The sequence below is a fragment of the Notechis scutatus genome, chromosome 1 (assembly GCF_049901735.1).
Source record: "Notechis scutatus isolate UNSWTSFEM ecotype Mainland chromosome 1, rNotScu1.2, whole genome shotgun sequence".
In the NCBI taxonomy this organism is placed as follows: domain Eukaryota; kingdom Metazoa; phylum Chordata; class Lepidosauria; order Squamata; family Elapidae; genus Notechis; species Notechis scutatus.
In genome coordinates, this window is record NC_142009.1 from 89834485 (window position 1) to 89906573 (window position 72089).

Below are 72089 nucleotides of genomic sequence, written 5' to 3' on the forward strand. Positions count from 1 at the left end.
ACAAAAGAAGACCCAGCCGATCAGCTGGGACTCGGGGGGCAGAGAATAGACAGGGGTGGGGGCAGTCAGAGGTGGTATTTGCCGGTTCTCTGAACTACTCAAAATTTCTGCTACCGGTTCTCCAGAACTGGTCAGAACCTGATGAATGCCCCCTCTGCGATATAGGCTTTTGTCTGAAATAAAGAGCAAAAACAAAACCTCAGTTCATTCCAAACACAGAAGTCAAACAAGTTTCATTCTCTGATGAAAGCATAGAGATCACTCAAATTAAAAAGGTGCGGGCAGCCACACATCCACTGAGGGCAACAATCTCCCTAATGGAAAGCAATTGATGCAACTTGACTGGTTCTCCACTGATAGAGAACTGAAGTTGAATTGACAGCTACACGGTTCGGCAAATATTACTTGTGAAAAGGATCTTAGAAAATTTCTTGGCACCAGAATTTAGGAAGGATTCAGGCCAACTGGAACAGATTCAAAGAAAGAGTTATTCTCCATTTACACCTGAATCTGACAAAAAAAAAAGTCATAGCAACTGCTTTTCTTCTCCCACAATCTCATTAGTCATTTTCATCTCCCTCTATATCTTTAGCAACCTAAATCCATATTCAACTATTTCACTGTTAGAATACTGTTTTGTCCCCAAAGAGGCAATTCCATAGGTGCAATCAGATGTACTATTTGCTTGACCTTTATTTGATGGAAGGAGCTACTATTGGTACCTATTGAATATTCTTGGCTGGTGAGGACAGCCCTTTTTCTATGTACAGTAAGTCCTTAGGGCTTATCTTCTAGGGCCAATTTCTTAGGGCAATAGGAGAATCTTTAGAGTCTTGTGTCCACTAAAACTCTGAATCTAGGCTAAATAACACATTAGTTTAGCGGTGATGAAAGGTTCAGGGTGCTTACGTTGATCAAGATATTGGAAATGAAAGTTTATAAAAGTGATATCTAAAAGGATGTCAGAAAAATCAAGATTACAACTTGAGTGCAGGGCAAAACAATGAGTCCAGGTTATAGAAAGACAAATTAAATATTTTGGAGGGAAAACTAGAAAGAAAGAGTTATTTGATAGCGGAACTAGTTATCCAGAAAGGGCTGGCCTTCCCTTCTAACCTCTGGATATATTAAACCAGAGGCTAGACAAATATTTGACTTGCTTTCGCTGGGAATGCTTTCACTGGGATTTTCACACCAAGTAATGAGTTTGAGTCATGGCTTACATGATCCTTTTTATCTCTGTGATTCTGTTAATTGTAAACTAATAAAATGGACAGGGCGTGTTCAGTGTACTCAGGTATAAAAATCAGTTAAGTTGAAGGGTAAACAAGTTTTGCATCTGGTGTGAATGCAGGCAGTGACACCATCATTGTCCTCTGCTTTCGAATCTTTTTTTGATATGTTCTTGGCGATTTTTGTCTATTGACAGGAAAGTGAATTGAATGGAGAACTGATACAGCCAGGTAAGGTAAGGTAAGGTAAGGTAAAGAAACACAAAAATAGTGTTTTGTTATTGGATTCATTTATTAAGGTGATACGGTGACTATTGTTTTAATAGCAATGCCTAATTCAAGTTGCTTTAAGGTGGGAATTTTAACTACTAGCTTTTCATTATGTTTTGAATATTTGCCATTATTTAGGATGTCATATTTCTAATTTAATTTTGAAATTTAAATCTTTTCTTCTGCAATCATACTATGTGTTCATAATAGTAATAAGATCAAAATAAAGAAACAGAAACAATGTTTTATATAATATAGTTGTATCAATACTAATACCTTAGGAAGTATATTGTCTTCAAAATCCTAGCAGTATGGCAGAGAGCAATTTGATTGAACAATGAGGCAAAATACTGAAAATGTTTGTCCTTACCAACTCTAGTATATTATACAATATTAAGTACTTGTGAACATCTGTGTGATTTGAATTTCAGTATGAATACAGATCAATCTGTTTTTAATGGCCCTATTAGAATGTGTTTACTTATTTCAATAAAGAATGTATTAACTGTAAGTAATGAGATCCTCACCTGAAGTACTGCATCTAATATTTAATTGCTGTATTTAGAGCTGACCTCTCTAATTATGTTTTGAGAACTTCAGACATCATAGAAAATGAAATCTGCACCAGATAGATCCAAAAATGGATTATGTGTTATAGGAGTTCAATTCAATAATAAAATATGAAGGCTGTATAGCATACATATGAGGGAAAGCCTTGGTTCTGTACGAGTGTGCATATTTTCTATATGTGATGTCAATTGGAGAAAACAGCGTTATAATGGGGAATGAAGTTTCCATTCCATCAAAATGTGGTTCATCCTGCTTTAGCCATTATGTTATATTTTGTCTTAATGTTGTTTTCTTCTATTATATTACTTTATGCATTGATTATGTGCCATCAAATAATTTTCTAGTTTCTAGTGATAACATAACTTTTCCATTTCTATCCTTTGTCTGTTATTTCAAGTGTCCCAACTATGCCCTCATCGCCAATGTAACTGAGTCCATCCATTTTGCTGTTGACGGCCCATTTTTCTTTCCTACTCCTGTCCCAGTATCAGAGCTTTTTCCAGAGAATTAGGTCTTCACATAACAGGCTTGAAGTAGGATAATTTAAGACTGGTCATTTGTGCCTCCAATGAGAAGTGGATTTGTTTATGGATTTTCTCAGTCATTCAGGTCATGGTTGTCCCAAAGGTGCTTTTTCAAGAGGCAGCTGGACTTTCTGGTTTTTCTCTGAAGACGTTTTTCTTCGCATTCAAGATGAGAAGCAAAACATGTTCAAAGGAACACCAGAAAGTCCAGTTGCCTCTTGAAAAAGCACCTTTGGGTCTGGGTGGATTTGTCTGATGATCCATTGGTTTGTTTTCTTGGATATTCCTAGTGTTCTCAGGAGTCTTCTCCAACACCGAGTTTCAAAGTCATCAATACTTTTCCTATCCTGTTTCTTTAAAGTCCAACTTGCATAGAGTGTCCCAGGCAATACCATGCATGATCCTGATATTTGTAGATATAGACACTTCATGGTATTTAGTATTACAATAGCATTTAGGCTTATATACCACACCACAGCACTTGTTAGAACTCTCGGAGTGGTTTACAGTGCAGAAGCTTTACTTGCATATTGCCCCCAACAATCTCAATCCTCATTTTACCTACCTTGGAAGGATGGAAGGCTGAGTCAACCTTGAGTCTCATCAGGATCAAACTCCAGACTATGGGCAGAGTTTGCATGCAATACTGCACTTTAACCAATGCTCAATCAAGTCTTTTGAATATCTTTTCCAAGATACCCCTCCTGTTTTGCCATTGGAATGTAGAGTTACTTTATCCAATTGAGTGATTATCATATCATTCTTTGGATTTGCTGGAATAGCTTGGTTAAAACCTTCTGTTCCTTGCTATATTTCAGTGGGCATTCCATCAGTTACTGTACTTTCTGACTTCATGAGAGAGTGCTCATCTAACTTCATGTTCTAGTACTAGAGGTTCTGTAAGTAAGGAATATTGTCTAAGGTATCTTGGATGTTGATATCTTTACTGCATGATGTTGTCAGCTTTGGAAGCCATTTTTCTTTTGAGGCTTCTGGGCTGCCACATTCAGTGCCTAGGAATTTGGGAGGGGGGATTTCAAGGAGCGGTGGAAGAGTAGCCATAATAGCATTCCTTTCTTGGAGAGTCAAGGACAGTTTACTCTGCACCTGGAAGGGGGTTATCTCCAGTTGATGTGAAGATCTGATTGGGCCATGTGGTGAATTGTTGGGTGCAGGGGCTGGATCTTGGTTTTCTTTGGGTTGGGGGAAACCTGGAACTCTCCGATTCAGGTTTTCCCCAGCTGTGCCAATATGACCTCTCCAATAAAATGGATCTTTGAGAATATGATGGTCTCAGAGTCTTTTACTTTGGAGGATGTCACTTGGAACACTGACAGATATTTCAGTATACTCTTTCCATCTTCCTTTGATTTTCTTTTAATCAATTACTATCTGTCCATTGTCATCCTATAGCATACAATCCAAGGTTGGAGCCTCTGTCTGAGTTCAGAGATATTTGGAATAGAAGCCTGTATACTTTTTAAAAGTATACTTTTGCTTCCCGGAAGATGCTTTTCAATAGCTGCTAGCGGCACCGCTCAGCTGAAGGAGCAAAGAAGCTCAGGGCAGTGGGAAAAAGGGGGTGGCCCTGCTGAATCTTGCATGCCCAACCTGGGTTTCAGGCTCAGACAAAGCTGGAGCGTCCTCGCCAAAGATGCTCACCCATTAGCAGGTCAACCCACCCGCTCCATGTGCCTTTGCTGTGCTTTGGCTGAGCCCGGACACACACTTGAGGAGGGTATCCCTGCTTGTGCGTGCCCTCCCGGCCCTGCAGCAGCTGGCCAGCATATTGCATGAAAAGGAAAAGGAGGAGGGTTGTCTTCAGGGAAGCTGCCACCATGGCTTGTACTCACTCCTCAGCTGTGGGCCTGTCCCCCTTTCTGTCGTACCCTCCTCCTGGAACCCATTCCCACCCCACCAGCCCTTGTGTTAGCAAGGTTGGCATTGGCCACAGCTGGGTTGGGCCAGTCTGTATTGGTATTTCCAGAAGCTCTGCTCCATCTGATTTATTTATTCTTTTTCAAATTTTCTCCCATTTACCTAACTGATTGAAAACAGGATTGTTTAATGGATAGTATGCTTCCATCTTGATTCAGTCTCCTAAAACAAATAAATGAATGTATTTGGTAAACTGGAATATGACATGTTTTAAAATAAAATCCATGTATTTTTACACTACATCTGTTGTAGTGAAATGTTTAAGAACAGCACATTGCTTATTATATTTAATTGAGGGTGTGCTTCAAAAAGAGGCAAGAATCTGCATTTTAAAACGTTGCTTGTAGCAGCTGTACTTTGCCAATGAAAGTTTTAATTTAATTGATGAGAATTGGTTTTAATACATTGTCACCAGTGCCGGGCATTTTAGTATAACCTATTACAAGAAATATAGCACATGATATGTAGTAAGCAAATGTGGTGTTAAATTTTTAGGCAGTTGAGAGTTTGCTGAATGGAATCAAACAATTAACAAGATACCTTTAGTGATGGGTGAAAAGCATCCTTAAAGAGAAGTTGTTTGAAAGCAACATAATTTGCCCTTCTCCTTTTGTGGATATTCCTAGATTTATGAGATAATGTGTTTGAGTTCAACCTATTTTTGATACTTATTCTACTAAAGTCAATGTGTTGTATCTTGGCACCTGGGTCACCAAAACACGTAGCAGCAGGACATTGCACATTCTACGTTTGATGCTAGCTTCCTGCAAATGAGAAAAGCTAACTTGATTTCTTTTTTTAAAAAAAAAGTGTTTCTGTTTTCTTTCTACTAAAACTTTGCAAAAGCTGTTACAAAATAGAATGTGAAAGGTTGACTAAATTGGTTAAGATGTTTCTTAATAGCACTGAATTACTTCCGTCCTAAATTTAGATCATTGTAACACGCACCCACTTCATTATGCTATCCTTTGAAAACTAGGATTTTTTCTAACTCCATATAAATCATCATATGTTATAGGGATTTGTAATGAAGAATATGAATATGTCATTCAAAACTATTAAACTGAAAAAAATTAAAGTATCTCTGCTCCAACAAAACCTTCTAGACTTGAGAATGGAGATACGAAGTGCAATATACATATATACAGTGTCTCTACAACAAATATTTATTATAAATGATTGCTAAGCATTTAGAGTTCAGGATCCAGATAGCATCCTGGACAATTTTAGGAAGTACTTGAAAATTCTTGACATTTACCAGTTATCTGGAAATGAGTCGTCAGGCATATTTTGTATAAATGATGGTGAGTTTAGATAAATAGCCATCTTTACCTGTAAATGACAGAAATGAAGGAAGAATTGGGTCATTGGGCAAATACACTCAATACTTTTTGAAATGCATCACTAAAGCTCAGTGTGGACTTATAAAATCACACTACTAAGAACTGTCAACCCTAGCTTAGATTCTAGAATTTGGTGATAGTTACATTTTCAGAATGTTCAAGGTCAATTAAAGGTCTCCTGTGTTTCTTATTCCTATGATCAAGTGGTTCACAAAATCACAGAGCATCTAATATGTAATAGGGTAGTCAACCAGGGCTCTTAGGAATAGAGCATTAAGAGCATGATATATTCTTCCTTTGTTATTAGCAAAATAACTCTATCATTGGTGCTTGGGCTTCCCAGTTTGCTTTGATTTTAGCTGCAATTCTCACACTAGTTGCAGCAGAGATACACTTACAGGTTAGATCCAGTGGTGGGATTCAATTTTTTTTACTACCAGTTCTGTGGCCGTGGTGTGGTGGGCATGGAGTGACATGGTGGGCATGGTGTGGTTTGGTGGGCATGGCAGGGGAAGGATATTGTAAAATCTCCATTCCCACCCTACTCTAGGGGAAGGTTACTGCAAAATCCCATTCCCTCCCCACCTGACTAACCTGCTTTCCAGCTCCATTCTCCTGTGCAGGGCAACAAAAGAAGACCCAGACGATTAGCTGGGACTCGGGAGGCAGAGAATTGGTGAGGGCGGGGCCAGTCAGAGGTGGTATTTGTCTGTTCTCCAAACTACTCAACATTTCCACTATCAGTTCTCCAGAACTGGTCAGAAACTGTTGAATACCATCTCTGGTGAGATCCAGGGAGTGTTATTTCATTGCTGAATTTCACCCTCTTTGAACAGACATTGCAATGTCACACAAACATATGAAAGGCACAGAGTTTGTACCATGGGTTGTGAAGCGGAGTATAAGTCTAAGTGCTATTGCTATCATGATGCTGTTTTTGTCATTTTGATCAAAGCATGAGATCCTGAGGATTCTTGCATTTCCAGGGACACTATATTGTTATGACCAATCCTCTTTAGAACAAAGTATTTATGTTGGCTTGTTTTTAATGAACAGTTAATCTCTAGAAAAGACCTAATCTTGATGGAGATCCAAGACCTAATCTTGATGGAGATCCAATCCAAGAAGAAACCAGCATGGCTATACAAAGATCTCTTTGGCAAATTGAAAGAAAAAAAGGACAAGTACAAAAAATGGAAAGAAGGACATATAACTAAGGCAGAATATCAGCAGATAGCCAGAATCTGCAAAGACGAAGTCAGGATAGCAAAGGCTCAGAACGAACAAAGACTTGCAACAAAAGTCAAAGATAATAAAAAAAGTTTCTTCCAACATATAAATAACAAGAAAAAAATCAAGGAAACAGTCGGTCCACTAAAGAGAGAAGATGGCAAGAAAGTAACAGGCAACAGAGAGAAAGCAGAACTGCTTAACTCATTCTTTGCCTCTGTCTTCATGCAAAAAGAAACTATAGCTCAACCCGCCCAAAACATAACTGTAAAAGACAGACCAGAAATAAAAGTTAAAATAAGCAAAAAAATAGCAAGAGAACACCTGTCTGATCTTGATGAAAACAAATCACCGGGGCCTGATGGATTACATCCCAGAGTTTTAAAGGAGCTGGCAGAGGTCATCTCAGAACCACTGCACCATATCTTTCAAAAATCCTGGAGCACCGGGGAACTACTAGAGGACTGGAAGAGAGCTGATGTGGTTCCCATCTTCAAAAAAGGAAAAAAAACAGACCCAGGAAACTGTAGACCAATCAGCCTAACATCAATACCCAGGAAGATACTGGAAAAGATAAAAGAAGAGATCTGCCAACATCTAGAAACAAGTAAAGTAATAAGTAGCAGTCAGCATGGGTTTGTTAAAAACAGATCATGCCAAACCAATCTTATTTCATTCTTCAACACAGTGACTAAATTAGTAGACCAGCAAAATACTGTGGACATAATATATTTAGATTTCAGCAAGGCATTCGATAAAGTAGACCACAACCTACTTCTTAGTAAGCTAGAAAAAAGTGGAATAGATAGCACCACCACTAGATGGATTCACAACTGGCTGGCAAACTGTACTCAATGAGTAGTCCTTAATGGGTCTAAGTCTACATGGAGGGAAGTAAGCAGTGGGGTGCCACAAGGTTCCGTCTTAAGCCCAGTACTCTTCAATATCTTCATTAACGACTTAGATGAGGGAATAGAAGGGGAACTTACCAAATTTGCAGATGGTACTAAGCTGGCAGGAATAGCTAACACCCAAGAAGATAGGCTCAAGATCCAGATGGATCTTGACAAACTAGAACACTGGGCTATATCTAATAAAATGAAATTCAATATAGAGAAAAGTAAAGTCCTACACTTAGGCAAGAAAAACCAAAAATGCACATATAGACTGGGTGAAACCAGGCTCAATAGCAATAACTGTGAGAGGGATCTTGGAGTCTTACTGGACAACCAGCTAAATATGAGTCAGCAGTGTGCAGCGGCCGCCAAAAAAGCTAATGCAATCCTAAGTTGCATTAACAGAGGGATACAGTCAAGATCAAGGGAAGTACTAATACCACTCTACAAAACCTTAGTAAGACCACACCTAGAGTACTGCATCCAATTTTGGTCACCACATTATAAAAAAGATGTTGAGGCTCTAGAAAAAGTACAGAGAAGAGCAACCAGGATGATTAGGGGACTGGAGGCTAAAACATACAACGAACGGTTGCAGGAACTGGGCTTGGCTAGTCTAGTAAAGAGAAGGACTAGGGGAGACATGATAGCAGTCTTCCAATATTTGAGGGGTTGCCACAGGGAGAAAGGGGTCAAGCTATTTTCTAAAGCTCCTGTAGGCCAGATAAGGAATAATGGATGGAAACTGAACAAGGAGAGATTTAACCTGGAAACAAGGAGAAACTTTCTGACAGTGAGAACAATCAACCAATGGAACAACTTGCCCTCGGAAGTTGTGGGAGCGCCATCAGTTGACACTTTCAAGAAGAGATTGGACTGCCATTTGTCAGAAATGGTGTAGGGTCTCCCGCTTGGGTGGGGGGTTGGACTAGATGACCTACAAGGTCCCTTCCAACTCTAATTATCTGTATTATCTGTATTATCTGTATGTCTAAAATTGGACACGCTATATCCCCTCTTTTAACCTTCTTATGCAAACTTTGTCATCCAAGACAGAAAGAGAAGGGTGTGTGTGTGTGTGTGTGTTTGTGTGTTTGTATTAGTCTAAGAGATAATGACTAGCTCAAAGTTACCCAGGGGTTTCCTTGATCTCATTCCAACACTATAACCTCTCTAACACACTGGCTCACTTATTCACACACACAGGACACACATATCTATATATGATTTGCCTTTTGCTGCTTGACCACAATATTATTCAGGGCACTAAGTGTAGATCATTTTGTACGAGACATATTCATTTTAATATAAAGTCTTGTTAAAATCCCTGCAAAGCAATTCTTGAAAATGATAGTGATCATTATAATTTCTCAGGAAGATCAGATACAAAGAATGAGGCAAGGCTATGATATGATTGTTCATTCTGCATTCTAAAGCTTGAATTTGAATTATAAATCTTCGGGTAGGAAGGTAGCCAACACTCTTGGGGTTCTTTCAGAAATATTTGCATCCAGCTTGTGCATTATATGTTTTCTTCAAGCTTGCCTTAATATTATCAAAGAGCATTATTTTTTTCCCCCTTCAACCAGTGTAGATTCTTTAAAATGCATTGGCATTTGGTGAGACCCTTTGTATGCTCACTTATCTCCTGGAGGAATAGATTTCACTCTTACTTTAAAATTTTCAGTCACTTAGGTCTTAGTGCTTATGAAAGGGCGGAGAGTTGTAAAATGCAGATATCCTCAGCCTTCACATCAGCACACCAAGGAAGGTCACCCATACAGTAGTTGTGCGCTAGACATATTAAAACATCAAGCCTCAAGAATTCAATCTTTGCTTTTTGGCAGCTGATGTCCACTAGGTGGCAGCCATGCTCCTTCAGCTCTTCTGTGCTCTTTTCCCCTGGTGTGGGAAGTAATTAGGTCAATGAAGGTAAAGTAGGACTGAGTGATAAATAAAATAGGCTCTTTCTCCTCAAACATGCATCTGTTTAATTTCCTTTCTTTTTAGGTTTTGTTACAAAAGCAGATTAAACGTGGAGAAGCAGAGGATTTTCCTTCCTCTCCTTGAGCCAAGAACCTTAACCTTGCTAAGGGAAATATATGGAAAGGAAGAGCAGTGAGCAAGAAAAGGGCAGCAACATCTCACTTTAATGTCCTCAATATCCAGTTCAAAAGAACCTTGTGGAGAGGAAAGGCCATGAGCTGATGTTTTCTCTGCTAGGTGTGTGTTTTTACCAGGTACTACAACAACAGGCATATGCCTCACACATACACATACAGTATGCATATATACAGATAACCAGGATCAATTTAGTTATGAACAGAATAATTTTTATCCAAGCAGATTGACAAGGGGACAGAGGTGGTATTCAGCAGGCTCTGACCAGTTCTGGAGAACCGGTAGCAGAAATTTTGAGTAATTCAGAGAACCGGCAAATACAACCTCTGACTGGCCCCCACCCCCATCTATTCTCTGCCTCCTGAGTCCCAGCTGATTGGCTGAGTCTTCTTTTGTTGCCCTGCACAGGAGAACGGAGCTGGAAAGCAGGTTAGTGGGGTGGGGAGGGAATGGGGATTTTGCAGTAACCTTCCCCTGCCACTCCCACCAAGCCACGCCACACCTACTAAGCCACACCCACAGAACCAGTAGTACATTTTTTTTGAATCCCACCACTGAAGGGGACCAATACACCCGAACTCCACAAAGTCAGAATATTTTATGGACAAACCAGGTGAAACAGGAACAGCTATTAGTTTTTAGCTATTTCTCCACACCTTAGGTGGAGAGGAAAAATGAGTTTACTACATTGGTCACCTTTTTAAAAGCCTAATTCTATAAGTGTAGGAAGTTAGCACCCACCCCTCTCCTAGAAAAATGAAATATTTTGGGATATATTAAAAAGGCAGAATATTTCCCTAAAAGAGAAGTAGAAACTCAGAGAGGCAGAAACTCACTCCCCTTTGTTAATGGGCCATTAAGGCCTGGGCCAGAGTATTCTACATAACAAAGATCTACCTCCTTCAAGCAGAGCCATAATAGCAATTGCCCAAAGCCCTTACATTACATCATCACCCAGCAAGAGTCAACCAAGCCTGGGACTCAAAAGACAACCTACCAAGTTACCCCTGTATGGGCCCATCATGGAGTCTGACAACCAATCAGAATACAAAACTCAAATACAAATCCCAACAGAGGGCCTAAAAACCAGGGACTCTCAGCATCTCTTTTTCGCTCAGGAGCTCCAATGCATGTGATTCTGTCCACCATTAAACCATCCCTCCTGTATACTGCATGAGTCAAAAAGAGGGCTGTGAAAATATCTACGGACCTCTCACATCCTGGACATAAACTGTTTTAACTTCTGCCCTCAAGATGACACTGTAGGGCAGTGATGGCTAAACTTTTTGGGTTCCTGTGATGAAAATTGTGCGTGCCAGCACTCAGAAGGCAATGTGTGCAGCCCCCCATGCCCCCTGTGCATTCACATGCAATCTCCCCGCCACCCTTTTACCTGCATTACGCACCTCCCAGCTGATTTTCAGCCACTTTGAGGCCTTTTTCGGCCTCCCTGAGGCTCGAGGGAAGCCTCTGCAGCCTTTGGAGGCCAAAAAAAAATATGTCACTTTTCGTCGCTTCTAGTATTTCTGGAAATACAGGAAGTTATGAAATGGGCCTGTTTTTCGGCTTGCAAAGGCTGCAGAGTCTTCCCTTGAGCCTGTGGGAGGCCAAAAAAGGCCTCAAAGTAGCTGAAAATCAGCTGGTTCACCCTCATGGCTATAGGGCATTGCATTCCAAAACAACTAGACCCAAAGTTAGCTTCCCCCCCCCATGCCATCAATCTGCTAAACCCCTAATTCCCATAGTACTGTCTTATGCTAAAGATCTTTACCCATGTAGTAGGGCTGTATTGCTATTATCCTTCTCCTCTTCCTCATCTCATGTTTCCCATACCTTTTTTTTTTACTGGTATCTTATGATTTATCATTTGTTGTTTGTATCTTTATGATCTATGACTTATCACTTAGTTGTTTGTATGTACACTGAGAGCTTATGCACAAGAGATAAATTCCTTGTGTGTCCAATCAGATATGGCTAATAAAGAATATTCCAATTCTAATGCTCCAATATTCCAAGGTAATTGTGTAAGATATTTATCGCTATTGCCCATAGTGTCAGTCCTGACTCTAATGGTTACAGGGATAAATTCGTATAATATAGAATATAAAAAGAGAGTTTTCCAGCTCTCTTTCAAGGGCTGAGACAAAGGGACTGGCCCCTTTATGCCTAGGGCAAGATTGGAACTCATTGTCTCCTGGCTTCTAGTACATTGTCTTACATCAATCTGGCACTTGTGTCAGTCATTTATCTGAGTGAATTTTAGTGGCATGGGACTTGAACTTTATGGTCCTTTGACTGGCCATAATATCCTTGTCCCAAGATTCTTACCTGTCTCATGGAGAGAGTGACAATGTTGTTGACCAAATTTTAAGGCTGAACATGATATATAATCCAAATAATCTCCACTACATACATACATACATAATACATGAACACACACATTGTATGACCTCGCAGGAAGTCCAGAAACAATCACATGTACCTCTGAACAAAACAAACCTGTATCTTGTCTCAATATGTGTTTTCAAAATTTGTGCTCTTATTAAATTCTTGATTTAACTACCTATAGAAAACACGAACATTTTTAAAGGATTGTTTGAGAGCTGCTAAGCTACAAAATATATTTACTGAGCCTTCAGCTTAGACAGAAAATTTGTAAGTTTATTGGGAAATGTACATTACCTTAAAGATGAAGCTTTATCAAATTACATGCTGGATCAACAACATCAGTAAACAAAAGATAATTAACACTGGATATTGTAACAACTCTTTGACCAAAACCCTCAGGATGATTTTGAGATGAAATTAGTGAGGCATACAAAAACAAAACAATTGTTGGTTTTAAGTGAGGTGTTATGGCCAATTAAACAGGTCTGTGAGTGGCTACACAAGCTTAGACACCACTGCAGTGGAACTGCCAGCCAGGAGATAATTTGTCTGGAGGAAGGAGAAATTGGGAGATCACCCAGCAGTGGTCCAGAAAAAGTGGTCCTTGCAAGGAGACAACAGGAATTTAGTTTCTTGTGGATCAAGCAGCTTGCAGGCCTATGGATGTGTCCTTAGCTGCTATCATGGACATTTGATTGGCAAAAGCTTCACCTTCTTGAACACTTTATAATTTAATTACTTTACAACTTGAGAGAGATTTGAAATCAGTGAAGATCAAGCAGTGAAGATCAAGGACTCTTGGTGTGTGTCTTTTTGAAATTAAGAAGAGAAAAAGAGAGGCTATTTTAAAGGGTTTCAACTTAAAAGCAAAAAAAAAAAAACCTTAACAAAATTGTGATCTAAGAAAGTTTCAAGCAGACATTTTTTTTCTGATGAAAGTATCTTTGAAAATAGTAAAATTAATTATACATTATATATATATATGTGTGTGTGTGTGTGAATCTCAAAGACAAAACAATAGTCAAAACTGGTGGTATTAACTACTCTCATATCAGATAAATACGTGTTTAGATTATGACAATAAAATTAGATTTCTGAATAGTTCATATGACTACGCACTGAGGCAGATCATGAAATTAATGGGAATTAATATCACACTGGATTTTACTCTTAGGGGTGCTTTAATCTGAGATGCATGAGCTCTTGGGAATTAATTTAATTTACATGTAAGTGTAAGAAATGCAACACAGTCCCCCATCACTTAAGAACTGGAAATGTTAGAGACATTTGTGTTTTTAGTCATTCATTCAATTTCTATATATTTGTAGAATTTAATATATTTTTACGAAGAAAAGAGTTAACAAGTGTAAAATATTTATTTGGTTTTTTTTCACAGGTTTTTGGAAATGCCCCTTAACACAGGTGTCCAACAAACTTCACAGTCCTGAGTAAATGTTGTTAGTCTTAAAAGTCGGTTCCAATTAAAGAAAGGAAACTGGTACTTCTTGCAATGAAGTGATAAAAAAAGGAAGTCCTACAAGAATCTATACTGCAATGGATACTTTTAAATTGCTAATAATGATCTTGAGTAAAGCAGTGAAGGGATTAATTTTCTGCCAACACTAAATTATTTAATGATATCAAATGAAGAACACTCAGTGAACAGCTCTCAAAGGATCTCCAGTTTGGTGAAGAAGAAAAAATGCTTCAAAAAATGCTACTTCAGTCTCATTCAAACTGATGAAAGATGTAGACCTACTGCAATTTATTTTAAAGGTGAAGAGAATATTGGAAACATTTTCAAGGACAGAGATTTCAGTGCTCACACTTTATAGACCTGTTCACTTAAGACGATCTCTTTCAGTGAGACCACTTTATCATTTATGCATTGACGGATCATGATTGTAAGATTCAGGTTTTGTGTTGGGACAGCTATTCTTTAATTAGCTATAAAAGAAGCCTGGAGGCCTTCTTCCTGTCCATTTCTTCCTGTCCATTTCTTTCTTTCTTTCTTTCTTTCTTTCTTTCTTTCTTTCTTTCTTTCTTTCTTTCTTTCTTTCTTTCTTTCTTTCTTTCTTTCTTTCTTCTTTCTTTCCTTCCTTCCTTCCTTCCTTCCTTCCTTCCTTCCTTCCTTCCTTCCTTCCTTCCTTCCTTCCTTCCTTCCTTCTTTCTTTCTTCTCTCTCTCTCTCTGTCTCTCTGTCTCTCTCTCTCTCTCTCTCTCTCTCTCTCTTTCTTTCACTGAAGTGAAGAAATAATGAACATTTTCATAGCGTTCTTCACAAAACTGGGATCCTTGCTAAAGCCACCAGTTCTGGCTAGCAGAAATACAGAGGATAAATAGCTGGCAATAACAAGATCTAGGCTAGTGTTTCTCAACCTTGACATCTTTAAGATGTGTAAATTTCAACTCATAGCAAGTTGGCTGAAGAATTCTGAAAGTTGAAGTCCACCCTTTCTTAAAGCTGCCAAGGTGGAAAAACACTGTTTTAGAGCACCCTTGGCCTCCTACGTATCAATCCAAGGGAACTACTCACAAGACAAATGTTTGCATTGGTTTTTTCTGATTGGAAAGGGTCAACAAAAACAGAAACTTCAGAATTATGGAAAGAAATATAAAAGAAAAGAAAAGGCTTCTGTCACCTCTGGGAAATTTGGAGAAGCTGTAAGTCAGGTATCAGTGTCAGACCAACCATTAGAACAAATGTGCTGTAAAATGTAGTTCAATGCAAACAAGGCAAAAGTGCACAATGAGGCAAAACAATCTAAGTTGGTTGATGAAGTATCCAATACTGGACTGACACTTCAACAAAAGTACCCATTGATATTTCATCAAAAAACTTAGATTGTTTTGCCTCAATGGGCACTTTGGTTGAACTGTCGGTCCAGTAGTTCTCTTTTTTTGACACAGTCATGAGGAGAGTCAAGGAGGAGCAATTTTTCCCCCACACAACCTCAGGGTTATTTTGAGTTAAAAGCAGTAGTGAGATGCTGCAGGTTGAGACCAGTTCTAGTGAACCAGTAGTTCCAATGATCAGCTGGTCCCGCCCACCCACTCCCACCCTATCCTGTCCTATATTTCCATGTTTTTCAGCTCAGCGGCACAGTGGATTGTTAAAGGGAGTCTGTGCTCACAGAACCGGTTGTTAAACTGGTTGCAGCCCACCACTGGTTAAAAGTGCTTCTGGTGGTTAGTTGTGTCATGTGAAGTACCACATCTTGTCATTACCTACTCAGTCAACCCAGGAAAGTAGTTGAGATTATAGAATAGCTGGAAAATGTTTAATGGAAACTTTCATGATACTTGCTGTGTACCTCTATGTGTGTGTTTTTAACCACCCGGAGTAATTTGTGTGTGACCGCATAAATCATATAAACAAACAAATGGCTTCTAGCATTAGTTAATTTAAACAGTAGGTATTGACTTAGTGCAGGGGTGGGCAAACTTTTTGGCTCGAGGGCCGCATTGACTTTTAAAATTTGACAGACGGGCCAGGTCAGCACAAGATTTTTTGGGAATCGCCCCCACCCTTCCCTCCCCTCGGAGGCCCCCTGAGTCAGGAGTTGCTACCGCCGGCGTGGCTCCGCACGGCTCCAGTCCCACGTTGCCTCGGGAAGGGAAAGGCAAAAAGGAAGAGCCGCGGCGGTGCTTTGCAACACCAGCAGCGGCACCGGAGGCTCAGGCTCAGCGGCTCCTGGTTTTGCCTTTTCCTTCCCAAGGCAACGCGGGACTGGAGCCACGCGAGCTGCGCCGGCGGTAGCAACTCCTGACAACCCCAGCCGGACACCTGAGCGGAGCCCAGGCAGAACTGCCTGTTGCTGCTGCCGGAGCACTGCCGGGTCGCCTCCTCCAAGCAGCCCGCCCGCCCGCAGGGGCTTCCCTCCGCCACGCGGCTCGGGGCCAGGCACGAGCGCCCGCGAGTTAAAAGGAAGCCGAAAGTTGCTAGGAAGTTGCTCGGGTTTCCGGGCTTCAGGCTTAAACTTTGCACAGGCAAAGTTTGCAGGCGGGAGCATCTTCCCACCAAGGAGTGGAAGGTTCCGCCCAGTGGGCGGGCGGGCTGCTTGGAGGAGGCGACTCCGGCGGTGCTCCAGGTTTCCCTCCGCCACGCGGCTCGGGGCCAGGCGCGAGCCCGTGAGGAAAAAGGAAGCCGCAAGTTGCTGGGAAGTTGCTCGGGTGCTGGGAGCAGGCTTTTAAAGTGCCGTCCGAGCAGGACCGCCGAGCCGGGAAACGGGGCACCAAGGCAGGGCAAGGCTCCACCAGCAGCGGCCTAGCTTTAGGTGGCTCCAAGCAGCCCGCTCCAAGCAGCCCGCCCGCCCGCCGGGCGGAACCCTTCCGCTCCTTGGCCGGAAGACGCTCCCGCCTGCAAACTTTGCCTTTGCAAAGTTTAAGCCTGGAAGCCCCGAAAAAGGGGGATCGGTGGGGACTCACCTTCGGAGAGGTCGCACTCAAAGGTGATTTTGAACTCCCAGCCGAGGCCTTTGCAAAGTTCTTCTTTTCTTTCCTACCCGAGAGCGCTCCGCACTGTTTTGCAGCTTTGGGGGCCACGCGGCGCAGGGCAATACGCCACGCCCAGCTATTTTTTTTTCAGGGGCGGGCCGCATTGGACAGACCAACGGGCCGGATGTGGCCCGCGGGCCGTAGTTTGCCCACCCCTGACTTAGTGTGATCATTTACTGTTGTAACTGTTGATGAAAAGATTTGACAAGTTAAGTGACTGGGAAAGCACATTGTAGAAAGAATGCTGGTGGGGTATTGGGGAACAATATATAGGAATAGATTATTCATCGAATGGTTGGTACAGCTCTCCTATACAGGCAGTCCTTTACTTATGACCACAATTCAGGCTGGAATTTCCATTGTAAGTTGTTGTATTTGTAAATTGAGTCAGACTTGATTTTTTGACACTTTTTACAATGGTCATTAAGCAAATCACCAGGGTTGTTAAATTGATCCATCTTCCCCATTTGGTGGTTTTTGTTTTTGTTTTTGGCTAGAAATTGGCAAAAAAGGTTGTACATTTCAATCATATAATTAGCAGGATTCTGCAACTGGTTGTAATTGTGAGTCAGTTTCCATGTGCCCAATTTGAGATCACGTCACCACATTGGTGATGTGACAGTCATAAGGACAAATGCAATGTTCTGACCAAGGCTTCCAAGACTGTGATTAAGCACACACTTAGTTATAACAATTCTTGTTTTATTTCAACGCTGGGAATTATGTTCATTCCCAGCCTGTAATGAGTCCCAAACAGTCCCTCGAGATAAGTACTCACTTTCTCTCCATTGAATTGCTGCCAACAACAAAAGTGCCAAGTGAACTATAAAAAACCAACAAGTACAAGGTCCATACAGAGCTTCAAGGATTAATCAGAACAGAACGAACGATTTTGCTTTCTACAAAGGTTTCTTCACCTGTGCCTGTCCTTTATAATACCTTATGGGAGGATTATCACCTCAAACTCTCACTCCTGAGTTGCCCCTTTTGTCTCAGCTCAAACTCTCACTCCTGAGTTGCCCCTTTTGTCTCAGCTGCTCTTGCCTTCTAGCAGCTCTGCACACATGTGCACTGGGAACAGGCTCCCCTTGATCCTCTGCCTTGCTGCTGGCAGACTCCAGAGGCTCCAGAGTCAGAACACCATTCCCAGATGGTCCTGGCCCCATCTCTGCATTGGATGCAGGACCCTCGTCCAAGTCCTCTGCAGACTCCCAGACTGGTCCCTGTTCTTCCCGACTGTCTGATTCCACTGCCATCTGCACAGGCTGCCGGCGAATCACAACATGCAGGTTGTAAGTCATTTTTTCCAAGACTGTTGTAACTTTGGGCCATTGTTAAATGAACGGTCATATATTAAGGACTCTTGTATTTACAATAGCTTAGCTTAGGAAAAAAAAGTGAAACGTGGGACTTGATAAGCATGCCATCCTGGAGCCAAGATGTTAACGGAGCCCTGAAACTCTGGCATGATAGTTTGTGATATGTGGATACTGAGACTTTTATAGCAGCCTCAACTTGGTTCCCTCCTCTTTCTTTTTAACTGATGTTGAGAACAATATTACATTTCATCTTTGTTTGCCACTTAAAATTTCTGTTATTGTGTGGGCAGCCATTTAAATCTGTAGAATAAATAAATAGAATAACAGAGTTGGAAGGGACCTTGGAGGTCTTCTAATCCAACCCCCTGCTTAGGCAGGAAAAACTCTACCATGACCTTACCAAGGCATTATAAAGTGGTATTAACACTTCATCTTGATTCATCTACATAAACAGAGGGATCTTGATTTTATCCCTCTGTTTATGCAGTCTAGAACTGTGTTGGCTTTTTTGGCAGCTGCAGCACACTGCTGGCTCGTATTTAAGTGATTATCCACTAGAACTCCAAGACTGTTCTCACAATTACTACTATTGAGCAAGGTACCTCATATACTGTATTGTGTACTGTACTGTATACATATTTTGTTTTTCTTGCCTAAATGTAGACCTTACATTTTTCACCATTGAATTTCATTTTGTTAGATATCACCCAGTGTTCAAGTCTGTCAAGATCCTTCGGTATCTTAAGCCTATCTTGGCTATTCCTGATAGCTTGGTGCCATCTGCAAATAAGTATGTATGATATTATCCATGTTGTGAAAAAAACCAAACCAGTAAACAGAATGAAAAAAAAAAGGAGAATGGGAGAAATGCTGAGAGTTGAGACATTCAGGACAGAAAAAAAGAAGTATTTACAAAGGGCATACTCAGGCTTCGAAATCAGGCATTACAATGTGTGATGACTGTTAATTTGTGTTGCTTTCAAAGTGGATTAAACATATTTATAGAAAATAAAACAGCAATGACTATACCCTTGATAGCCATTATTTTCTTGCAGCATCAGAAGGGAGAATGCTTCGGAATCTCATTGCTGGGATACACAAATGAGACAAAGCTATTTGAGCCAATGTCCTACTGTGGACATTGGCTTCTGATTTAGCATAATCCAGCATTAGACACACCTTAAAAGTTGAGTTCTTCTTATGTTCCTATGAATACTCTATTACTGTAGATGTCAAAACTGGCACATATGTTCTAATAATGTTTAGTCTATGATGAATAATGTGAGAGTTTTAAAAATGATTCATACAAATCAGCTATAGCAGGAGGCATTTCAGAATGGCTTATTGTTTTCACAGATGATTTTGTTGTGCTCCATAATGATTTGATGGAAGCATTTCAAGCCAGTATGGGTTTTTCACCTGCATGCCTCAGCATTCTTCCAACCATAGGAATAGCTGATATGACTTCAATCTGATGTTCTTTTATTTATTTTGAAATTAAGAACAATTAATTTAAATCTGTATGGGAACATAGGTCAAGAATAATATAAGAAATCCCTACCACCACCACCACCATTTATTCTATCTCCTGACCCAAAGATATTTAGATATAGGCAAGAAAAAGCTAAAAGAGAAATGTGCACTTTATTTGATAGAGTCTTTGATTTCATGAGTTTGAATGTTCACTACGGGATGTACTCAGTACTCTTTTCTGACAAAGACATCATGACCAATTCTAAAAACCCATCAGATGTGTGTGTTTGTGTCTATAGTAACATTATTCTGAGTTACAGAATAAGTTCATTATTTTCCCTACCTCACCCCCACCAAATCCTTTTGAAAATATTATTTCAGCAATTCTATACAGAACAAGGTGTTTTTATATAATTTCCTGTATTCTTATTTTTCTATATGAAGACATTAGTTTTAAGCTAGCCATAGCGTTACTTCACACTATATAGTGTAAAGGTAAAAAATTTAGCAACCATGCATTAAAATCGTATTCCTGAATATGAGAATCTCCAGTGGTAGACCATAACTTTGATAATACTATTCATATTTTAGAGGGAACATAATGGAGCTCTTTGGGAATCATCCCCTGAATATGTCAAAGAAATGACCTTGCTGTCATAGTCAAAACTGCTTGCTTGCCAGGGTGGTTCTTGAAAACTTTCCTCTTTCCCTTCCCTTTCCCTTCCATTTAAAGATCTTGAAACAAATACATTTGAGAGTGAAATGTTAAAATAGAGAAAGTAATTTATGAAATATTGAATATCATATTCAAGGTCAAATGGGAATTGAGTTCAAAGAGGTCAGCTCTGTTCAAAGTGTGAATCTTTTTCATCTTTGCTTTTTTTCTTTTTCAAGGGCTTTAAAGATTGGTAAGGAACTTTATTTTGGAACGTGCTTATGTCAAGAGTGCTAATTTTCAGGAGTGCATATATAAATTTTCCCTTTATCCAGCATGACTGAGTAGAGCCACCAACTTTAGTGGCTTTTCCATCACAATGTCTGTTCATAGCTCATCTTTCTTTGGTTTTTAAAAATTCTTTTAGCCTTCTAAAATGCTGCTTAAATGCTATTTTTGAAAACATGTCCTTCTTTTTAGAAATAACGAAGGTGTCCCATAGCTAGAACAAGACCATTAGGGCAACCTTTCTCCTATAGAGCTTCTTGTGATCACAGTTTTACAACATATTTAATCTGATTTCTGAACTATCGCATTTTCTGAGTTTCCATATATATTGAACTATTAACTAACAAAACAGCATTCACGAAAAACTAAAATACACAACGAAAACATAACACATTATATAAGTCCATCAGGTAAATTTTGACCTGATCTGATTAAACATCTAGTGTGAACGGAGCCAGTAAGCCAGTAGGCAGCCCAATATATTTAGCTACATAATCAATATACTGTTTCTTGAGAGGAAAATACATTTTAAAAGATTTATTATTAAAAGGTGATAATAATAATTACATAGCTTGAGTAAATTTAGATTGTTAATATCATGAAAAGGTATTTTTTGGGGTGTGGGGAAACATTTAGAGGAACTCCTTTACATTTATTGTACAAAGATGTGAACTTAGAGAAAATGTTGGAAGTAGATATATCTAATTAGTAACCATAAATGCCTTACTAAATGAAATAACCATATTCTTCACCACAGACTCCCTTTAAGTACCTTTTATAGCCTTGGCCATGAACCCCCATGACTTAAGATTATAAAGCAAAATATTAAATCATAACAAACCTTTGTGACACTGTAGCCCCCCCCAAGGGATCTGTGGACTTAGGTTGAGAACCATTTGAAATAACCTAACCCATTGGTGACTGAATTGAATTTTCTAGAAGTCACAGGGACTACTGGTAAAAAATAATGTATAGGATTCCAAAGTAGAACTGGAAGGCAATGCATACTCATGCAAATCAAAATGCCTGAACTGAAACTCTGTTAGAGTCTTCCTGGTTTGAAACAACCCTAATGTATGTACATAAAAATGTATGTACCAGTTTGGGTAGAATTTATTATTTGGGATTTAGCTCAGAGTTCCATAGAAGTTGTGCGAGAAGCCTCTCTATGTTAGCAATAGCTCCTGGCTCTCTCTGCCCAACATGATATTATTGGTGATAAAGGAGGAAAAACAGATATCTGGCAGGAAGCTCAGGAGCTAAAAGAAAGATATTTTTTTAAAAGAAGTCCAGAGGATTATTGGATCTGCATATTCAAACCCCACTTCTTTTGGAAGTATGAAACATTTAAATAATGGACAGAGCTTCAGTCACACAATTTCAGCTGCCATCCTGCTTCCCCTCCCCCAACCTTGTCAAAAAACGGGGCCATTCATGTACATTCTTAATATTATCATCTTGTCATGCAGCCTTGAAAACTCTTGTTTCGTGTTATGTTTACACACCTGTCTGTAAACCAGGATGGACAGTAACATATCCTGAATCTCCTGTTTTCAATGCTGATGCTACTATTGACAGTCTTAATCCTACAGCCCCTCACCTGATTTAAAATTCAGGCTAATCAAATAATGATATTAACTGATTAGCTTGTTATTAAATTGGGTGTAGAAGGGCTGGTCAACTGACAAGCTACCAGAAGAATTTAAGGCATTCAGAACTTGCCCCTGTGAGATATCTGTCTATAAAGGTTATCTCTTATGGAGAAATCATTTTGTTATTCCAGAAGTGATTCACCTAACCATTCTAACCACATCGCATGAAGCATATCCTAAAATAGTTTGCATGAAAACCTTGGTTAAAAGCTGCTTCTGATGGCCAAGAGCTTTCTTGAATATTAACAGTGTTATAAATGTATGAAACATGTGCCAGGTTACTTGATATAACTTTCCAAAGGCACGCCATGAAGTGACCAAGAAACTTTGATTAAGATTTCATATTGACCTTGTGGGGGCCATCTTATGGAACTCCAAATAGATTTATTGTCCTCACAAACATTTAATTCACTAGAACCCCTGCAATTATTTTCAAATCTAATTGCCTGAAACTGTCATCTTAGATAATGGGATTATATTTATATCAAAGTAGTTTAAGGACAGGCAGCTGATCATAAGTATCACAATTGTCCCATCATCCTAGGCTGAACACAGTGCAGAAAACCAACCATTCAGTGAAGTGGATTATTGCTGAAGAACAGTCTGCGTCTCCACATGTTACTCCTTGCTCAAAAAAAGAAGTCAGTCTTCTTGAGTTATTTATAGGACAATGACTAAAAACTTGCTTGACTGCATCCAGATTTAAAGGAGGATTTACAATTCAAACAGAAGCATTTGTGGAAGTTTACTCTATAAACTTCTATCCTTTGCTTATTATGTTAAGTGAATAGGTCTTGATAGAATTCTTTCCATAGCAATAGAACAATCATTGCTCATTGAAAGCCTTTGAAATATAATTAGCAAAAGTTTCCTATTGTACATTTGCTATATCTGTTGGTATTTGATGTCATTCTTCATTGGTATTTCATTTATTGCACATCAGATGCTCCAACAAGATTGGAAATGAAGTGAAATCATATTTAAGTAGTGGAGGCAAAGAAAGCAGATTGACAAACAGGTTTATTTTCCCCTTTAAAATGAATTAAATAGTTTACTCTGGACAGAACATGGTAAAATAGACTAGTTCCAGGTTGGCAATGAAGTGGGATAAGTTTATATATTATTCCCTTATTTATTGAATCTATATGTAGAATATATATTGACAGAAGCTAGGCTGGAAGAAGATGATTAAGGTTTTAAAATGAGAAGTAGAAGCTGATAGCTGAAATTACAAAGGGTTTTTTTTTGTATTTCCAAAAAAAAGGATATGAAATAAAGATCACATAAAAATAACTATAAACCATTAGTTAGCAAAAAAAAAAAAAAAAGTCCCAACTTAAAACAAAAAAATGCATCAAAGTATTTTTACAGGCCCAATTGAACTGGTTCTATGAAATGAGTAAAAGAAATGTAATTTGGTTCATGTTATGATAGACATTATGGACGTCTGACTGTGATGAAACTGATAGTTGCTGCTGTTATGAAATAAAATGGAGAAGAAATAGAATGTATAGATTCACACTGAAATATACGCATCATGGTTAAAGTAAAATAAAATCACATCCCCAATTTACTTGGACACAAATGTGATGTGGATCTGCCAATTTTGTAGACTTTTGTTCCCCCTATCTAACTTTAAGCAAATTCTTGGCCACCAAAGTTTTCCTAAATCTTCTAATCAAATCCTGAAGACTTCTGGTTTTTCAAAGGCAGTTTTGCACCCCTGACATTGCAATGTGGGAAGGATGGAGGAAATGGGATCCAACTCAATGCCAAGAGAAGATGGCTTAAAGAATTTAGCTTATCGCTGCCCCTTTTTTGTTCACTGTAATTGCAACTGAAATTGGTGTGTTGGAGATCAATATGGAATCTGCCATATAAGGTACTCAGACTACATTAACTGGTGCATAAAGGTGCCTTTAGTAAGCCAGCTGAAAAAATGTTCTGAGCACAACAACCAAATGGGGAAGCCTTATTTTGTGATTCTGCTTGCCAGCTATAATTTCTTAATATTATTCACAGCAAGCTGCTAGTTAAAAGGCAAAGATGCTGAAATACAGACATGGCATCCTACCATTTTTAATCCACACAAATTAATTTGTTTATAATTTTCCAACCTTACATTACCAATGTATCTGAAGTTCCTTGGTCTTCACTGCAGAATCTTGCGGTAAGCTAGGCTGGTTGAGTGTAACAAGTCCTAAGGCCAGATATAATTTCTGCAAAAAAGTGAAACAAGCTGGAGTAGAAGTAAATGTCCTTGATTTGTGCCCTGCTTGGCAACATTATGCAAGCTGGCATCTTATCGTGGTAGAATCCTTTCACCTAATTCCTCACATTAAAGCCAATTCATACACTTGTGCAGAGACACCGGCAGATTGCCACACTGTTCATGCATGCATGGAATAAGAGATGTGCAGACCAGTATAAATTTAGTCTGTGTTAGTCTCTTAGAAAGCAACAGCATGAAAGTCTGTTGTGTTTTCTTTTACTTTTCTTTAAATCTGTATTTGTCTATTATCCACATATCTTTTTAACATATGGTGTTTTTGTGGGTAACTTTCTCCTGCAAAATGGAGTTTAATATAAAGGCCAAATGAAGGTTTTAAATGAAATGAAAAAGAAAAAGTTTCCAATAGCCCCCTCTTATATCACCCTGCTTCCCCAAATATATGCCTGAAATGTGTTTTTGGACTACTGTTTCACAATATTTTTATGAGTAGATTTTGAATCAGAGAAAGATGGACTCTAACAAACTTTATTCAAAGCTGCCAGCCACAATGCAACATATTCCATATAATTCCAAGGCAGATTATTTTTAGATGCTCAACCTGAAACTCTGCCTTCAAGCATAACTGTTGTAATGAGAACATCTTAGATATTGAATCTAATGTGCAAGAAGGTAAATTTATATCAATTAGTAATATTGGAACACAGATTAAATAAAAATCTGAAGGGGGAGGGGCCAGCAGAAGGGAAATGGATTCTTATTAATGAAAGTGAGCTGACTACTTGGCAAAATTTTGTTTTTCCATATTGGCACTGTTTACTTGACATACTTAATTTAATCAAAGGCAAGGTTATTATGTCACGTAAACAAAAATCCATTTGGGACTGGGACAGGGGAAAACTGACTATAATATAAAAAGCCCTCAGATTCTTCTGGGTTAAAGTAATTTCCCTCAGTTAGTCCTGTCATTCAAAAATGGAAAAAGGGCTACTTTAGGATTCATTATTGTTCTTCCGTTTACAAGCCATAGAGAGAAGAGCCTAGAGTTGCCCTGCTAAAAAGGTGAATTTTATTACTAGACTCTGACTCCTGATTTACGGCTTGTAAATTGTGAGAAATCCTAAGGGGATGAAACCAGTGGGCTCATTTTTAAAAGAAGCAGCCCAGAGGTGGTATTCAGCAGGTTCTGACCAATTCTGGAGAACCAGTAGTGAAAATTTTCAGTAGTTCGGAGAACCTGCAAATATCATCTCTGACTGGAGATTTTACAGTATCCTTCCCCTGCCACGCTCACCAAGCCGTGCCCACAGAACTGGTAGTAAAAAAAAAAAAAAAAAATCAAATCCCACCACTGAAGCAGCCAGCCATATTGTTGTTGGACAAGAGAGCACAAGTGCTAATTTTTATTTTTATTTTTTGCAATTCCTGAGCTAGAACATAAGAATCAGTTTGAAGAAAACTTTCTGTTTTGACTGAAGCAGGTCTGTTGAAGCCTGATATAGAGCTTCAGCTAACTTGGCTGGTGTTCTTCTGGAATATCATAGCGAGCAGAATTGGTCTGAAGACTCCATGGCTCCATATGGAAATTAATGTGGAAAATATATGTGTTTGTGTGGGTGGGTGGGAGATCATTAAACAATTAAGGGAAAACTGAAGTAATTTGAACCTAGATGAAAATGAAGATGGTTTTGGCTCAACTCAGCCTCTTAAACCCAACACACAGCTACAAAATCTCTTCAGGGCATTGGGGAATTCTTCTATGCATGGATAATTTGCCTGCTGACCTTCAGGGATAATTATTTGAACTAAGATCTACTGTAATATGATTCAGATGTTACATGCCCAAAAGGGAGTTACAAGGAATTTTTATATAATACAATTTCCAGCTTATTGTAATAAAAACATTAACTTTGCAAAAGAATTGAAACAGATTATCTGATTATCATTATAATATTTAGATGCATTTATGTATTTTAGCAAGAAATGAGGAAACTATTTCTGAAGAATTATGGAAGGGAAATCTATGACTCTGGTACTATGAATGGTCATGATGAGGACAACAGAATCTAATCTATCCACCATCCTATCCTTTGTTTACCAGCTGCAAAATGCTATGAGACTTGTGTACTATTTTAAAATGAAATGTTTAGACCTTGGTTTTTTTAAAAAAAAGAATTAAAAAAATTCATGGGAAGCGCCTGTTTACTGAAAAGCAATCAGTGTTAACTAAAATCAGAAGCAGATGTTTGTGCATATTACAATTAAACAGAAGAGGAAGAGAGGGGCCTTTATTTATTGAACATAATTTTGTCTTCTTGCAAACAGGAGAGCCATGTTCAGGTTTGGTGGTAAGACCATCCAAGGTTATTGGTAGGAGAGAAGCCTCTCCACGTCTGGTATTTTGAGGGCAGGAAAATTTGAAACATAATTTTGAAAACTAGAAAAAAAGAAAAAGAAAAGAACTTAAGGATGTTGTAAATGAATAATATTCTATGTGTGCACATGTATGTAAAGAGAGCAGATTGGCATTAAGTTTTCCAAACTAGGATGGTGAAAGTAGGATAAGGGATTCTCACAAACAAACAAACAAACAAACAAAACAAAACAAACAAAAAAAACAGAGATAGAACAGGAATGGATAACAGAATAACAATTGCAATTGTATAGCAATAGTTTAAAAACTTACAAAAGATAATGAAAATTAATAGTGGCTGCTTTTATGATAACAAATCCTCCCTATCTGATACTATCCATCCTCAATACAGTGGAAAGAAGAATGTCTTTCTAAGGGTAAATCTCCACTTTCTGCTTGGCCTATTGCCCGAGTGGGACACTCAACCCTTTCTATTGAAATGTAACCCTTCCATTCTTCTCCAATTTCCATTCAAAACTATTCTTTCCTGGCCCAAGCTGTTTTAGACCCTTCTGAGCAGATAGTCACCCGCATTTTGTTTTGTTCCAGTAGCAACCCTAGCTCAGATTGCCTGCAGTGTTTAGTAATATGATTTTCCCTCCAACAATTAATTGCTGTCCTAGACAGCCATATTGTTGTTCGGTGGTTGGGTAGTTATATTTTCTACTGGCTGACACCTGCTGTTTTTTTTAAAAATAATGACCCATTAAGTGAGTAAAGTTTTCTCAACATTAGGGAACCAGGGCTCCATGCAGCTCTTAAACATTCCTGTGAGCATCCTTTCTGTCCAGGCAGGGTGAAAAATGCTTGTCCTAGTTTCCTACCCCATATTACTAGTACTGCAAAACTTCCCTCTTTCGTTTTTTTAATCTTTAATGTAGGGATGTAGGAATGCTGTTATTTGTTTCTACTTCTACTTATCAGTTCTTCTCTGCTATAAAATTTCTATGAACTATAAAGGGAGGAAAGACCAATCTGTTCTCTATTGCTTTGATTACTGTAGTAACAGACCTACAATAGTACCATGGATGTGTCAGTGTGTGTGTGTGTGTGTGTGTGTGTGTGAGAGAGAGAGAGAGAGAGAGAGAGAGAGAGAGAGAGAGAGAGAGAGAGAGAGAGAGAGAGAGAGACAGAGAGACAGAGAGAGAGAGAGAGAGACAGAGAGAGACAGAGACAGAGTGAATGAGTGGAATGGTCTGCATTAGTGTCCAGGGAGAGAAGAGGGAAGGGGTATCCATGTGTGCAAACATCTGGGAAAGCAAAACAAAGGCATGGAGATGACAGAGATGAAGAAATGCCTAAACGCAGGCACTGGTAGACAGGTCCACAAAAGAACAAATCAGCAAGACTGACTTTCCCTGTGTGGATGGGAAGAGCAGAAACATGAGAATAAGGAGTTAGGATTTGCAATAGAGAACCAACCCAACTCCATTGTCAACCATGACTACAGTTTGTGAAATTGGCTTAAGAAACAGCCTGGAACAGCGTGTAGGCAACACTTCATTGGTGGATTGTACTTACTAGTTTATCTTTCTAATTTTCTAATATTTGTCTACTTTTTAGTAAATTTACTTAAATGCTTAGCATGTAAATATCACATTAACTTCTTTTTCAGACTTCCCCACCCCACATACTACAACTTAAAAAAATAAAAACTAATTGACTTCAGGTCCTCTCTTTCTCTGTTGGAAAGGGACTAAAGGAGGGACTAAAGAGAAAGACACTAGCTATGATGGAATGTAATAAGGAGATGGGGTCCTAGGAGAGAGGTATATTCCAGAGGTGTCTATGGAGATTCTCAGTCATCCAAGTCATGATTGTCCCAAAGGTGCTTTTTCAAAAGCCAACTGTTTCGCTTCTCATCCAAGAACCTTTTTCAGTTTTGACTGGGTGGTAGAGAATTGAAGGATTTTGGTTTTAAAGAGGGGTCGAAGAGGCCATCCATGTTAAGATTGAACAGTCCTCTATCAACAGAGGCGGACGGATATAACACCACCTATCTCCTGTTTACAACACAGTCCTTTCAGCAGTTCCAAGAAAGTTCAACACCCATTTGCACTATTAAGGTGACCTGAGGGCAAGTGACCTCAATGACTCTCAGAAAGAATACTAATGACCAAATGACTGGAAAGAATATAAACCCTTCCATTCAGCACCAGAACTGCAGTCAGAAGTGAAGAAGTTTCTTGGATGAGAAGTGAAACATCTTCAAGGAAAAAACAAAGAAAGTCCAGTTGCCCGTTGAAAAAAGCACCTTTGGGTAATCCAGAGGTGTAGGAGACAACTCAGTCCAGATAGTATGTGTGAGTGAAATAGGGAGAAGGCACCTACTCTCTAATAGTTCACAGTGTACCTTTTAGAAACAGATAACAGAGTACTCAGTCTGGCAAGGTTTTGTCTACAGATGTGAAAGTATAAAAAAACTCAGCTTGGAAGAATCACAATGTGTCATTCTTAGTTTTGGGCTTGACACTAGCATTCTTTCGAGTGCATATATTATTTAAGACTCACTAAATTGAATATGATTTTTGGTGTAGTATACACAATGTGGATTCCAGGTGGGCTCTTTCAGTGCTGTTTTCAATATTATTTTGATGGTGCATATGAATGCAATAATTAATGTTAGCCTGTTTCTATTCTGCTTATCATCAAGTTGGTTACCACATGAAGCAGGATGCTGGAATACAGGCATTTTAAATCTAACTTGATAAAGCCTTTATTACTTTTTCCCCCAACCTCTATAGAGGAATACTGTCTCTGAAGAAGTGCACTAGAATTTGGGAAGGTGGAGAGGGAGCCCAGCAGACTGGAAAGATGAATGACAGAATAATCTTCAGATACGCTATGAGGAGAAATAATGAAGGAGGTAACTGTGGCCTCTGAGCTACTGTCATTCAGCCACAGCCCAGTCAGTGATGAGAGACTGACAGCCTGGAGCCCCAGAGTGTCATCCATATTAGAATAAAGGGCCTAATTGCTTATTCACTGTCAATTCTAAGATAAGCCATCCAGCAGCTGATTTAATGGATTCCATAACTTCTATACATTAGTTTTAAGTCAAAGTATTAACTTATGCAGTTCATTCCAACAGCTTTCTTTCTTGGTAAAAACCTACACTTTGGTGGGGGTATTTGGTTATTTGGAAATAGAGTCTTTGGTTTGAGAAATAAGTAGTTTAATTTCCATATGTCCAGTAGAAATATACAATATTTTGGGGATGGATGGTAATGAGATTTCTTAGGCCTCCAAAGACTGTAGGGGTGTAGCTAATAGCAAGAGCACGTAACTTATATACCGCTTCACAGTGCTTTACAGCCCTCTCTAAGCAGTTTACACAGTCAGCATATTGCCCCTAATAATCTGGGTCATCGGAAGGATGGAAGGATGACTCAACCTTGAGCTGCTCAGAATCAAACTCCTGGAATGAGCAGTAAGTTAGCCTGCAGTACTGCACCACTATGGCTCTGGATGTGACCATATCACTGCATAGTAAAGACATATTTTTGGCTTGTTTTGGGGGCTAGTAAGATTGAGAAGTTTCAAGGGATGAAACGAATGGTTTAAATTTCTTCAAAGTTTAAATCATTCACTTCATCCTTCAAACTTTTCATATCTTTCAAAATATGCCAGCTGTTTAGGTTTTATACATTCTGGGGTGCTGTCAGGGCTGCAAAATGGTTCACAGGGAGGATAGGCTTTGAGGGAAATTGAAGTTGCATATGAAAAAGGCTGGATGAAATTGTCTTTGCCATGTTGAGACCTTGAAGTACTAATATATAAAGGCCTTTAACATTTCAATGAAAGGAAAGGCCAATAAAATTAAAAATGTGGTCCATGTGGACCAGTGAAATAAAAATGATAGGTGAAGAAAGATAGAAGTAATAGAATAGAAACTCTTCTCTTCCATGATACATTGCATAAATATTATTAAATTTGCTTTGATATCATTATGAATTCCTGAGAGAAATTACCTAATTTTGAAACTAACCCCAATGGCGAATGAGAGGGGGAAAGAGAGATGGTATGATATGGAATATAGGAAGAAAAAAAAAGACTACATAGACAAGTGTTCAAAATGAGAAATTTGGGTGATTATAATATTTTTATTGTTAATTTAATAAGGGAAAATTGTTGCCTGTTCTCATCTTCCCTATGATTTTGTGTTGCAGAGTTGGTTCTCCATTAAATGATGGGAATATGAGTGCCTCGAGGTCACCCCTTGAGTATACACCAACTAAGCAGATATTTCAACACTGCTTCCCTCAAACCTTCTTTAACATGTTCAGTGACATACTATTGACTCTTAGACAAGAGGCGATTCAAAATGACTTTTTTCAGTCATGGAACAAAAAGTGTGGAAAGCATGTGGGAAGGGAGGAGCTGTTGCACAAGAAACTTGATTGTTGAGGAAGTGTTGTAGGACTGTGAATCCCCCTAGCTTCTGTTAGATTTGCTGGGAGAGACATTTTCAAGAGCCCAGACTGAGTTCATTAAGACCCTGAGATTCATACAGAAGCCAGCTGTGGGGAATTACATGTATACAAGCCTCGATGAGATTGAGGCATATGCCTTCCTCTTGACGAGTCCATTTCCTTCAAGTCTTTGATCAGATTGCTACAATTATGTTATAGTTTCATACTCACTTCCTTCAAAGGATGACAGCTCATTAGTTTATGTTTATATACTGACTTGGAAATAAACATATATGTACATAAATACTCAAGTACCTCTATTCACTGGATGTCACCCCACATTTAACCAGTTGCCAAACATGTTTTACCTGCACTCTGTTAGAAGTTTATGTCTGTAGGGGTCATTGGAGAAATCATGAAATGTTCACCATACATTCCTAAGGGCATATTTTTTTGTTATCCTGCTTTCTGTTACCTTAGTAGCTAGCTTTCCTCCTGATATAAGTCTCCAGAATGGATTCTGAAGAATTATTTATAGGCTACAGTCTTCGTTTACTGCATTGCATTTTTCTCCTCTAATCGGCCCATCAGATATACATAGTTTTTTTCACTATTTTAACATCAGATAAATACTGGACAAAGGCTGGGTTGATAGGATGATGTTATCTAATACAGTGGCCCCCAACCTTTTTGGTGCCGTGGCCCGGTACCGGCATCACAAAATCATCCGTGGCCCGGTACCAGCATCAGCATACATGGCAAGGCGAGCCGAGTGACCGGCCAGCCAGCCGTCCCCCGCTTCTCCCCGCCACCTTCAACTCCTTTGTACCTGTGTCGATGGGCTTCACGATGGTTTCGGGATGGTCGCTCGGCTCGCCTTGCCATGCATGCTGAAAGAATCCTCGCACCTTAGTTTTGTTCGAAGCCGCGCCCCCCTCGATGAAACTAAGGCGCGAGGATTCTTTCAGCACCCAAACACTGCTTTCTACCTGGAAAAGCTCACCAGAAGCACTTTTTCATCAAGACAAGATGGCGGTGCCCAGCAAACCGGCAGCCTGGTAGAAATTGTTCCATGGACCGGTACCGGTCTGGGGACCGGTGGTTGGGGACCCCTGATCTAATACATCCTTTCACTAAGTAGAGATCTCAGCCCTAAGCAACATACTATGTTCTATATATTCTCTATAACTGGGTTATGAATAGTTTTAGGTCAAATAGGCTACAAGTATTATTTTTTTTAGTAGCGTTCCAGATTCTGTTCTCCCAAAATGAGCAAGACCAATTCAAAATATAGTGAGGTCAAAAATTAAATTAACCAAATGCAGTTAACATATACATACAGCTAATGCACAGTTAATTTTCAGTTAAACACTGCTAACACACAGTTTATATACAAACCAGTGGTAGGATTCAAAAATGTTTACTACCGGTTCTGTGGCCATGGCTTAGTGGCTTGGTGGGCATGGCACGAAAGGATACTGTAAGATCTCCATTCCCACCCCACTCCAAGGGTAGGTTACTGCAAAATCCCATTCCCTCCCCACCCCACTAATTTGCTTTCCAGCTCCATTCTCCTGTGCAGGGCAACAAAAGAAGAAGCCTGGGACTCGGGAGGCAGAGAATAGATGGGGGTGTGGCCAGTCAGAGGTGGTGTTTGCTGGTTCTCCAAACTACTCAAAATTTCCACTATCAGCTCTCCAGAACTGGTCAGAACCTGCTGAGTATCATCTCTGATACAAACACATTTGATAGTCACTACCTGTTTGCTATCCATTTAGAATACTATTTGCTATCCATTTAGAATACTACTCTGCCAATTTAAATATTAAAGCAATCAGAAAATGTTGTTTTTCACCTCCTCACCTTTTAACTTAGATAGGGAAAGGGTCCCTTTTAAATATCAATTAGTTTTCTCCTCTGAATTATTTTAAAATCTAATGATTTCTCCTTGTATCTTAAATGACTTTCTTCCCCTTATTCACCTTTAAAATAGAAAGTGGGATGGTTAGTTAATTAACAGTCTGCTCAATGGAGTCCACCAATTTAGCAAACCAGTCAGTGCTTTCTTATGTATATCCAGAGTGCAAGAGCAGGAAAGGAAGAGGAGAGGGTAAAGGAAGGAAGTCATTGGATCAAGAAAGGAAAGGAATAGTGCCGCAGGAAAAGCCAATTCTTTGGTATTTTTAAATTAAATTAAATCAAATGCTTTTATGCTGCTTTGGTTCTCAGAACTAAAAATAAATTGGTGGGCACTGGCTCAAGTGAACATTATGTGAGGTTCAAATGTTCTAGTATTAATATTAGTATTCTATTTTTCTCCCCTTTGGGGAAGCTTTATTTAGCAATCCTGGATTCTACATCTTTCTTTCTTTTTACAGCCTTATGTGTCAGCTCAGTGAATCAAGTAGCAGAGAAAACTGAATAAAAGTAGAAGAGAGAGAACCTAAATAGATAAATCTCTAGCTCACCAGTGCGTTTTCCTACCCACAGCAGAAATGTATCCAGGTAATAGGTTTTTGTTGCCATGTTCTCAGAACATTGCCCTCATCTCTAGCCTACAACCTAAGAAGCTTAAAATCATCTTTAACTGTTCCAGATTGAAAGCAGTGAAATCTGACCATGTCTCAAGGGCCATGTTAGGCTGCTGGAGGCTCCCCCTCCCCCTTCCAGCCTCTCGGGAACCCCCCTTTCATGGTGGCTTAGGCTTAGGTTGGCTGTAGGAGAATTCAGATATCTGACTTCTATTGAGACATCAGCTCATGTAATGGCTGACTAGTGCTTTCCATAGCATTTGTCAGGTTTTTCAGAAGCTCCCTATAAACATAATTTAGTGCTCTTTAGGTCAGCTGGTTTTTTTGACAGGCTGCTAGTCCTGTGCTACAGAGAAGATTCTTTCTTTCTTTCTTTCTTTCTTTCTTTCTTTCTTTCTTTCTTTCTTTCTTTCTTTCTTTCTTTCTTTCTTTCTTTCTTTTTTCTTTCTTTCCTTCCTTCCTTCCCTTCCTCCCTCCCTCCCCCCCTCTCTCTTTCTTTCCATTTCTCTTTTACTGTTTCTGTATCTGTGTGGAGAATGGTGGGAAGGGGAAGAAAGCTTTATCCTTTCTCATAAGCTTTCTGACATCTAATTTTACCTGAGATTTGATCACACCACCTTGGGAGGCAAAAGGTACCTGGCAGAATGTTATCCAATTCTGCTGGACAATGATGGCCATGAAGATTGCAATGGAACTTTCTCCAGTTTCCTCTAACTGGGGGAACTCAGTTAGAGGGAACTCTAACTTATGAGTTGACAGCATGAACGAATAGAAAGAATGGAAATAATAGTGTAGAAGGGATCCAAGGTGATCATCAACAGATTTGTTCCACTTTCAACTCCCCAGCACAGACATTGTACTGGTTGCAACTTCTAGAGGTGAGCTACTCGAGGCATCCGTAATCATAGAACTTTTAAGGGAGAGGGACATACTGCTTCACCCACTCCAATTTGAAAGAAATACGTGATTCACAAAACCACAGTATTCTTCCTAGGAGCAGACATTCACACAGTCTATGTCTCTCTGTGGGTGAGCAAGAGTGTTTTCCCATTTTATTAAAAAAAAAATCATTCTCCATGTCATCCTTGCTCACTTCCAATACACACAGCCAGCTTCCTCTCTTCTGCTTCTTCTTTGAGCATTGGCTCCATTTTCATATATTCCACTCCCACAATAAACATTCCCCATTCACCTTTTTTCCCCCTCTTAATCTTCATTATTGCAATGCAGTAATCTTCTCTCCACATCGCACCTATTATCTGTTAATTTCCTGAGCATTCTTTCTTGGCATGACCTTTCAGAAGACTGCTAAACCTTTGCCCATAAATAGCCCGTGTTAGAGGTCACTGGACCAGAGGTGTTAGTGAGGCAATTTGACAGGTGATCAAATATGGTGTTCCAAGTACCCAGCTACATTCATCCAAACAAGGATATTACCTAAATTAAGTAACAGTTGGATATGTTGATATTTAGGGGAGGAACTCATAGATGATGAAGGCTTTCCCTTTTTTATTTTTAAATGTGGAGAGATTAGCTTGAGATAAGATACTTGGAGAAGGTCAAGAAGGTGGTTGAGATGATGATGATGATTGCACTGCTGAAATTTAATTATCCAGTGTCCAGAAATGAAGTGGATATGAAGTTTTATACTTGGAAACTTTTGAACATGGTGCTTTCTCTTTTTTAAAAAATACATATACATGATAGAATTTATCCCTTTGACAGGATATTGGAACACTACTTTCCTGTTTCATTCCTGTTGAAAATAGATAGTAATAAAAGTCTATGTTAAAAGAGCTGCAAAAAATATCAGAATACAGCTGGGCAAACTACTTTAAAAATGTTGGGGAAAGCTGTATTTAAATAAACCAAATAAGTTGGATACAAAAAAAGAATCTTATGTGAAAATAACGTATGGGATTTGGAAGAATAAAGATCAGATTTGTTTCTACCTGGTGTATTGAATTAACAATTCTCTTACCAGGAGCACCAGTTGGAGACCAAAATGTGTTGGCTGTAGTGACCTGTAGCCTGACTCTGGATAAGACAATATATTTCAGATCAAATTAATTGATGTAACTCCAGCTAGTTACACCTGTAATGGAATACCTCTAAAAGAGGTAGGTAGTGTGATGGATAGAGGAAGCACACTTAAAGAAGGGTGGGGTGGGAGATACATAGCCCAGAACTGGTTAGAGTAAGATGAAGAATTTTAGGATAGCAACTCATTAGAATTTCACACTGTATATTTGTTAGGGTTAGAATGATATAGGTTTAGTCTGGCAAGACTCTGTCCATGTGGTATGAGCAAATAAAGAACTACAATTTGGCTGGATTGTTCTATGACATGCTTGGCTGGGCCTGACAACATCTGCAAAATACATTATTGCTTTGAAGTGGCTTATAACTGTTCTGTCCATAATGCATTCCACCAAGGTAATTGTTTAAAAAAATCTATTTTTGCAAAGCTCTCCTACCTTTGTCATTAACGTACCTGCCTTCATTACTGGTGGAATATATGACTTTGCGCTGAATTGCTTTGGGCTTCACCAGTGCCGAGGGTGGCTGTTTGACACAGCAGTATCTGATCTAATGGGACATACTGTGACCCATGCATTAAATTGCACCAAAGGATATGTGTTTCCATAACTGATAAGAGAAGGCAATACCTCTGACAAGAGCTTTTGCAGCTGTCCTTCCTTATTAAAGGTAACTGTCTTTTAAAAGGTCCTTGGCACTGAAATCTCTTTCCATAAAAAAATTAGACTGAGATCATCTGTATTATGTTCTGCATAGATTTAACATCCTAGGCAAAGCTAGTAACAGTGAGGGGTAAGGTGGGAATTTAGTACTATGGTAGATTTTTTTTTCATAAATAGATATTAGAGATTGAAGATTGTTCTTCATTTCCTAAATTTTGTTTTGGCTTTTACATGGAAGCAGCCATTGAGATTCATTATCTCCACAAACCTGATAATACTCAGCATTAATAGAGAATCAGATATAAAAGGGTACTAAAGCACACCATGCCATATTTAAAACTTGATGTTTCTTGTTATGCAGTGTGATATTTAATGGGTGCTAAATGGATGTAACTTACAGTCATTGTGATATTCTGACAAAGGATAACTTGGTCCACTGTTGAGATGTTAATATTAGGTCCTGCCCAGAGATTATCATAAAAGAAGGGTTCAAGATACCTAAATCAGCTGCTTATCAGTTTTTCTTCTGGATTACAACCCTCAGTACTGGCTACAATTTTTGGGGAGTTGTATTTCTTGCAGGCAAGAAATTGGGGAAGGCTGATATAGAGGAAATGGAAATATAGTGACCTAGAATTTATAACTGCCCAGTGCAGTTACACGTGGTTCAGGCAAGCATACGAGAGAACGGAGCCAAGCTAGAGTATGCTGCACTGCTTTTTCATAGTCCAAATTGAATAAGATTTCTGTCTTGTCTTTCCCTCTCCCCTCCCGTTCCTGTTCCTATTCTTTAAATTTAAATTTATTTTAGACTTGTATGCCTGCCCATCTTAGAACAACACTCGCTAGGTGACTTCCAGCAACACACTCGGCAGAAAGAGAAATGTTAGTCACTATAACAAATCTTTGCAAACCAAGCTTTTACCTCTTAGTCGTCTAATGTAATCATCCCACCAATGTAACTGAATTACTATTTGCTTTCTGGCAAATGGGAGGACCTCCTTATTTAGTACATCCCATTTGCCATATTATAAGGCTAGATTACAGGACTGTTTTTTTCCCCCCTTCATGATGGTCACCCAGCATCGTCATATGCTTGGCTATACACATACAGATATAGAACCCTGCCAATTTTCTGTGTCTGCCAAGACAGCAGCTGATAACAAGAGGCTGGGACTCCAGAAAGACATCTAATGTTCTGAATACCCATTGTGTCAGCCAGGGCCAATAGTTCAAGCAGTGCTTGTAATGTATAGATGTATAATATGAGACGGTAGGGAAAGCCAGGCCTCTGCAGAGCCTTCATTTATTGCTTCAGTTCTTCCATCCCTGCTGCTTGCATAACCCATCGACTTCAGAAAAGATGAACACACAGTTTATCTCTGGCTTTAGTAAAATGTCCTGCATAAACCTCCTGTGATCACTTTGCCATTTTGTACATGATCTACTACTAGGAACAATCAGGAAATCTTTAAAGCAAGAACATTTTAATCCATTTTATTCATGCCCAAAGTAACTTTGGTGCCTCTGAAACAGAAAACACAACTTCACAATGAGATTACACCAAGAAAATAAAAAGTTTCATCTTCAGAGACAGTGTGACAGAAATAATTAGTTGCTTTTAAATGGAAAGACTTGTTTTGCTTCACTTTAATAGAAAATGCGTTGGAATCTTCTTAGGAAGAAAATAATTGGAAGACAGCCCGTTTTTAAATGCATCTCTGTTTATTTTGAATAAGCCAATGAAAAAGATTTTATAAGAAGAAGCATTGTCCAAGGTGTACCCTTTTTGTTCTCTGAGACATTTTGTGCTTGTATCTGCAAAATTATTCTAGCTGTCTTTTAAAATATTTTTTTTCCTCGTTTTCTGTTATAAAAATAGATATCCCTTTATTTTTTGGTTGAAAAATTGACATAGTCTATCTTGTTTTTTACATGTTATATAAGCTGTTCTGAGAAATCTTTATCTAAAGAGCAAGATAAAAATGTTGTAAAGATATAATTAAACTTAAAAGCTTTGTTAATAGTCTTGTGAAATTGTCCCATCTGAGTGATTGATTCTGTTAAAATTTTAAATATGACCCAGCCTTTCAAATAAATTTAGAAAATTGAAACAATTGATTGTTTATTTCAACTTTCCACTTTGATTTGAACATTCGATGGGATTGAATTTAGAGATGGTTTCTATGGGACAAAATTCAGAATGTTTTTGAGTATTCTGGTTAAAGGAATTGTTTTTTTTTTTTTTTTTCACCTCAGGGCAACAAAAGTAGATTATGTTATTTAATGTACTGTGTATAATAAATTTGTAATATTCTAATATAACTCTATTATTTAGGAATATTATATTAATGAAGCCTTCTCAGAGTTACCTTGAGGTAAGATGGGCTGTGTATAAAATTTATAAGTAAATATACATTATATTTATATTATATACATTAATAAATGAAAATAAAAATTGTCCTATTGCCCATATTTCTGCATTCTGTTGGCTGGCAGGTAGCCATCTGCATGGCCTTATGAATTAGCATGTCAAATTTTTATTGTATTTGACATTTTTATTTTAAAAAGTTGATATAGGAAGCTAGTCACTAAGGTGGCAAGAGATCTCTGAGAGAAGTAATAAAAGGAAGCCTTGACTGAAAATAAAATACGATGTGTTTTGCAGTGTGAAAAGTTGCATGGTAGTATAAGTATAGAGACAATTAACTAGAATCATTCCCAATTAAACAAGCACATTCTTTTTGATGGTGATAGAATTTTGGAGAAATATGTAAAAACTTTAACTTTCCCGGGGACCAAAGAAAAGCCAAAGTGGGAAAAATCTCTCAATCTTCTCCTATTCCCTCAATTTACCATTCCTTACAGTGCTTTAAAACAAAAACGAAATCACATTAAGGGCCTTTCCCCCCACTGAGTTAAAGTCCTATACACCATTTCTTAAACTAGCAGAAAACTACACCAGCATGAAATTTGCTGCTCTCATTGTTGATCTCTATTCTTACCTTATTGCATCTGTTCCATGTCATTACTGAATGCTATTATCCTCATTATAATGTTATTTACAATGCACGTGCATATATGCAGCCTTTGATAGGCAAAGCAATTAGTTCGGTCTTCTGGTTTTTCTGCTCTACCTCTTTAGTGTATCAGCAGCTTTGTGTGTGTGAGTGTGGAATCTGCAAACATGGCATTACAGGGGGAGTGGAGTCTAACACCAGGACTCTGTCAGGAGTCTCTTGGCAGCATTATCTGTTTCTCTTTCCAGATCCCATTCTGTCTTGACCCAAATCAAATAAAATAAGAGGGAGAAATCATGAATAGAGAGAAATGGTTGGCAACAATTCTTCAGGGAGAGAAACTTTATTGAAGCTTTCATGCCCTCTTTTTCTATACACTCACCCGTTGCTGACCCATAGATTCCTTTGTGTTATGTTTGGAAGCAAAACTAAGTCATTTCCAATGAACTGGTGGGTCTGACCAGCAGATTGAAACTATGACGTTTACAGGTATGAGATTTGTGTGACCCACATTAAAAGGGGACCTGCTTTGATTTCTCATGCTTGTCATTTTGATATTGTTGACCTTATTTGTGGACTCCGTTGGCAGTTTCTTAATGTTTTGTGTTACTGTATCCAATTATTTAGAGAGCATATAACAAAATTTCAGAGAAAACACTTACCAAAGGCCAGAACACAGCAATGAGCCAACCTCATCCCCAAACATCTATTAAGCATTTTGTGATATTCATCATAGTGGTCACTGGACTTTGTCTCTAACTTTAGGGGTGGAAAAGCTGAACATATTACATGCTTTGAAGTTATCCCAGACCAAGTTGGAATAAGGAAGTAAATGCTACTTTAATATCAGTACAGCAAAAGATTGCTTAAGGTTATGTTTACAGTTATAAACAGTGACATACTATATTAACCAACATGATTCACTGGAACCTCTATAAACATTATTGTATGTCAGTAATGAAAAAAATGGTGGGAACGTAGAGATGAAGAAGTAGTAAACAACGAACAGGTTAAAATATTGTAGGATTTCCAAATACAGACTAATAAAGAATTGGCTCATAACACACCAAGTTTAACTGTGGTTGAAAAGGAGAAAATGAAGATAATTGATGTGGCAATACCCAGGGATAGTAGAACAGAAGATAAAGAATTGGAGAAGATCACAAAGTATCAAAATCTGAAAAGTAAAATTGAAAGATAATAACATAAACCATCCTTGATGATCCCCATGGTTATTAGCACAATGAGTACCATACCAAAAATCTTTGGACAACACTTAGAAAATCTGCGCATTGACAAAAATTTTATCTGTCAATTACAAAAGGTTTGGATCTGCACATATATTATGCCAATACATAACAACATCCTAGGTTCTTGGGAAGAATTCAATGCAAATGAAGGCCAACACCATTAAATGATTGGCAGCTGTGATTTCATTGTTGTATATATAATAAAAATAGTTTCTCTTCTTTCCCTTGTCCTTCTCTCCAGGTATATCTGGAGTACCTCTTGAACAGTATTGGCACTGACAGAATTACTATAAATGAATTGCTAAATGCTTTTCTTGAAACAGCTTACATTTAATTTTGATTGAATCAAAAGAATAATTCAATCAAGATCACACAAGATACTAATGCCACCCTATAAAGACACATCTAGAATACTGCATGCAGTTTTGCTCACCACACTATAAAAAAGAAGTTGAGACTCTTATAGAGTGCAGAGAAGAGCAACAAAGATGATTAGGGGACTAAAGGCTAAAACATATAAAGAATCGTTACAGTTACTGGGCATGTCCAGTTTAGTAAGAGAAGGACTATGGCAGACATGATAGTAGTGTTCCAATATCTGAGGGGCTGTCACAGAGAGGAGGGGGTCAATCTATTTTCAAAAACACCTGAAGACCAGACAAGGAATAATGGATGGAAACTGATCAAGGAGAGATTCAACATAGGAATAAGGAGAAATTTTCTGACCATCAACCAATGGAAAAGCTTGTTAACCAATGGAACAATCAACCAATAGAACAGCTTGCCTTCATTACTAGAGCTTCATTACTAGAAGCTTTCAAGAAGAGATTGGACTGCCACTTGTCAAAAATGGTGTAGGGTCTCCTGCTTGGGCAGGGGGCTGGACTAGATGATCTACAAGGTTCCTTCCGACTCTTTTATTCTGTTATGTTATATTGTTATATTACTAAACAACACCATCTTATCCTATCTCCTTGGGAAGAACTGTATAGATCAGTGGTTCCCAAAGTGGGCGTACCACCCCCTGAGGGGCAGTGGGATGCCTTAGGGGGGGCGCTAAGAGGCAAGGGGCCTGGCAGGGGGCTCTAAGAGGCGGCAGGGGGGCTTTCGAGGTGCTGGCCCTGCAGGTTTACCCCATTGACTGTTTCACCGATCCATAGGCGGCACCCCAAATGCAGAAACCACACGCGGTGAGCCTTGCCAAACCTGGGGGGGGAAGAGGTGGGAGGTGGTGGAAAGGGAGCACCTTAGCTTGCAGGCTGCCCTCTCCGGTGGAAGCGGTGGAGGCACGCCAGAAGGCCCGAAAGCAAAACCTTCCCAAGGCACGTAGTGAAAGGGGTGGATGAGGACCCGTTAGGGCCCCCTTCCCTGGAGCACAAGGGAACAAGGGAGCACGCAGCGCCCGCCTGGCCTCCGCCTCTCCAGCCAGCCGGGTTTGTGCGCAGGATGCGGGTGGGTGCAGCTGCAGCTCTCCAAGGCGCGTGGCTTGGTTCAGTTCAGCTCTACGTGGCCGGCCTGGACCTAGAACCTAGCCTCCCTCTGCAGCCTGGTTCTTCCGACCGAGCTCTATGCTTGCTTGCTTGCTTATTTTCCAAGCGATCGTTCCCTCTGCCTCCACCGGTCTGGGCTGCTTCCGCATGCCTTCCTTCTCCCGGGCGGAGCGTAAAAATGGGTGGAGCACTTCCCCAAAGTTGGGAGTCTCTGAGTGTGTGCAGAGTGCCTCTCCTTGCTTGGCCCAATGGAAGTGGACCTTGGGTCGATGCAAAGAGGATCAAGTCAGCCGCATCGCTGCCCTGGGGAGGTTGGCATTGCAAAATTGGATGCCAAAGAAAGAACTGGGGCAGGGGTCTGGAGAAAGGGGCACAGGGGCAGCTGCATTAAGGAGCACAAAGATCTTAGCCATGGTTTATTGACTAAGCTGGATTCAAACAGTATGCTAAACTCTAACCAGAATGGCCGGGTTGATATATTCAGCCGGGTTTCTCAACCTTGGCAACTTGTGTGGACTTCAATTCCCACTCTGGCTTTGCTCTACTTTCCCAAAGTGCTGTCACTGTCGCATTCTGTCTGTCTGTCTGTTTGTCTGTCTGTCTGTCTGTCTGTCTATCCATCCATCCAAAAGGTCTGTGTGCCTGCCTTCCTGCCTTCCTTTCTGTCTACCTACCTACCTACCTACCTACCTATCATCTACCTACCTACCTACCTACCTACCTACCTACCTACTTATCTACCAATCTATCTATTTACCTACCTACCTACCTACCTACCTACCTACCTACCTACCTATCCATACATTCATCCAAAAGGTCTGCCTGCCTGCCTGCCTGCCTACCTACCTGTCTCTCTCTGTCTCTCTGTCTCTCTATCCATCCATCCATCCATGTTCAAAGCGCCAGCCCTGTAGGAACATCGGGAAAGTAGACCAAAGCCAGTCTGAGAGGGAGGGAGGGAGGGAGGGGGAGAGGGAGAAAGAGAGAGAGAGAGAGAGAGACCTGATGCATCAGATTGAAATGAGGCCTAGTTTAGACTCAGGCCCTTTTCCACATTGAAACATCTTTGCCAGCACACTGAAACCTCTTTGGCTTCTATTAAAGGTTTTGTGGACGAAACATAATCAAGACTATCAGGAAGCTCTCACGTTTTATTTCCTGTCTTGGGGGTTGGGTGGTGGGGGGGGGTTGGTCTCTTGGCGCGGGCGCGCCCCGTCGCGTTGGTCACCCCCCCCTGCTGCAGCCCGGCGGGGGTTGTTGAGGCTTTAAACAGGATCCTTTGGACCAGATCTCCACCCTAAAAATTACTTTTCCCCAATGTATTACAGCTCCAGTTCTGAAGAAGGCAAAACCAAAATGTACTGGTAAATTACAGGAGAACACACACACACACACACACACACACACTCGCTTGTAACCCTGCTGGAACAAGATGAACTAAAAATCCAGATCCAGTCTAAGCATTTCTCTTGGTGAAAGAACCATAATTGTCCCCCCCCCCTCCTTTTTTTTTTTTACTGCTAAGGTGGTATTAACATCACTGAACTGAAAGGAACCAGAATTGCTAGGAGCTTGAAGGAATGAAACAGTTTTGTACTAAATAATCCTTTATGTTGAATGATAAATATATGCAGATCTTGAGCTGCAAATGACCAGTATTCACAAAAATATTTATTGTATATTTTAGGCATAAAGAGGTCTGTCCCTCTGCCCCCAGCATCTACTTCTTCCCCTATTTTAAGTTTGATATGTCTTGATATAGACGTTTTATATGCTTCTTCTATTTAAACCTCAATGTCTCCATAGATGATAACTAGAATTGTTGACAAAATCCAGAAAAAGGACTTTATGATGATTCTTCCGCCATTTTATCTTATGCTAAATTATCTGATATGAGGGGTTTATGTAGGTTTTATAGAGATGGGGTATTAGATACTCTTCCTAAACTTGATTAGCCTTCAGATCTCTTCCAATTTTTTTGACAACATCTGATTGGGCTATAGTTCTGTGACAAATTCATGGATGATGGATGCAAAGATGCAGTTTGATTTCATTGACCTTTAAAGAATAAGATTAGGCTTTTGACCCACTTCATTTAATATTTCAAGCATATTGTTTTCTTTATCTCATTTGAAAGCTTTATATATAGAGATATTTTTAAAAAACCTTATAAAGGAGAAAAAGAACATATACAGTAGAGTCAAAGCTGACTCCACTTTATCATACAGTACTCCCAACTGGTATTGATACCATTCTTTCATAAAGTGTACGTGAGATATAGTCACAGCCAACCCATATAGGGTCATACTATGCAAACAGTGATATTCTTGTTATTATCAAATTGCATTCCACCCTCAAGGCAGTTAATCAGATTTTCACTGTATTTTATTTTTTACTATTAAAACACCTTGTTTCTTTCTTGCTGACATGCTACTTTGGGAGCATGAGTTGGGGATGGGTACTATCCCATCCAGAATAGGCTAAACTGGAATTGGGAGGGGGATATGATGTTATCCAGTTTCCTACTGGAAACTGGATCAAATATTGAGTAAATAGTCAGCTTTAGGCAGGGGTGGGATTCTACCGGTTCGCACCAGTTCGGGTGAACATGATGTAAAATTTGCATCTGGTTTGCCAAACTGGTATTTGAACTGAGTGGCTGGCCCCACCCACCCTGCCTCTCCCCTCCCTGGTATCTCCACATGGCCCATTTTTGATGCAGGTAAGTCCATGTGGAGGCTCTGGAAGGGGGATAAACTTCCGGAAGTACCAGAAGTGGGCCTGTTTCTGGCTTCTGGAGGGAGAGCCCAGGGAAGGCCATTTTTGCCCTCCGAGAGGCCCAAGGGAAGCCTCTGGACCCTTGGGAAGGTGAAAAACGGCCCTCCCAGAAGTGTCAGTAGGCCACACCCATAATGGCCACACCCACCCAGCAACTGGGTAGCGAACTGGTTGATGGGATCTTTGAATCCTACCCCTGGCTTTAGGCTAATTCAAATTCAGCTCCCCAGAAATATGATATGTGTGTGTGTGTGTGTAAATATATATGTGTGTGTGTGCATGTACGCACATGCGTGCGCGTGCACCCACCCAAATTCTTTAATGAATTTTTGGCTATAGTAGATGTTTTGGTTTCCAGTTTCTGTAGTATCCCCACCATATGTTGAATACCACATCCTTAGAAGACATTAAGTTAAGGAACAGTGGGGTAGAGGAAAGAAGATCTAAAACATAATGTGATTTCTTCTGTTTTGGCATTGCAGCATCTCTGAATCTAGCTTACAAAATCTAGTCTGTAGCTTAGCATATAGTGTAAACTTAACAAATTGCTTTTTGTCCAATCAACCATTTTAAAATAAACTATGGCTTGGCATGTGGTGGGAATCCAGATATTATGTTTTGCAGGTGTGCCCTTACTTCAGACTTTGTCTTCCTTTATCTCATCTCCTTCTGGCAGACTTTCCACACATTCCCTCTGTTGATGATACAATGAACACTTCCTCTGAGCTGCACGTGTTTCTGGCAGCAGGGAGTATATTGTTTGCATTCCAAATCTTGTAGTTTTGGCACTTTAATAAATATGAGAATATTAAATGAATTAAAATATTTGTACATTATTGTCTTAATTTATTATGGAATGCTCACTACATTTATGAGATGGCTTCCTTGCTGAGATCGTCATAACACTGTTATAGTGCCTATTAACTTTTACAGCCGAAATTTGGTTTTCATCAAGAAAAGCAAAAGTTAAAAATAAAGCACAAAAAAGCCAGTTGTTATAATTAATGGGTGCCATAGCAAAGCACACAGAATTAATGAGAAAGATTACCTTTTTTAGTGTTCCTATAAACTGCTAGATTGAAGGGATGTGGAAAATGAATAATGCATTTGCATAAATATCCACCAAATGATTATGCATTTGCTGATTTATGTAAGGCACTCAGATGCTATGGTGATGAGCAAAGTATAAATAAAAAAGAAAAGTGATTGGTAGATAGTTGTCTCAATGAATATCAATTGAAAGGAAACGTTAAATAGAATGTCAATTGGAACAGAGAATGCTGCTGGATATTTACTTCCATCAGCATAGTAATCATGTGCTTCTCAACTTTCCAATGTTCTTTTTGACAATCTGTAGAATGGGAAAATTATTTTAGAATATAGCTTCACACTTATCCTGAAGATGTATAACAACTAGATAATATTAGACACACATGGGCTATAAAAATAATCTAGTATTTGGCTCAAATCTTTTAGAAACAATAAGGCAAAAATACTCATTCTGGAATTAAAGATTTGAAGGGTAATAATAATAACAGATAATAATAACAGATAATCAGAGTTGGAAGGGACCTTGTAGGCCATCTAGTCCAACCCCCTGCCCAAGCAGGAGACCCTACACCATTTATGACAAATGGCAGTCCAATCTCTTCTTGAAAGTCTCAAGACAACTTCCAACTTCCGAGGGCAAGCTGTTCCATTGGTTGATTGTTCTCACTGTCAGAAAGTTTCTCTTTATTTTCAGGTAGACATTACAGGAGGACAAGTGTCTATTGTGGCAAAAAATATCAGGAGCAGAGAAAGAAAAACTTCACCACAATGCAGAGTGCACAAAGTAGAAATCAATCAACCTTTATTGTCAGAGTACAACATTTGTACAATGACATTAGCTGAGCCTCCTTTCGTGCATGTCCCCCCAACACAACTCACAGTGAAGACTAACCCAATCATATTGCACCATGTGACTTTGTTGACATTAAGTTATTTTCCATTCAGGAGTCTGACATCTAGATGAAACCTAGATGATCCATCATATTTTGGTAACTTGCATCAATGGTAGTTCAGAACCAACTTAAGAATGGAGCATTGTCCTGAAACAACCAGATTATGTTCACAGCTGCATTTGTAAATAACTTTATAGAACTCAGCCATCTGGTTATTTGTGAGGAAAGCCCTTGAATTTGGTCGAGAAGTTGTACCTGACTCTGAAAACTAGTGCTGACTAATAGACTGGCTTATATGCATAAAACATTTCATCTTAGGAAACTGAATTGGTTACTTATTGACTGCTACAGTTCTTCAAAGCTTTGTTGCTAACCCAACAGGCTTTCAGCAACATGGGACAAGGTCCTCTGAAAAATACATGATGCAAGGAAGATTGTACTAGTTGACTTATATTCAGCAGATTATGGTTGTGATCCAGTTGTTAATTGATGCGAGTCAGATCCATACTCAGTACAGAGCCATGGTGGTGCAGTGGTTAGATAGAATGAAGTACTGCAGGCTACTTCTGCTGACTGCCAGCATGCCAGCAGTTCGGCAGTTCGATTTTGATCATCTCAAGGTTGAGTCAGCCTTCCATCTTTCCAAGATCAGTAAAATGATGAGTCAGATTGTTGGGGGAAATATGCTGACTCTGTAAACAGCTTAGAGAGGACGGTAAAAACTATGAAGTGGTATATAAGTCTAAGTGATACTGCTATCCACTTTAAGACACTGCATTTTAGGGATGACATTGTTAAAGTGGAATGTGATCAGAGGAGAGCAACCAAAATGATCAGAGGGCTGAAAGACACACTTATAAGAATGGTTGGAGGCACTGGATATATTTAGTTCATAGAAGAGAGGACTATAAGGAGACAGGATAGTTGCTTTTCAAGTATATGAAAGGCTATTATGTGTAAGATGGAATAGTCAGTGTTATTCAAGAAAAATAGCAAGAAACAGTAGGATTGAATTACAAGAAAGCATATGGGATTTGAGGAAAAATACACTACAAGCAATAATGGAAACTTTTGCCTCTTTCACTGGAGATGTTTAAACAGAGACTGGATGGCTTTCTAGAGAGAATGATATAGTAGTAGATTCCTTACACTGGGTAAATAATTAGATTACATTACACACCCTTCAAAATATTCTCCAATCTTTACATTCTAAACTTGTGTGCCTCTGTTCTATTGATTCCTTTATATTTTATGCTCTATATAATCACATAGTTTACAGATTAGGAATTATTTTAATATAAGATATGGAAAAAGTTCAAAATAAATGAATATGTAATAAAGTGTTATAATAAAGCGTAGGTATTAGCAATATGTATGCATTTCTCTCTTTTATAATGGAAGGGTAGAAATGTTTTAAATTAATCTTATGGTTCCATTATTAATGTGTATTTTATTATTTTAAACCACCATAAGTGCCATTATTGGTGAAGAATGCAAATTTAATTGGTCCATAAATTAAATAATATGCAGGTATGAATAAGACTGAAATTCAGGACTTTAGATTCTGCCAAAAATCATCTGGAAGAAGTCCGTGGCAAACCATTTTCCTATTGTTGCCAAAACCTTGAAATGAACTTTTCTACTTGTACTTACAGTAGAAACCTGACCTAGCAATATATTTTTCTCTCATATTCCCATTATTGTGCTTTCATTTTGTTCCCAACTCATAAGTGAAGCAAAACTAAATTGTACTTACAAGAATTATACTGTTGTTGCATGAGTGTTTTCTCTCTTAAATAGACAGTATCTAATGGCAGCCAAATACTTTTGCCACCCATTTAGTACAGAACAGAACAGAATAACAGAGTTGGAAGGGACCTTGGAGGTTTCCTAGTCCAACCCCCTACCTAGGCAGGAAACCCTATACATTTCAGACAAATGGTTGTCCAATATTTTCTTAAAAGCTTCCAGTGTTGGAGCATTCACAACTTCTGGAGGCAAGTTGTTCCATCGATTAATTGTTTTAACTGTCAGGAAATTTCTTCTTAGTTCTAAGTTGCTTCTCTCCTTGATTAATTTTCCTCCATTGCTTCTGGTCCTGCCCTCAGGTGCTTTGGAAAATAGCTTGTCTCCCTCTTCTTGGGGCAACCCCTGATATCTATACCCTCATTGAAATCATTGAGGAAGATGTTAAAGAATACTGGGCCTAAAACAGAGCATTGGGGTACCCCACTGTATACTTCCATCGATGTAGGTGAAGTTCCATTGAGAACTACATGTTGAGTGTGGTTGGTTAGCCAGTTACAAATCCACCTGGTAGATCCATATTTTTCTATCTTATCAAGTAGTAGGTTGTGATCTACTTTATCAAATGCCTTACTGAAGTCCAAGTAAATTATATCCACAGAATTCTTCTGGTCCACTAATTTTGTTACACTGTCAAAGAATGCAATAAGATTTGTCTGGCATGATCTGTTTTTGACAAACCCATGTTGGCTTTTGGTTATTACTTTATTTGCGTCTGGGTGTTCACTGATTCATTGCTTGATTGTCTTTTCCAGAATCTTCCGAGGTATTGAAGTCAGGCTGATAGGTATCTAGTTTCCTATTCCCCCCCACCACCTTTTTTTTTTTTTGAAGATGGGAACTACATCAGCTCTTTTCCAGTCCTTTGGTATTTCCCCAGTGCTCCAGGATCTGTGAAAGATATACTTCAGTGGTTCTGAAATTATGTCTGCCACTTCCTTTAGAACCTTGGAGTGTAATCCACCTGGTCTTGGTGATTTGAAAATATGTTGGAGATAAGTTCAGGTGAGAGACCAAGTGTTAGATCAGAGTAATGTTTGGTGGCCATTTCAAACTGATGGAGGCACTTGACCTCATCTCTTGTTTCTTGTTAGTCTTGCTGCCTTCATTCTGTTACTATTGTCCTATAATTTGGATACAACAATATGTGTTTGTAATCCATCCAAATTGCACAATATTGTTTGCTAGGTTGTTCAGCTGGCAATACATCCTTTAACTCTGTGAACCTTACTTATCACAATATTGAAACGGCAAAACATGGAACAGTAGAAGAACCTTGCATCCCTTTAGGAGAAATCCTAAATAACCAAAGTATTGCTTCTGACTTAACTCCATTCATGGTGCCAATGGGGTTATGGTTTGGATATGATAGAATAGTGATGGAAGTGCACAGACATGATGGGCAGAGTCCTAAAGAGAAGCACACTATAGGGAGTCCTTGACTTCAATTAGACCAGAATTTCCATTGCTAAGCAAGGCATAATTTGCTTGATGTGGTTCGTAAGCAAATCACTTCAGCTGTTAAATGAGTCACGTGGTCATTAAACAAATTTGGCTTCCTATTGACTATAGGACAGAACAATAAGTCAGTCAGGATACTGATATCAAAATGCCACAAATAAAAAAAATCTAACTATCAAAGGCAATAGCAAAATCTCAAATAAAACCCAGGATAAGTCAATCAGTTGAATCCAAAACCAAATGGAAATAAGAATTTTAATTTGTTTATATGCCTGTAAGAAGATGGGAGGTGCTTGTACTTCAGGGGAGGAGACAATCCTTCTTAAGATTTACAATCTGCTTTAAAATTTTCCCAAACTGATTGTCTGCAGTTTATAAAAAGAGACATAATAGTTTGCTCCTGAAGCCATGTAGCATTTCACCTGTTCTGAAGGCTTTCTTGTAGAAATTCATACAGGTTTGACCACCAAACCTTCCATTAATTTCTTCAGTTCTCTAGAATTCAATTCATCTGATACTGAAGATTTAAACTCATTCAAAATAAATATAGATCTACTCCTTCTCTTCACACTTTCTTGATAGATCACATATTGTTTTGGGGGTAGAATACCGAGCCAAAATAGATGTTGAGTTTTTCCTTTGTTGTCTGTTAGTATTTTGGGCAGTGTTGCTGAGCAACTTATCTTATCTCTTCTCATGGTAAAACATTCCATTTAAACAACAGCAACAATAACCTTAAAGCATTTTAACCTAATTGCGCTGAAGCTATACTTAAGTCTTTATCTTTACAAAAATTATTTATCTTTTAGTCAAAACTCACCTGATTTTTGCTGAGCCAACTTGCCACAAAAGGAAGGAAGACATTCTATCTTGATGAGGTTACTGTCCCTTATCATGTTGATAAATGTTTGAATAATTTACCAATGGGTGAATGTATATATACAAATGCCTATGCATTTACATTCTCTATGCAGATTTCTTCACCCACAGTACATCTTGGATCAGTTTAGATATATTACAGGATAGCGGCTACGATATTTGTCCCAGAAATTGGAGAGACAGGACATTTAAAATAAATAATACATTTCTTTTATTTTTTAAAAAAATCCTTTTGTAATGTCCCTGTGGTATACACATCTCATAATTGTTTGTTTTTTTAAAAAAATCTAGAAAATACTTCTATCACAAAAAATCTATGAATGAGAGAATACTCATTTTGTTGGTGGGTTTAGTTTGTGCTTTCAATAACATTTTAATGTATAGGCATCTGTTAGTGAGAATGCTCCACTGTGTTTTTTGAGAAAATTATAGAAAATTATTGCATAACAAAATTCCTCATTTAAAAAAAGTTTTCCCTTTTAAATTTCCCAGTAATATCAACCTTTAAAGCCAGTGATGAATAAAAGTGAACATTATCAGATCCATGCAACCATAAAGTTAATTAGCATGTTTTGTTCCACTGGAGAGCTGCAATTAAGAAAAAGATTGTGTCCTGGTGTATATTTCTGCTAATTCACTTGCTAAATTTAAAGTAAGGTAACATATTTTTTTCTGGCAGAAAATTAAACATGAAGAGGAAGATTTTTTCCATAGGACATCAAGTTGTTTACCATCTGTTCATACAATACATGCCAACATTTGTAATTTATGAGTGCTGATCTCTAGTAATTAAGGCAAAATTGTAAAACTTTATCTTGTGGTTATCAAATTTATTAAAACAAAATAGCTAAGAACTTCTGACCACTGCTTTCTGAGAAAATGTTCAATCAAATCAAATGAAATATAGAAAAGGAAAAACGTGTACGTAATATTTTCAAAAACTCTGACTTTTAATATTCATGTGCCTCTTGGAGACTGAGGAGGATGAATAATTTTCTATAATGATCATTTTTAATTTGTTATCCTACCCAAGACAATGCAATGTATAATTCAGAACATCAAAGAATGACTTAACAAATATGAATTGGAATCTGTACTTCATTTGGATCTCCATTCCAGTCGTTGCATGTTAGGACAAACAGAAAAGACTGGTGTGGGGAGGCTTTTTGAGCATGTGGTGTGCTGAACACTTTTTTTTTTAGGCCATCTGTTAGGAATGGATGAATCTGTCAGTTTTTCTCCCACACTCCAATTTTTTTTATTTTTAAGTTCATTTCAGCTTGTATGTGTGTGTGGTGTGAATGAATGTATGTATACACATATACATATGCATGTATACACATATACGCGCACACCTATATACAGATAAACATACAAGCACACATCAAAGGCTTTACTAAAAGATGACCTAAACAAAAGTTTCATTCACTGGCAATCTCCCGATCAAATACAAGAGTTGTTGCTCCATTTAGAATTTCACATTTGAGAAGATCATTTAGCACAGGGGTGGGCAAACTTTTTGGCTCGAGGGCCGCATTGACTTTTAAAATTTGACAGACGGGCGGGTCAGCACAAGATTTTTGGGAATCGCCCCCCTTCCCCTCCCCTCGGAGGCCCCCTGAGTCAGGAGTTGCTACCGCGGCGCGCTCGCACGGCTCCAGTCCCGCGTTGCCTCGGGAAGGGAAAGGCAAAAAGGAAGAGCCGCGGCGGTGCTTTGCAACACCAGCAGCGGCACCGGAGGCTCAGGCTCAGCGGCTCCTGGTTTTACCTTTTCCTTCCCAAGGCAACGCAGGACTGGAGCCACGCGGAGCTGCGCCGGCGGTAGCAACTCCTGACAACCCCAGCCAGACACCTGAGCGGAGCCCAGGCGGAACTGCCTGTTGCTGCTGCCGGAGCACCGCCGGGTCGCCTCCTCCAAGCAGCCCGCCCGCCCGCCGGGCTTCCCCTCCGCCGCGCGGCTCGGGGCCAGGCACGAGCGCCCGCGAGTTAAAAGGAAGCCGAAAGTTGCTAGGAAGTTGCTCGGGTTTCGGGGCTTCCAGGCTTAAACTTTGCACAGGCAAAGTTTGCAGGCGTGAGCGTCTTCCCACCAAGGAGCGGGAAGGGTTCCGCCCGGTGGGCGGGCGGGCTGCTTGGAGGAGGCGACCCGGCGGTGCTCCAGGTTTCCCCTCCGCCACGCGGCTCGGGGCCAGGCACGAGCGCCCGTGAGGAAAAAGGAAGCCGCAAGTTGCTGGGAAGTTGCTCGGATGCTGGGAGCAGGCTTTTAAAGTGCCGTCCGAGCAGGACCGCCGAGCCGGGAAACGGGGCACCAAGGCAGGGCAAGGCTCCACCAGCAGCAGCCTAGCTTTAGGTGGCTCCAAGCAGCCCGCTCCAAGCAGCCCGCCTGCCGGGCGGAACCCTTCCCACTCCTTGGCCGGAAGACGCTCCCGCCTGCAAACTTTGCCTTTGCAAAGTTTAAGCCTGGAAGCCCCCGAAAAAAGGGGGGATCGGTGGGGACTCACCTTCGGAGAGGTCGCACTCGAAGGTGATTTTGAACTCCCAGCCGAGGCCTTTGCAAAGTTCTTCTTTTCTTTCCTACCCCGAGAGCGCTCCGCACTGTTTTGCAGCTTTGGGGGCCACGCGGCGCAGGGCAATACGCCACGGCCAGCTATTTTTTTTCAGGGGCGGGCCGCATTGGACAGACCAACGGGCCAGATGTGGCCCGCGGGCCGTAGTTTGCCCACCCCTGATTTAGCATCTGGCTGCATATAGTTGTTAAAATTGCAGAAAGATAAGAAAAAACCTTTCTTCTCCACTGCAAACATGACTAGATAAACAGGGAATATACAGAGTCAAAACTAGACTTGGTTCAGTTTCATTTTTTTTCTCCATTTAATACAAACTTGGAAGATATGAACTGAATTAATCCCATTGTAATTTACGCTCTACTTAACTTGTGGATCCTGTTAGGTTAGACGTATAGAGGTATAGAAGACTTGTGGTCATTCTGATGCTTGGACCAGATTCCTTATCATCCCTGTCTATTGGTTCTAATTGTAGGAACTAGCGTTTGATAACATCTGGAGAGCCACAGATTCTCCACTTCTATTATATTATATATGTTATATGGCAATGAAAAAAGAATATAGTTTCTGGAGAGAAAGCTGATTGAGTCTTTCTGAAGCAGCCACACAGAAAGCAGAGAGAATCTGTGTCATGCAAAGTGTACCATGAAAGGAGTCTGGAAAATCACCCACAAACAGAATATAATGAAGTTAACCTTCTGATTCATGCATATAAGTGTTCATGGGTTAACATTATGATATCAAATAACTGATACAAAACAAAGTTGAATGTGAATTACTCACCACTCTGATTGCTACACAAATGTTATTTTTTCACATATGGTTCAAAATGGCATAGGATGGCTATTATAAATTATATCATACAAGAGGCATGAAGAAGAGCCTTTAGCAATGTGTGAGAGAATGCTTAGACTCTTGATCTTTTTCATGAAAACAGTTGTTTTACAAACAGCTTGCTTATCCTTGAAAGAATGGATTTATGACACTCGTGTAACTGCAGATATTCTTGGGAAGAAACAGATTTCCTATGATTCCACATAACATGGAACTGATACTTTCATGTTCTAATGCATAATAGATTAGCAATTTATGGGTTATATGATTAGATACTTTGATTCACCCTTACATTCCTAGTCCCTCTCCCTATAAATTTGGCCAGTGCCATGGCTCAGTGGTTAAGACACTGGGCTTGTTGGCTGGAAAGCTGACAGCCCAAGTTTGAGACCCAAGCATCGTATGATGGGATAAGCACTCGTTTTCACTTAACTCCTGCCCATTTAGCAGTTCAAAACCATGCAAATGCAAATAGATAAATAGGTATCACTTCAGTGGGGAGGAAACAGTGCTCAACAATGTCATGCTGGCCACAGGATCATAGAAATGTCTTTGGACAGCACTGGCTAAGGTCTTGAAATGGAGATGAATGTGACCCCCCCAATACTCAAGAATGACTACTAGCATAAAATCTGCAGGGACTCTTTTCTTCCTTTCCCCATAAATTGGCAATCTGTTGTTGTTAGGAGATATTGTGATCAGTAAGACCATGATGGTCAGGAAGAAGGGACATCTCCATGGTCCATTCCAAATTCAATATTTCCTTATTTCAATCTTTTATTTTATTTTTAGTGTAGTTGGGGGATTTGGGGAGTTGAAGTTCACATATCTTAAAGTTATTAAGGTTGAGAAATGCTGCAGTACTGTATGATATCCTATTATGTGTAATTCATCCAGCAGCCAGAGTTTCATTTAAATGGAAGGATGGCGGATAAGAAGGATGCCTAAACTTGCATTCCCATTTGCATTTTTGGTTAACCGATTCCTCCATTTCAACCCTTGTACTTAGTTAGGATGGGATTTCCGCATGTAGAAAATTGTGTTTTCTCTGTTTTCTTTTCAAGTGCTGAGATGAAGAAGAAAAGTAATGTGATTTCCTCTATATACAAGTGAACAAAATTATGTGGGTATATTAATTGTTCAAGATGGCCCAAGGGGAAATAATGTGTTGGCATGTGGAAAAGAAATGGGTGGGGGACAAATTTTTTTCTGAAAGCAAAAGGAACATTGATCCTGCTTAGCTTTGCCTATCTCTGAAATTCATTCCCAAATTTACCACTTAATATTACATATTGCACCTGGGGACATAAGAAGAGACTGAGGGATCAAACCAAAGACCAATTTGCTCTACTTTCTGTGTGAGGTGCAGGATAACCAGGTACATCAAGGAATTCTGCAAGGACATGCAGGTGCTGGCCCTTTTTACTGCTGGTTTCCAGAAAGTGTGCATTTTGCTATATTGATTCATTAAACATCTGGATTACGAGACCTTGTGAAATCTATCCTCTGTTTTACGTCAATTGATGGTCAGTAAGACCACTGGTAGTCTATAGTCCTTTGACCATGTAAATTTGGCCAAAAAGATTCTCTTTCAACATGCATCAAGCAGCCATATTGTCTGTTTTGAAGTGAGGAGGGTCTCCAACTGGAGAATGCCCTGTAGAAAGCCCTTCTCAAAGAATTTCTCTGCAGCAGCTTCACTAAACTCAAAGCAACAGTCAAACATGTTATTTTTTTAGCTCATGCATTTCATAGTGTTGGTTCAGAGTATCTACAGGTTGCTGGGGGTGGGGTGAGGGAGAAAAAGGCAAGATGGCTGCAATGTGCAATGGAAGCGCCATAATAAAAGTAGAAGAGCTGTGGTGATACAGTGATCAGAATGCGGTATTGCAGGCTAATTAAGCTCATTGCCAGGAGTTTGATCCTGACCGAGTCAAACTTATCTTAGCCTTCCATCCTTCCCAGATTGGTAAAATGAGGACCCAGATTGTTGGGGGCAATATGCTAACTCTGTAAACGGCTTAGACAGAGAGTAAAATCTAGAGTGCAATTTGCTATAGGGCTTCTTGCCCAACAATTAACTTTTTGACCCCTCCCTTTCATCTCTCAATAAGATTAATCTACCAGTTGTGTTTTGTTTTTTACTTTTGGTCTGCCTTACTGAATTATTTCACTTATTTCATTTTCTGAATCAATATGTTTGCTTGTATGTCTTCTTTTTGTGGGGAGGATAGGTTTCTTCTGCAATGTAATGAAGGGCAGACTGTTTAAACATGTTTCAAATCAAGGAATATATTTAAAATGATTGCATTTCTACAGGAATAATCTCCCTAATGAGAAGATATCAATGAAGCTTGTATCAGATCCTATAATCACTCATTCAGCCATTACTCTTCCTTGCACCTTGAGCTAATTTTAATCCATAACCTTTCAACATATTGTTGATAAGGTGTTTCATATAATTAGCTAATAACGATGTTAGCCAGGAGATGCCCAATTGATTTTGAAAAGTCCAGTAGATTGACAAAACAACATATTTTCTAAAAGTTGTTCTTAAAACATATTAGTACATTTTCCTAGTGCATTACTGAAAGACTCCACCTGTATTTCAATTAGCCTCCTGCTAATTCATCTGTGATATTCCTTAATTTATTCATTTACAGTGATTAAACCTTCAGCAGGTACCTTCTCAAACTTGACATTCACAGCCTCTGGTACGACGTCTGTATTACTTGAAGCACTCTCATTTACTTAGAATATCATATTCATTGCTGAATAGCAAGTGTAGAGGTATGAATATGAGTTCTAAGTATGCGCTTCAAGTTAGCACAGTGCCTCGGAACTCAATCAGACAGGTGGCGAAAGGTATTTAGCATGCATCTCACTATCAATGTCAAGATGCAAGGACAATAAAATGCTAGGAGCATATTTCCCTACTGGTTGTTTGACAGATTTTAAATGGGTTAACTCATCCAAATGTCAGAAGGCTGCATGGCGACTTAAAGAAAACAGGAAAGTATGAAGGGATTGTTTTCCAATGCTGTATTTGCAGGGTATGTATAAGGGCATTAATGATTTATTTTTGGAAAAAAATACAGAAATACCAAGAAGGTACGTTTTAGAATACTATTCTTCAAACTTGGCAACTTTAAGATGTATGGACTTCAACTTCCAGTATTCCCCAGTCATCCAATTCTGGGAATTGAAGTCCACACATCTTAAAGTTGCCAAGTTTTAGAAACATCCCCTTCAGAAATATGCCCTGAAGTGATTCATACATGACTTAATTCATTCCTTTCACAAAGCAGGGAATGGATTCATACACAAGAAGGTTGACAATGGAAATACATAAATACTATATTCCATGAGCATTTTATATCAGATGCTATTCTATGAAACTAGGGACAACAAACCACTAGAGTCTTATTTATTGGCTGATTTTACTGCGTGAGAGGAACAGGTCAAGCTTTATTCCAGAAATATGGAATGGCTCTGAATTCATAACCCATCTGATTGTAGGGAGGTACTACCAGTATTTTTGGCTCTGGAAGGGGTTACACTCCCACACCCATAACTGACTTGTGCCTGGGTCACCTTCTGATTGAATTATTGTAATGTGCTATGTATGGAATTGCTGTTGAAGAGAATTTGGAAACTATGACTGATCCACATTGTAGGAGGTGGCTTGAGTAGTTATAAGCATACCTTGCCTATAGCCACTTAAAGAACTGTGGTTAAAAAAAAGTTTAACCTAATTTTATGAATAGGAGAAACTCAGAGTTGGTTTTGATTGAAATGTCTTATAAGAAAAATATTTTTCCCCTGAATGATGCCTTTGTCCCTTTAGCAGCTTTGTAGAATGTGTTAGGGAAGCAACTGTAGAAAAGCTGCCATAAAATAAAAACTTCACACTCTTATTGTTAACATTATTACTTATAAATATTTATTTTATTTATATTTCATATTTCTAAACCATCTCTGTACCTCATGTACATACACACACACACACACACACACACACACACACACACACACACACTGAGGAAAATACATATGAATTCATATAAAAATAGAGAAAATAGAATGTGAAGTGGAGAATCCATCAGAGTACTTAATGCAAAGACTCTTATCTCTACGAAAGAGACTCTGTACTTTTCAAAGATCAAAACTTTGCTGAATGACATGCTATTCTAGGGCAAGAAACTGTAGAATGGAACTACGATCACTAAAAGAGGATGATCAAAATAGTCTGAGAAGCACAAGAATTGCCACACACTGTAAACTCTGGCTGAGCAACTTGTTTACCATAGCTAGCACCAGATGCTTCAGAGAGGCTCAGGAGAAGGGCTGTTGTTCATCTCCAATTTTTTATTGTCAAAATATGGCTAAATTAAGGAAGCTAATAAACATGTCTGATTAATTTTCATGTTTTTGTTCTTTTTGGCCGTGCTTTAATATGTATACAGTAAATAAGCATTCATTAACAAAGGTAAGAAAAAAAATGACATAATTATCAGTAGAATATACAAGTTTTGAAATAATTTTTAGATAACATTATTCTTAACAGTACTTACCTTACAACTGGAACAGGAAATTACCTTTAGTCCCTATGTTTTAGGGAATCATATAGATCTTATCTGCAGCTGGGAGAGCTGGGTCTTGGACATATTGTACTACCCATTGTTGGGGGTGAGAGACAGGAGTGGCTACTCACTATGAGGCTTTCGCTGTACTTCAAAGCCCTTCCCTCCTTTACATTGGTATGTGAACATTACTAGGAGAGATTGTGATTTGAATGTCATGCTTTGCAGTCATTCCTCATGATGAAGCTCAAATGATGAAATGTTTCTTGTAATATCATGGAACATCCTTTGCCCATTCTTACTTGCATCGTGATATCATACAAAAATAACATAAGGGGTACAGTTTATAATCCCTGTGGTGATATGTGTACTGTTACAGAACAGAGTAATTTAACATGATTAAAACCCAACTCACCCAACTCATCTCATAGGGTTATTGTTGTGAGAAAATTGGAAGAAAATGGTGTGTGGGATATGTTTGCCATCCTGATTTATTTGGAAAAATAATGAAGGCAGGATACAAATAAATAAATTGTCACACTGTATCGTTGCATATTTGGATAATGACTTCTAGGAAGAGATGCACAGTTACTGTGAGTGTGGTAACTTCCAAGACAATTATTTGCAAAACTGAATGACAGGAAAAAAATGAGCTCATCTTCTTGTAGCCATAAAGCTCTTTGGTTGTAGAGAATAAGGAAGATGACTTTGACAGAGATAGGCAGGTTCTATTACCCAAAGTGACAAGGGGAAAAATGTATTTTTAAGTCCAAAACAAGTAGAAAGTCTATGGAAGCAGCTCAGACAGATATCTCCTGAATATATATGGACATAAGTACAAAAGAAGACACAACCCAATCAGACCTGCAAGATTCCATTATAGCCACTCTTCACAAAATAGTTTTGGCTTTCCCATGTAGTTGATTTGATCTACCTGGTGGTACTGACATTGGACCAATCTCAGTTTTATTTACTCTAGAAGTTGGTTCTGAAGTGTTTTTTTTTTTTTAGTATTTATTTGATTTGTCAATCGCACTTTGTCAATAGCACTTAGATCATTAGAGATGAGTACTCCAAGATCCTTGACAGAGTTTGGATCATCAACAAGGTCTTGACTATTCAGCCTGTATTTTATTTTCTGGTTCTTTTTGCTAATATGTAAGACAGAGTATTTCTTTGTTGAGATTTGAAGTTGCCATTTGTTTGACCATTCTGAAACATAGTCGAGGTCTTTTTGAATGATAGTAGTATTGTCTGTGGTGTTGAATAGCTTTACATCATCAGCGAAGAGAACGCAGTTGCTCTTAATATGATCACAGAGGTCATTTATGTAGAGTATAAAAAGAGTTGGTCCTAGAATACTACCTTGGGGGACACCACTGTTGACAGGTACAGAATTTGATAGGACGCTCCCAATTTTGACCATTTGTTGTATGTTTGACAGGAATGCTTCTATCCAGTTATGCAGGTGTCCAGAGATACCATAAGATTTTAGTTTTAGGAGTTGTTTGTCGTATACCACTGAATCAAAGGCTTTACAGAAGTCTATGGAGATTGCGTCTATTGCTTTGCCCTGATCGAGTTGTGTAGTCCATATGTTTTTGCAGTGTAAGAGTTGCAGATTGCAGGATAGTTTTTTTCTGAAACGAAATTGTTTATTAGAAAGTAGGTTGTTTGTCTCTAAGTGGAGGATAATGGACTGGTTAATAATTGATTCCATGACTTTACAGGTGATGCAGCATAAGGAGATTGGTCTGTAATTTTCAACTAGGCTGGGGTCTTTTTGAAGATGGGAATGACCGTGGCTTGTGACCATAGTTTTGGAAAGGAGCTGGTCCTGAAAGATTTTTCGAAGATTATGCTTAGAGGTTCTGCTATGGCAGTGGATAGCTTTTTTAAGAAGTAGGCACATATTCTGTCCGGTCCAATAGATAGAGATGGTTTTAGATTGCGCAGTGCTTTTTCAACAATGTCTTCTGTAAAATCGATATGTATTACAGATCATTGTAGTTGTCTGTGGTTCGACTAGGAAGTACTGGGCTTGATCCATTGCTGTTTACAAATACTGAGCCAAAGAATGTGTTAAAGACGTTTGCTTTGATGGTGGTGTTGTTGCAGTCTTTGCCATTAGGTCCTTTCAGGGGTGGGATGGACCTTGAGTCTTTTAGTTTGTTGTTTATAAAATTGTAGAAAGCACGGGTGGAATTTGTGCATATTTTCCTTGAAAACAGGGTAGGAAAAAATAATATGTAAGAAAAGTGGAGATGATAATAACAAATGGGTAGAGCTGACTTGGACATACAAGAATCATATTTAAAAGAATATTATATGCAGTTGCTTCAGATAGTTAAAATTTTATACACTTTACTTGAAGGAGGCAAATGAAACTGGAATGAATTTAAGTGAGGATAATTAGAGCAATGAGGGCAGTGGAAACTAACTAGGATAATTAGAAATCTGGTGTGCAGAAGAAACAATTACTACCAATCTGCCTTCAATCAAGGACCTGTATACTGCACAAGTCAAAAAGAGGGCTGTGAAAATATCTACAGACCCCTCACATCCCGGACATAAACTGTTTCAACTCCTTCCCTCAAAACAACGCTATAGAGCACTGCACACCAGAACAACTAGATACAAGGACAGCTTTTTCCCAAAAGCCATCACTCTGCTAAACAAATAATTACCACAACACTGTCCAACTATTTACAAAGTCTGCAGTACTACTACTATTAATCTTCTCATCATTCCTTATCACCCATTCCCTCCCACTTGTGACTGTATGACTGTAACTTTGTCTCTTGTATCTTTACGATTTATATGGACTGTTTCCTAGTATGATTTGATTGCTTATTGTACCCTATGACTATTATTAAGTGTTGTATCTTATCTTGACTCTTGACAAATGTATCTTTTCTTTTATGTATACAGAGAACATTTGCACCAAGACAAATTCCTTGTGTGTCCAATCACACTTAGTCAATAAAAGAATTCTAAATTCTAAAAATTCGAACAAATTTAGTTATGGAACACTTGCTAATGTTAACAATAGTTCAACCAATTATTGTGTAAGTGCTAGTTCTCTTTGTGAAATGAGTTCCACACCCATCTCTTGCTATATTTTAATCTGGATTCCTGCATTAAGCAAGTGGACATGACTAAATGGTACATGATGATGATATGTAATAAATTAGATACGTTATCTAATTTTTTGTAGCCTGAGCTCCCAATGTATGCATTTAAACTATCAGCCAATCTGCTGCTTATTATTTTAGAATACAGAGCCTCTAACAAAAGAGATGTCTGAAATAATAACCATGGGGATGTATCTTGCATAAAAACAATAGCTGGAGCTCAGATCTAAATAATGTTTTTTTTTAAGCAGGAGAATATCCCTCCTGTTGGCATCTCTTCTTACAGCTTGTACACCAAGTTCCAGACTAATGCAATTTATAACATTTGACTTATAATGTCCCCAAATGAAGAGGTTTCACAATGCAAAACCCAGCAGAAATTGAGTACATCTAACTACAGTTTGTGAGCTGAGTCCTTCTATAATAACAGTGGTAATGAATGATGAAAGAATGTTCTGTTGAACAGCTGAGTGGATACATACTACATTTGGATGTAATTACAAAACAGCTGTGAAGAGAGAAAAGAAAAGAAAAAAATCAATTGTTCCTGCTTGTCAATGGCCAATTTTCAACAGTAAGGAGAAAAAAGAAAAGAATGCAGGATGAGATGTTGCAATGAACAAATAATCATTTATCCTCTGTTGATTGTTTCAATACTGCTGGACCCATGTTATATGAATTGTCACTTAAACTAATGTCTCAGTGGGAAAAACTGCAGAAGACAGAGGATACAATTTTCTGTTTATTTTATTCTAGACTGCAGGTGTACCACCATTATTTCTAAAGTATAAACAAATGCATTAAACCATAAACTCCCCCTATTTTCTTTTATTGCCTCAAGGCTCTTTTCAGTAGAGCTGTGCAAAGATTCAAAGTGATGCTACATTTCAGTAAAGCTTAGAATTTGCATTGTGAAGCAAGGTGGACTCCCACTGCTTAGAAAAACAGCATTGCTTAGCTTCTGCACATGCGCAGACATATGGAGTCACCTGTCATTTCCACATGAAACTCAACTTCAACATGTAGATCTGTTTTTCAGCCATGTACAAAATGGGGATGATCTAAGCAGAAGGAATGCTTGTGGTTATGTAATTAAGCCCCATTTAACTACATACAGTCCATTTACATATTAGACCCCATTTCCACAAAGCAATTAACTTCGTTAGCCCTTAACCTGGTCAAACTTCCTTACCAAAAACTGTATGAAATATAGTATGATAACTGTATGATGTAAAATCCCTACTATCTTTCACGGGAAAGAGTATTGGCAAATTTCATCTTATCATTATTCTTTTTCTTGTTAACCAGGTAAGCAATAGTAGGCATGGGCTGGCCACTGCAACCAATCCATGTTTGGGAGGTCCCAAAGATAAAGAACTGAAGCAGTTTCTTAGATGAGAAGTGAAACATTTTCAAGGAAAAAAAAACACAAGAAAGTCCAGTTGCCTTTTGACCAGCACCTTTGGGACAACCATGATTTGGATGATTGGAAATCTCCATAGACATATTTGGGTGGGTTTTTAAAAATATTTTCAAGCATAGATAATTTTGTAATAGATACACTAATTTTTTTCAAATAAACCTTCTCTTCAGCTCTTTTTCTTGGAGGACTAAATAAACAATAGATATTCATTGAAATAGGCATCCCCATATCATAGCTAAGGAAGTTAGCTTACTCCTCTGCATGAATGAGATTTAACCTCCGTATGAACTAGATTTAACCATCTGGTGGTAACCAGGACCAGGAAGTAGGGTTTGATCTTTGTGACACCTTGTCTATGACAGTTTCTGAACTGGAAGAATATGTTGATATTTAGGTAAAAGCTAGGGATCTTCTGGTGTACTGCCCAACTGCTTCCCACCTGGTTCCCTCCTTGGCTCCTGGACATGGTTGTTGAGCTAATGATTGCATCCTCTAGTTCAGGGGTGTCAAATTCAAGTTGCCATATAATTGTCACATGACATATTGGGACTTTTATCTCCTTCACTAAACCAGGTTTGGACATGGGTGTGGCCAGCATGTATGATCTGGCTTGCAGGCTGCAAGTTTGACAGCCTTACTCTAGTTCAGTGGTTCCCATAGTGGATGGTACTGCCCCCTGCGTGGTGGTGGGATGCCTTGGGGGGGCACTAAGAGGCAACGGGGCCAGCAGGGGGGCACTAAGAGGCAGCAGAGGGGCGTTCGAGGTGCCGGACCCGCTGGCTCACTGATTGCCGGCCACGCAGCCCATCGACTATTTCATCACTCCGTAGCCGGTGCCTCAAATGTGGAACTCGTGCACAGCGAGCCTTGCCAAGCCTGGGGGGGGGGAGAGGTGGGAGGTGGTGGAAAGGGGGCACCTTAGCTTGCAGGCTGCCCTCTCCAGTGGAAGCAGCGGAGGTGCGCCAGAAGGCGCAAAAGCAAAACCATCCCAAGGTGCGTTGTGGAAGGGGTGGATGGTACGGTGTTCCGGCCCCCTTCTGCGGACGAGAACAAGGGAGTGTGCAGCGCCTGCCCAGCCTCCACCTCTCCAGCCAGCTGGGCTTCCATACAGGATGCGAGTGGGTGCAGCTGCGGATCTCCAAGGCGCATGGCTCGGTTCGGTTTGGCTCGAAGTGGCTGGCCCGGACCTAGAACCTAGCCTCCCTCTGCAGCCCGGTTGTTCTGACTGAGTCCTGCCTACCTGCCTGCCTGCCTGCCTACCTACCTTTCTCTCTCTGTCTCTCTATCATCCATCCATCCATGTTCGAAGCACCAGCCCTCTAGGCACATCAGGAAAGTAGACCAAAGCCAGTCTGAGAAGGAGGGAGGGGGAGAGAGAGAGAGAGAGAGAGAGAGAGAGAGAGAGAGAGAGAGAGAGAGAGAGAGAGAGAGAGAGATGATGCATTGGATTGAAATGAGGCCTAGTTTAGACTCAGGCCCTTTTCCACATTGGAACATCTTTGCCAGCACATTGAAACATCTTTGACTTCTATTAAAGGTTTTGTGGACAAAACATGGTCAAGACTATCAGGAAGCTCTCACATTTTGTTGAGGCTTTAAACGGGATCCATTGGACCAGATCTCCACCCTAAAAATTACTTTTCCCCAATGTATTACCATGCCAATTCTGAAGAAGGCAAAACCAAAATGTACTGGTAAATAACAAGGAGAACACACACACACACACACACACACACACACACTCTTCTAACCCTGCTGGAGCAGGTGATTGGACTAGAATAGATATTATCTTTCTCCTCCCTCCTTCTTTATTTCTTTTTCTTTCTGTCACTTCCTTCCATTCCCCCCTCTTTCTTTGTCCCTTCTTCTTTCTTTCCCTTTTTCTCTTTCTTTTCTTCCTTCCCTCTTTCTCTCTTTTCTCTCTTTCTCTTTCTCAGGCTCACCCCATTGACTTGACTTGCTTGGGCAGGTCCCTCCAGTGCAGCTCAATGGGGTGGACCTGCGGGGCCGGCACCTAGAACGCGGCAGTGGCGGCATGTTTGTAAAGTAGAGCAAAGCCAGAGGTTGGTAATTTTTGCTGCAAAGAATCACAAAAGCTTCTGGATTGTGCACAAGAAGGGACACACATGTCAATGCAATTCAGCAACATAAAATAAAGAAATACAAATAAAACAAGTCAACAAGAATCGGCGAAGCATCTCTGATTAGATTTTATTCACTACTAGAATCTAATCAGGGATGCTTTGTTGATTCTAGTCCAATGACCTGCTCCAGCAGGGTTAGAAGGGAGTGTGTGTGTATGTGTGTGCATGGCTGTCAAAACTCCAAAAACAGGTCAAGTATCTCTGGGGAGGCCAGTCATAAATTGGAACACTTGCTAAACAACCGGCCATTAAGTAAGGACCACTTGTTTGCCAGTCACCTGGCCACGCCCCCCCAGTCACATTACCACCAAACCACACCTACCCGGTCATGTGACCAACAAGCCATGCCCAGCCAGCAAGCCATGCCAGCCAGTCACGTGACCAGCAAGCCACACCCACCCAGTCATGTGACCAGCAAGCCACACCCTCAAATTAGGCCACTCCCACAGAAATTTGAATTCCTCACCTGGGTGGGGGGCACCGAGGATGAGTTTGTAGCACCAAGGAGGCAGTGGACTGAAAAAGTTTGGGAACCACTGCTCTAGTTGATCAACCTGTATAAGGTGAGGTGGGGCTGATAGACTGTAGTCATTCATAGTCCCAGGTAATTTTTCATTTATCACATATGGGTGGTCATATATTTGATCTCATTTATGCCATGGAACAGTTTTATTATTATTTAGCTATGGAGGGTATTACCACCATTCCTTTATTAGGAATGTTAGATCATTTCCTGATCTAACTACAATTGAGAAGCGATCAATATCTTCTGTATGGCTGGACCCATTTTGATGATCTGTCTCAGGTGCCTCATGGATACACAGGGTCTCTGGTGAACACTAGGAAATTTCTCAACCATCTGTCAAGTGAACTTCTCAAGGGTTGACAATAGGTAGAATAAGCTTGTGCACTTATTCACACAAGCATCTTCACTGGATCACTTCACTGGTTGTGAAACATGATATTTTGGATTGAACCCTCCCATTCAAATTACAACGCCAGACATTCAGGAAGTAGGGTTATAGGGAATAATGCAAATTTGATTGATTTAATAGTTTGCTTTAGAAACTGTTTAGATCAGGGGTGGGCAAACTTTTTAGCTCGAGGGCCGCATTGACTTTTAAAATTTGACAGACGGGCCGGGTCAGCACAAGATTTTTTGGGAATCGCCCCCCCCACCCTTCCCCTCCCCTCGGAGGCCCCCTGAGTCAGGAGTTGCTACCGCCGGCGCGGCTCCGCACGGCTCCAGTCCCGCGTTGCCTCGGGAAGGGAAAGGCAAAAAGGAAGAGCCGCGGCGGTGCTTTGCAACACCAGCAGCAGCACCGGAGGCTCAGGCTCAGCGGCTCCTGGTTTTGCCTTTTCCTTCCCAAGGCAACGCGGGACTGGAGCCACGCGGAGCTGCGCCGGCGGTAGCAACTCCTGACAACCCCAGCCGGACACCTGAGCGGAGCCCAGGTGGAACTGCCTGTTGCTGCTGCCGGAGCACCGCCGGGTCACCTCCTCCAAGCAGCCCGCCCGCCCGCCGGGCTTCCCCTCCGCCGCGCGGCTCGGGGCCAGGCACGAGCGCCCGCGAGTTAAAAGGAAGCCGAAAGTTGCTAGGAAGTTGCTCGGGTTTCCGGGGCTTCCAGGCTTAAACTTTGCACAGGCAAAGTTTGCAGGCGGGAGCGTCTTCCCACCAAGGAGCGGGAAGGGTTCTGCCCGGTGGGTGGGCAGGCTGCTTGGAGGAGGTGACCCGGCGGTGCTCCAGGTTTCCCCTCCGCCACGCGGCTCGGGGCCAGGCGCAAGCACCCGTGAGGAAAAAGGAAGCCGCAAGTTGCTGGGAAGTTGCTCGGGTGCTGGGAGCAGGCTTTTAAAGTGCCGTCCGAGCAGGACCACCGAGCCGGGAAACGGGCACCAAGGCAGGGCAAGGCTCCACCAGCAGCGGCCTAGCTTTAGGTGGCTCCAAGCAGCCCGCTCAGCAGCCCGCCGCCCGCCGGGCGGAACCCTTCCGCTCCTTGGCCGGAAGACGCTCTCGCCTGCAAACTTTGCCTTTGCAAAGTTTAAGCCTGGAAGCCCCCGAAAAAGGGGGATCGGTGGGGACTCACCTTCGGAGAGGTCTCACTCGAAGGTGATTTTGAACTCCCAGCCGAGGCCTTTGCAAAGTTCTTCTTTTCTTTCCTACCCCGAGAGCGCTCCGCACTGTTTTGCAGCTTTGGGGGCCACGCGGCGCAGGGCAATACGCCACGCCCAGCTATTTTTTTTCAGGGGCGGGCCGCATTGGACAGACCAACGGGCCGGATGTGGCCCGCGGGCCGTAGTTTGCCCACCCCTGGTTTAGATATAAAGGGTGGGATTTACTTTTTGCTTGTTTTTACATGGTAATTCTAAGAAGCGCTTCAGACAAGCAGAAGTTTCTGAATAGTGTACCATGCTGCTCTTAGGCTACAGATATCAATCACCACATTAATCATCAAAGTGTTTGCAAATTAACACCTGTATGGAAATAAAAATGGACATCACTATATGATGATATTGTATAAGATTCTGCTGTAATCCCAGGAAAAGACCCAGTTATTTTATGCAAATGAGTCTTTGTGCTCCTACATGTTCCAAAGTGCTTTTTGGAGACTGAATCTAACACAACACAACCAGAATATCTATGCAGTTTTACTTACAATGTAATTGCATAGTGGCTTATATCAATTATTTCTGATAATTGTTTTAAATATTTAATGTCCGGTATAACATATGGCCTACCTATCTGAAACTATATGGATTGCAATGCAGGGCCATCTAAATACACTCATTGCTTTGTCATTTTTAAACTACACACTCCATTTTCTGACACATTTTCTGGTTTCAGAAACAGCAATGAAAAATACCTTTCTAAAATTAAATCTTGCCTACCAAGATTTTTTTTTTTAACAGAGAGCAGAGTTCTAGGGTTTCACAGCAGTTGTGTTGCTTTTAAATAGGTGCAAATTATATTTTTCAGAAAGTTGTGTAAAATAATTTAAATAGATTAAAAATACATAGCTCCACCCTAAATTCATTCATTTATTGTTTAATTTGATGATGAGGTTGAAATTGGCTCTCCAGTATTTGACACTTGAGTTGAATAATAAAGATCAGAAATTTACCAACTTTTGAGAGGTTTTTTTTTTTTTTTTTAATAAAATGACTTGTAAAGGTGACATTTGTTTAGATTACTGGAGGGAAGTACTGCTCTCAAAATGATAGTATCACCACATAAGAGGATGCATCTCTTTGGACTTTAGCCAGTTGGTAAAGTCTATTTACTATATTTTTGTAGTAAAGGTTATAATTTATGTTATCTTGGTTTCATTTGAGGAAAAAAAAAACTACAATTACTGCTGTTATTTTGATACAGTGCATTTTTCATTTTGTTGGTTTGTTTGTGAAGGTGTTCTGATGCCCGAAGCACATCAAAACCTATTTTAAATAAATAAAATGTAACATAAATGAACAAAAACATAAATCACAAGTCTATAATGCAAGAAGTATGAAATATATTAAATTCTTTCCTGGAGTATCACAAAAAAAGAAAAGAACTTCAGTATCTCTTGAAGCATTTTACAGGTGTCAGATTGAGTGTTAAATCTCTGAAATGTTCTGGCTTCTTAAAACATAAGTTACCATCAACATTCTGACAATTGCTGTAGCCTAAATATTCTTCTTTTGGCCCTCTGAATGGTGAAATTCAATAGGCTTAGATGAGTCAGAAAACTTTTATGTACTGTAATGGCATAATAATTCATGAAAATAAACATGCTTTGGATAAACTCATATCTACCAACAAAAAGCAATCCGGCAACAGCCAACATTCACCTGGGATAATCTAATCATTTTAAAAGTCTCTTTTACTGTGATATTTCCCCCCCTCTCTCTTTCCCTCCCTTCCTCCCCCCTCTCTCTCTCTCTGTGAGAGAGAGGGGGGGGGGAGAGAGAGAGTATGAGAGAGAGAAAGTGTATGAGAGAGAGAGAGACAGAGTATGAGAAAAAGTGTGTATGAGAGTATGAGAGAGAGTGTTTAAGAGAGACGGAGGGAGGGAGAGAGAGTTGGGGGGAAGAGAGAGAGAGAGAGAGAGAGAGAGAGAGAGAGAGAGAGAGAGTATGTCTATTCTTGGCAAGGCATTAAGATTCCTGAGCACACAGGAAAGCATCGTGATTCTCTGCAGGCACCAAAAGACGGTCCATTGATTTATGGGTTATTTCACAGTGCAGTTATGCAAAACAATGTTACACACCAACGACAGATCATGGAGACCACAAAATGGTTTTATATAATTGGGAAAATATCTAAATGTTAACTACCCTTTTATTATGGGTCAGAGGGGCTTGGTAAGCCAACGTTGTGCTGCTTGTGGTTAGGAAAACTAGTTCCCCACTTCCCTTCATTCCCCAGTTTAGCTTGTCAGCCTTTGTGCCAAATGCCACTGATTTGTGTACAGAATTTTAAAGTAAGGGAGAGGCAAGGTCTGATTTTAAATCCTGAAAAATGGTGGAGACGGGACAGGATGAAAAGGGAGGAAAGCAGACACTTGAAAAAATTTTCAAGCATGATTCCTTGTCTTCCTGAACTCTGATTTCAAGGTTGCATAGCAACCAGTGCAGTAACAGCTGGGACACCCTTGATCTTGTTGTGTAAACTATTAAAAATAGGTGATGGAGGCTGGCACCATGGAAACAATGACAATTCCAATGCAGGTGTCTGCAATGCTTCTTTGCAAGTTAATGTCAGAAGTGAACATTACAAAAAACTTCTTCCCTTCTTTAATCCAAAGCTTCAAGGATGAAGGATTATTATTGCCTTCTATTTTATTTAATCTGACTGCAATAATATTACCTCTTTTGTGGCACTAGTTTTTGATAGATCATTTTACACAGGGACTGCAAAGGCTGAATAGGAAACATTTGGGATATTTGTTCATTTCTGGCTACACTGGAATATTCTCACCATCAATCTCCATTGGGAGTAAGCTCATAACTTGGATTTCAAAGTTTAACCCTTATTTCCAGTAGATTACTATTATAATAGCAACTTGAGGGTGCTTTCATTTTATGGCATAATAACCATATTCTTGGTTGGATAAACAGAGCAAATAAGGAACACATTTCTTTTTTTCCCCAACAGTAAATTGCACGGGCCTTTAGAATATTATTTAAACATTATAGATATTCTAAAAATGTGTATCTTTGTATAAGGGAGAGGGGGGAGGGAGGGAGGGAGGGAGAGAGAGAGAATATATAAGCAGAAAAATCTATACCCTGAAAGTTCTGAAACCGATTGGTATAGTTTTGTAAAAACTATATCTAAATTCAGTTAGTAGAAAAGTCTAAAATAGGCATTGAGAGTATTGTTCCCATTTTATATGAGATTGCCATTTTGGCGGATAGCAAACCAGATATCCTTTCTTCTTCTTCTTCTTCTTCTTCTTCTTCTTCTTCTTCTTCTTCTTCTTCTTCTTCTTCTTCTTCTTCTTCTTCTTCTTCTTCTTCTTCTTCTTCTTCTTCTTCTTCTTCTTCTTCTTCTTCTTCTTCTTCTTCTTCTTCTTCTTCTTCTTCTTCTTCTTCACACGTGCACACACACACACACACACACACACACACACTTTTCTCTGCTTCTGTTTTTTGTCTGATTTTGCACTACCTTTCTTCCCAAACAATTATACCAGCAATCTTTCATTAAAAAAGGGGCTAACAACACTAACCACACCTAACAAACAACAAAGAAGGAAAAATACAATCAACACAGCCTACTGATTGCAAAAATAATGCTTATAGCAACATGTGTTACTAAAAAGCTACTAATTGAAAAGCTAATTATGATGAACTTTGTCTCTTTCTTCACGTTGGCATTTTGTACTAACTTGGAGGTGGTGTTATTTTGCTGAAGTAGTTGTGTTTCTTTTCTTTATTTAGACTCAGATGTTATAAGAGTGGGCAGAGTATCCTTGTCAAGGTCAAATGTTTTAATTCCCAGACTGAAAACAAAACAATGATTAGTTAATGAAGTACTAACCCCATAGAGGCACATATTTTAAATGTTATATTCCAGCACAATTTATTCTCACTTAACTGATAGGAGGTAGATAGTAGG